The 71901-nt window shown below is 41.1% G+C and overlaps 1 protein-coding gene across 5 annotated transcripts; it reads left to right on the forward strand.

Annotated features, from left to right (window-relative positions):
• Window positions 1–29872: 29872 nt before the first annotated feature.
• On the forward strand, window positions 29873–59696 carry si:ch211-195m9.3 (galaxin). 5 transcript variants are annotated; one of them, XM_052152675.1, is made up of 13 exons: window positions 29888–29931; window positions 30029–30073; window positions 38386–38412; window positions 38676–38807; window positions 39610–39704; window positions 39866–40000; window positions 40321–40500; window positions 40815–40890; window positions 41386–41411; window positions 42252–42340; window positions 47732–47952; window positions 57414–57778; window positions 58522–59696. In XM_052152675.1, exons 5-13 carry the CDS (start codon window positions 39668–39670, stop codon window positions 58803–58805), a joined length of 1413 nt encoding a protein of 470 aa, XP_052008635.1. In that variant the 5' UTR covers window positions 29888–29931; window positions 30029–30073; window positions 38386–38412; window positions 38676–38807; window positions 39610–39667; the 3' UTR covers window positions 58806–59696. The 5 variants fall into 5 exon arrangements, with proteins under 5 accessions (XP_052008634.1, XP_052008635.1, XP_052008637.1 ...); XM_052152674.1 differs by lacking the exons at window positions 38386–38412; window positions 38676–38807 and adding an exon at window positions 32598–32625 and having other exon boundaries at window positions 29873–29931; XM_052152677.1 differs by lacking the exons at window positions 29888–29931; window positions 30029–30073; window positions 38386–38412; window positions 38676–38807 and adding an exon at window positions 32799–32962.
• Window positions 59697–71901: the final 12205 nt, after the last annotated feature.

Consider the following 71901-nt stretch of genomic DNA (forward strand, 5'->3'; position numbering starts at 1 on the left):
CATTTTTGATGCTTACTAAAAAGATTATCACAAAAAAGTAAATAATGTGAAAGTATTTTTCATTGTTATAGTTCATGTTAACTATAACAATGAAATATATATAATATATATAACTATAACAAGTTGTTTTAACTAAAGTTAATGCAGAGTTGGGGAGTAACAGAATACATATAACGGGATTACATATTTAAAATACAAAATATTATTAACTGTATTCCACTAGTTACAATTTAAATAGTTTTTAATCAGAAAACAGTTACACTCAAAAAGTGTATAGGTGAAAGTCGGAATTTATGAAGTTGGTCATCTGTTATCTTTGTTATCTAATATCCTGATTTTATCTGTGGTTTTTCCTTGTTTTTCTCTGTTTACTCTTGAATTGTGCAATAAACTGCATCTGGTTTCAACTTATTGTCTTGGCTTCATAATGTTATCTAGTTAGATAGATAAATAAGGTGACAAAGTAGGTAAATCCGAATGACAATATATTTAATTTGGGGAACATTCTAATATGATTGAATCATATTTTATTACTAAATATAAAGCCTAATATTTGTATATATCAACAGGGCTACCAACTACATTGATAAAAGTGCCATGAATTTGTTTAGGCTAATAAATTCATTAAAATTGGAGCTAAATAGAAAATAAAATTAGTGCTAAGAAACTTAACATTTGTGAAAGGCAATTGTTAAAGTTACAAATGTCACTTTATTGTGCTTCAGTTCTTGCACTTTCCCTTGGCACACCCAAAACTTTTCTGGCTTTCCAATTATCCAGATATTTCAGTTCAAGTTTTTATCAATAAATGTTCCTTATTCTCTGTGAAAAATTTCAGTTTTAGTTTAGTTACTATAGCAATGCGTTTTGGGAAATGTGCCATATAGATTAAGAAGGCTACTACTTTAGTGATATTAATGTTTAGTAGTGCCTCGGGAAACCCAGCCATGGACAAGTAAATTAAATGAGACAAAAAAGAAAAACTTCCAATTTAGGGACTGGTTCATTATTTAGGGTACTACTACATTATAATGCCTACCAACAATCAGTGCTTCATATATCTGAGTTATGTAAGAACCTTGGACAATGTATCTGCAATTTTTGTATAAACATTTTTAAAAGCCAATACATTCCACAAGTAAATGCATCCGCTCTACGCGGTACAGTGGGTCACACTGTGTTTGCAGTTTCGCCACACCTTTTGATAGAGATTTTGATAGTTGTTAGCTAAATAAAACATACTGTGGGTCTAAGAAGTAGGCCAAGTAATTTTGAGTGCAGATGTGAGGGACATCAATAGACTATTTCAAAACAGACAACTATATTTCTCTGGCACATTTTTCAGAACCCCTGTATACTCAAAAGAATGTTGGCATGAAGACCTCTCTATAGACAGGGCTTTGTGTCTGTAGACTCTTCCTTGATTAATACGGTTTGTGTCACAAGCATTCCTTAGTCCAGTTGTTTGATGAGAGAGATAATATTGTAACAGACCTCTGAATATAATTTTAAAACACTTCCCCCATGAACACTTCCCAGATGAACAAGACCCCAACATGGGTTCTGAATGATGTAGCATCTGGACCAATCAGACATTATTTAATGAATAAGCCAACAGATGTCTCAAGACTGTAGCAAGTAGAGGCCCACGCAGGCACCATTTATGTCTGATCCCCCACTCATCGTTATCAGCAAAGAATGCAGAAAACATGATTCACTCCTTTCCCCCATAGGAAATGGACACAAAGCCCAGAACAACAGACTTTTCTTCATTAAATTATAGACAAACTGTTCTATAAATTAACATGCATATCCCCATTACATTTTGTATGTGATCATTACTGTCTTGTATAGTGTCTTTTGAACTGTATACTGTAACTGTATGCATGCCTTATTACCGAACCACCAGATAATGTAGAATTATTGGTATGATGATTCCTATCAAATTAATCCTTGTGCGACACCCTGCACATTGGTGTGTACAGTGCATATGGAAAGTATGCACAGTGCTTCACTTTTTCCACATTTTGTTATGTTACAGCCTTATTTCAAAATTGATTAAATTCATTATTTTCCTTAAAATTCTTCAAATAATACCCCTTAATGACAGCGTGAAAGAGGTTTGTTTGAAATCTTTGCAAATTTATTAATAATAAAAAACAAAAAAATCACATGTACATAAGTATTCACAGCCTTTGCCATGACACTCAAAATTTAGCTCAGGTGCGTCCTATTTCCACTGATCATCCTTGAGATGTTTTTACAATTTGATTGGAGTCCACCTGTGGTAAATTCAGTTGATTGGACATGATTTGAAAAGGCACACACCTGTCTATATAAGGTCCCACAGTTAACAGTGCATGTCAGAGCACAAACCAAGCCATGAAGTCCAAGGAATTGTCTGTAGACCTCCAAGACAGGATTGTATCGAGGTACAGATCTGGGGAAAGGTACAGGAAAATGTCTGCAGCATTGAAGGTCCCAATGTGCACAGTGGCCTCCATCATCCTTAAATGGAAGAAGTTTGGAACCACAAGAACTCTTCCTATAACTGGCCGCCCAGCCAAAGAGAGCGATCAGGGGATAAGGGCCTTAGTCAGGGAGGTGACCAAGAACCTGATGGTCACTCTGACAGAGCTCCAGTGTTTCTCTGTGGAGAGAGGAGAACCTTCCAGAAGAACAACCATCTCTGCAGCACTCCACCAATCAGGCCTGTATGGTAAAGTGGCCAGACGGAAGCCACTACTCAGTAAAAGGCACATGACAGCCTGCCTGGTGTTTGCTAAAAGGCACCTGAAGGACTCTCAGACCATGAGAAACAAAATTCTCTGGTCTGATGAAACTTTGGCCTGAATGGGAAGCGTCATGTCTGGAGGAAACCAGGCACTGCTCATCACCTGGCCAATACCATCCCTACAGTGAAGCATGGTGGTGGCAGCGTAATGCTGTGGGGATGTTTTTCAGCGGCAGGAACTGGGAGACTAGTCAGGATCGAGGGAAAGATTAATACAGTAATGTACAGAGACATCCTTGATGAAAACCTGCACCACAGCACTCTGGACCTCAGACTGGGGTGAAGGTTCATCTTCCAACAGGACAAGGACACTAAGCACACAGACAAGATAACAAAGGAGTGGCTACGGGACAACTCTGTGAATGTACTTCAGTGGCCCATTCAGAGCCCAGACTTGAACCCGATTGAACATCTCTGGAGAGATCTGAAAATGGCTGTGCACCGATGCTCCCCATCCAACCTGATGGAGCTTGAGAGGTCCTGCAAAGAAGAATGGTCAAGTCAAGTCAAGTCAAGTGGTTTTTATTGTTGTTTCAACCATATACAGTTAGTACAGTACACAGCAAAACGAGACAACGTTCCTCCAGGACCATGGTGCTACATAAAAACAACAAAGGACCAACATAGGACCACATGAGACTACACAACGAAATAAAATACCTATATAAACTACCTATATATACCTATATAAAGTGCACGTGCAAACATGTGCAAAAAGTACAGGACAGTACAACAAATTACTGACAATGAACAGGACAATAGACAGTGCAGCGCCGACCAGTACTCAGTAGTGCAAAAAGATGACAGTTTCTAAAAATGTAAACATAACATACTATGAGATAATGTTCTATGCACATAGCAGTTATTGAGGTAGCAGACAGTTATAAAGTGACAGTTATTAAAGTGCAACTCAGGACACGTGTGTGTCAAACCAGTCTCTGAGTATTGAGAAGTCTGATGGCTTGGGGAAGAAGCTGTTACACAGTCTGGTCGTGAGGGCCCGAATGCTTCGGTATCTCTTGCCAGACGGGAGGAGGGTAAAGAGTTTGTGTGAGGGGTGTGTGGGGTCGTCCACAATGCTGGTTGCTTTATGGATACAGTGTTTTTTGAAAATGTCTTTGATGGAGGGAAGAGAGACCCCAATGATCTTCTCAGCTGTCCTCACTATCCTCTGCAGGGCTTTGCGGTCCGAAACGGTGCAAGTCCCAAACCAGGCAGAGTTGCAGCTGCTCAGGATGCTCTCAATAGTCCCTCTATAGAATGTAGTGAGGATGGGGGTTGGGAGATGTGCTTTCCTCAGCCTTCGAAGAAAGTAGAGACGCTGCTGGGCTTTCTTGGTGATAGAGCTGGTGTTGAGGGACCAGGTGAGGTTCTCCGCCAGGTGAACACCAAGAAATTTGGTGCTCTTGACGATCTCCACAGAGGAGCCGTCGATGTTCAGCTGGAGTGTGTTCACCTTGTGCTCTCCTAAAGTCAACAACCATCTCTTTTGTTTTGTCGACATTCAGGGACAGGTTGTTGGCTCTACACCAGTTCGTCAGCCGCTGCACCTCCTCTCTGTATGCTGACTCGTTGTTCTTGCTGATGAGACCCACCACGGTCGTGTCATCGGCGAACTTGATGATGTGATTCGAGCTGTGCATTGCTGCACAGTCGTGGAGTCAGCAGAGTGAACAGCAGTGGACTGAGCACACAGCCCTGGGGGCTCCAGTGCTCAGTGTGGTGGTGGTGGAGATGCTGTTCCCGATCCGGACTGACTGAGGTCTCCCAGTCAGGAAGTCCAGGATCCAGTTGCAGAGGGAGGTGTCCAGGCCCAGCAGGTTCAGCTTTCCAATCAGGTGCTGGGGAATGATTGTGTTGAATGCTGAGCTGAAATCTATGAACAGCATTCGAACGTATGAGTCCTTATTGTCTAGGTGGGTGAGGGCCAGATGGAGGGTTGTGGTGATGGCATCGTCCGCTGAACGGTTTGAACGATACGCAAACTGCAGTGGGTCTAGTGAGGGGGCAGCTGGGTCTTAATCTGCCTCATGACGAGCCTCTCGAAGCACTTCATGATGATGGGTGTAAGTGCGACGGGACGGTAGTCGCTGAGGCAGGACACTGAAGACTTCTTTGGCATGGGGATGATGGTGGTGGCCTTGAAGCACGTTGGAACAACGGCGCTGCTCAGAGAGATGTTGAAGATGTCGGTAAGAACATCTGCTAGCTGGTCTGCACATCCTCTGAGCACTCTGCCAGGAATGTTGTCTGGTCCAGCAGCCTTCCGTGGGTTGACTCTACGTAGAGTTTTCCTCACATCTGCCGTGGTAAGACAGAGCACCTGGTCGTTGGGAGGAGGGGTGGACTTCCTCGCCATCACGCCGTTCTGCACTTCAAACCGAGCGTAGAAGTCGTTCAGCGCATCTGGAAGGGAGGCATCTTTGTCACAGGCAACTGATGTTGTCCTGTAGTTGGTGATGGCCTGGATGCCCTGCCACATGCGCCGCGTGTCACCGCTGTCCTGGAAGTGACTGTGGATTCTCTGGGCGTGTGCGCGCTTTGCCTCTCTGATTGCCCGTGACAGTTTGGCCCTAGCTGTTCTTAGGGCTGCCTTATCGCCTGCTCTGAAGGCGGAGTCTCGGACCTCAGCAGCGTGTGCACCTCCGCAGTCATCCACGGCTTCTGGTTGGAGCGTGTGGTGATGGTCTTGGAGAAAGTGACATCATCAATGCACTTGCTGATGTAGCTGGTCACTGATGCTGTGTATTCCTCCAAGTTGGTAGAATCGCCATATGTTGCAGCCTCCCTGAACATGTGCCAGTCAGTACACTCAAAACAGTCCTGAAGAGCAGAGATGGCTCCTGCTGGCCAGGTTTTCACCTGCTTCTGAAGCGGTTTTGTGCGTCTGACGAGCGGTCTGTATGCTGGAATTAACATAACAGAGATGTGGTCTGAGTAGCCGAGGTGGGGGCGGGGCTCCGCCCGGCACGCGCCTGGGATGTTTGTGTAAACAAGATCAAGCGCGTTCGCCCCTCTCGTTGCAAAGTCCACATACTGATGGAATTTAGGGAGCACTGTCTTGAGATTTGCATGGTTGAAATCTCCGGCGACAATAAACAGTCCGTCGGGGTGAGCGTTCTGCAGTTCGCTCATAGCCCCATACAGTTCACAGAGCGCTTCCTTAGCGTTAGCGCTGGGGGAATGTAAACCCGGTTATGCAAACAGTGGTGAATTCCCGTGGTAGATAAAAAGGTCTGCATCTAACAGTCACAAGCTCCAACAGCGATGAACAGTAACTAGAGACTAGCATAGAGTTCTTGCACCATTCCGTGTTGATGTAAACACACAAGCCACCACCGCGAAGTCTTACTGCAGAGAGCTGTATTTCTGTCGGCACGAAACGAGGCGAGCCCGTCTAGCTGAATGGCGCATCCGAACTCTGTCGCTGAGCCACGCCTCCGTGAAAACAAAGACGCAGCAGTCTCTAAACTCACGCTGCGTAGCCTGCTGGAGTCGGATATAGTCCAGTTTATTGTCCAGGGAGCAAACATTTGAGAGCAGGATAGACGGGAGAGCCGGCCGGCTAGGGTTTGTTTTAGCCTAGCATGGACCCCCGCCCTCTTTCAGCGCTTCCGCTCGCACACCGCTTACGACGCCCTTCCCCGCCACCGGCATCAGGCGACGCCGAGGGCTGGAGGCCTGGTCTCCGCAGCAAGCCGAAGTACGCGTAGCGCCTCCTGCAGGTCATCATGCAGCTTGGTTTTTGCATGAGTCTTATATTTGAGTAGTGTCTGGCGATGGTAGACACGAACACTGGTTGCTCCGATGTCCATGTGTTGCAAAAGTCGGGCTTTTTTAACAAAAATAGCACCATTGTGGATCCGGAGTGGCCGCTGCGTGCTACCGCGCCGCCATCTTATGGGAGAAACTGTCCAAAAATAGGTGTGTCAAGCTTGTAGCATCATACTCAAAAAGACTTGAGGCTGTAATTGGTGCCAAAGGTGCTTCAACAAAGTATTGAGCAAAGGCTGTGAATACTTATGTACATGTGATTTTGTTCGTTTTTTATTTTTAATAAATTTGCAAAGATTTCAAACATACTTCTTTCACGTTGTCATGATGGGGTGTTGTTTGTAGAATTTTGAGGAAAATAATTCATTTAATCCATTTTGGTATAAGGCTGTAACATAACAAAATGTGGAAAAAGTGAAGCGCTGTGAATACTTTCCAGATGCACTGTATATAATCATGATAGCATGTATTGTATGCTTGCTATATTAATCAGAGAGCATAAAGGGGTATAAATTAAACTAACCCCAATCATGCAAATGAGTCAGCTTCAAAACAAAGGAACATTTACCACTTGGAAATTGCACCTTTCTTATTGGTCAAGCCAGACTCAAGAGGTGGGACCTCCATCAGAAGTTAAAAGACACGTCCCGTCTCTTAATCGCACTCTTGCTCTCTGCCTCTCTGTGCTACTCTCATCTGCTGTTCATGTTGGTCGGGGTCGCAGGCCGGCAGGCCTCAACACATCAAGCCATGAGTAACTACCTCGACCATAGAGTCAGTGAACACCACAGTTCATCATAATTTCTTCATTCAAAGCGGAAGAAATTGATTGCAACTTGAACACCATCAACTCAAGGACCCATCAAGATTACCTGTGACTGCATCCGGGCTCTCTCATCAGCCAAAGCAATTGCAAGTATCGTACCAGTAGCTAATGGAACATGTGTTTAGTATAAGAGATAAACCCCTTTGTAACAAAGGTGTGCTTTTAAATTAAGAATCTGATGGTCCTCTCAGATAGTCAAACGATTGTTTTCATAATTTCCTATTCCCTGTGTATGTTTTTGTTTAGATTAGATATGTGTATGTGTATGTATTTTAGTTAAATAAAGCTTTTGTGTACATTCTTGGGAGTTGATTCTGGTCTGCTTGCAAATCAACATCAATTTGACGATTTGATCTCAGCTCCATGCTAAGAAAGAGTTATTTTTGTGTGGCAATGAAAAATATCCTTTCTGAAAATTGATAGACGATCAATACTGAGTGTTCGCTGAATGAACAGATACATTTATTGTAATGTTAATTCAGCTACATCAAGTTAATTCTATTAACCGATCCAAATGTTCATAATTAATTATAATGAGTTATGATTCATTATTCATATTTCCCTTTTAAAGATATTTTGACTGTGGTATATTTTGATAAATAAACTCAAAAAGATTTTTTGACTTTAAAAATTTTGCTTCAAAGCTAAACCTAAATGTTTAATATTATTGTCAATAAGCCATGAGAATAATATTACTCCAATAAGAGTATTAATCACAATTCCCTACAGGAGAAATTGTGAGCTGATACAACGAGACATTGTATTACGATTTTAATGGTGGAGAATTTTATTCAGACAAATAATCTAGTTATTTGTCATTTATCTAATTTATAATGGTTGTCCAATGTGACTGATTCCATTATAAATGTCCTTACATAGTAATGTAGAATAAGGACAGTTTAATTTAATTCCTAGCTCACACGTACTGTTTCCCTCACAAATAATGGTAGGTACACAACACTTTAACCCATGCAGTGTACATTTATCATACATTTAGCTACATATATTGGTGTGCGAATTTGGGCACTTTAACTGATTACTGATTATTTGTTCATTGTGGCTCGCGCTGATGTTCATATGCATCGTTGAAACTGTTTTCATGAGTGTTGACCAAGATCCCAAATCACTGGTGTTGGTTGCTATGGCAACGACAGTTCACAGTAAGTCCTAAAGGTACTCTTCAAGGGCAACTAACCACACATGCACAACCTGCCGACGCCATATTGTCAACACAGTACAGCTAAGCTAATAGCATAGCACAGCACCGCACCGCTAACCTAACAAGTTAGCGAACTTTCATTGAAAACCCTAAATATGCTACAAGGGAGAGGATGACGGTGTCGATGCCGATGCCGTCTCGTAGGAACTGGTCGTTTTTTTCGACGGCGTCTGTGCTCTCTCCCAGCTGTGGCACCCAGAAATTAGGATACACTTTAGAAATTAGGACACACTTTAGAGCGACTGAAAACATCCCCACTTTTTGTGAACTATACGGCTAAGTCAATCACACATCGACTCCCTCCTATTTTCAAATCCACACTCTCTTTATATTCCTTTCGTCTCCCAAATCGGAAACAGATTAGTTTAATCAAGTTCCCGTCCAAGCAAGGGGAGGGGATTGGAGAAACGCTGCATTCAAAATTACCTGAGCTACCTTGAATTCACAAGTAAAAAAAAGTTTCCAAGGATGACAAGAAATCCCCCAATTTCATTACAGTATGTAGTTGCAAAAAAAGTTGAGCAGTGGTGGTTATTTATTCTGCTGCACGGCATTGAGGAACTGATGATGATGTGGGTTGACCAATCTGTGGAAAGGCCTGTGTAAAGCAGTCAATGGAAAGGGGGCGGCTTGACAATATAAATAATAGTTTTAATGATAAACTTAAAAAGACACAAACACACATGACGGACATGTCTGTAAACTATCTCTCTCTCCACACAATCCTCCGCAGTCGGCCTTTATCCCTCTCAGAGGCTTGATTAGCCTGATAAGGGACCGGGTGTGTATAATCACGACCCGGCCCGCCCTCCGCCCTGCCACAGCCTGTTCCCCTTCTGTCACTCACTCAATGTTGTGTCGATGAAGTGACACTGGGGTCTGTAAAAATACAGAATAAACAGCTAAAAATAGATAGATTTGCCCCTTGAAGGTCTCTGCGTTGTTCTGTCTTTTCTGAGCGCTGAAGTGAAGCAGTTATTGTTAATAATTTGTACTTTACAAATTTATTAATGTTATCTAACTCCAATTTGATATTAATCTGACTCCAATTTTAAATTGACCTCTAATTTATATTAAGGCTCTAATTACTTTCTGATCATTGTTTTATTTTAATCTCTTAAGTTATTGATTACTCTGAATCCTCTTCTATTCATTTACCTTTTGATCAGTGTCTAATGAGATTCAAACTGATAGACTATAAGTGGCTTCCTCTAACATTAAAGCTTCAGTTATGATACAAATGATTCTTAAAATGGTATTCTCCTGCTCGGTTACTCCAGATCGGTTTCTCCTATTTTAAAGATAGTTCTATTCTATTTTTCTAATGAAATTCAAACTGATAGACTATAAGTGGCTTCCTACAACATTAAAGCTTCAGTTATGATATAAATGATTCTTAAAACGGTATTCTCCTGCTCGGTTCCTCCAGAGCAGTTTCTCATATTTTAAAGACCCAGTATTGATATAAATGATTTTGGAGGAATACAGAATAAATAAAAAAGTAACAATTTATTTGACAGGTAGGATTTAAAACAAAAGTTGTAGAAACTAGTCTAAGAACATACCTAGCAGTTGAGAAAACTACTTGTGATGGCAAAGCATGGGAGATCTGAATGCAGATTCCTATTATTAAAGTTACACACATTGAGGTGTGGGATCATCTGACTACAGAGAACCCTGAGCTCTGGGCCAGCTTTCCTTAAATATCCAGACAATGTATCAAATGGTATTATCCTTTGAACAATGAGAATTTGGGGGTGAATGGGTTCTTGGCTTCCTGGGGTTTAACTTTCAATGAGGGGGATAAACCTCCAGAATTATACAGCATTTGGCAAAGAACTTGTCTCTTTGTTAAAGAGACCTTTTTACCAGTCACACTGAGACATATTAAATTATACCAAACATGCCTAGTTACATTATTTGTATATATCAGATATGATATTTTGTTACATACAGATGTTAGGTGATTTTGAGGTGATTCTGAGCTGAAGGGGAACAATGAGGTGTGAATTTGCAATCTTCGCTCAGTGGGTTGTGGCGCCTCAGGAAGAGATGCTAATTTTGAGAAAGTTCATATGTTGATTTTATCAAAGATCATACATTTGCTCTTTGCCTCCATGAGAATTTTTGTCCTTTGAATGCAAACACATTGGCACCCCGCCTTACAGTCCGCTTTTTGGCCAAGCAGGTAAATCATAATAGTTTCTGCATGGTCACTATTAGGCATTCACGGTGCCAAATCAATTTTGTCGCTTTATATGCATCTGCAGAACAACTAGTCTTACCCTGTACATGTAGCTTGGGTCCGGCAGGTGGATAATTGGGTTTGGGCTTGTCCCTGCCTGTGTCTGGTTGAGCTTAGCACATGAGTTTAGATCATCGTCTACATCAAGGCTTTTTTGGCTTGTTCAGTGGACATGTCATTCCATCATTGAGAAACCTCTGCTTCTGGTTGTAACCTTCCCTTTGATGATGATCTGACTATTGGAAGAACTCTCTGCCACCTCCAGTAGTGGTCTTCTGGGCCACCCTCAATTAGGTGAAGGAGTTCTCACTGGTAATGCATAAGCACCAGAACAGCATCTTAAATTACCATTTAAAGATGAAACTATGACTTTTTACTACCATTGTGATTTGTGGTAGTGGGATTTAGTTAATTAATTAAAGGAAAGATGGAACAGAGTTCAAGGCAATCAGAACATTTATCCCCAATATATATTATTAAAGTGGATATTTGGTCTGAATAAATTAAAGGAAACATTTCACAAAGTCAGTATAACTAGTATCTTCATCAGTGTAATGCTTCATTAAGCATATAGTTATAATAATAATTCTATGATTGAAGAATCACAGTTATTGACATATATAATACAGTGCTAATTCAAAATCATCCAGTGTTTGTGATTTGTTGGCTAAGTCACAATCGATGATACATGTCTATTTTCAAAATGTGTAGTGATCAATAGAAGTGTCTGCATTTCATATCATCCACTTCTTCTTAAATTGACATTGTTAATAGCAATGTGTTGAAAACCAGGCCAACAACAATCAATTGGTTAAATTTTATACAGGTGGAAATCAGGGGCGTTGTGTTCATTAGGGCGATATGGGCGACGCACTGCCAAACGGGAAAAGGAAGGATTTTTTTTCTAACCAATTCTGTCAGGACAACAGTCATTATCAGTGTTCTAATCTTGACGTCTGATCTGCCAATCAGGCTAAAGTCGTGCTTAAAATGGCCCTGCCCCTTTTGGGGCAATTTCAGTCAGGTTGAAAATCGCCCCAGAAGTCTCTCATAGACTCTCATGTAAAACCAATTTTTTTTCAAATATCAGAGCTTTCAATACAATCTCTATGGGTTCCAGGAGGGCTTGCACTTACGCGCTTTCGTCATACGTAAATTAACCATGAATGTAACTAAGAAAAGAGCGGGTAGCAGCGTCAATCAATTCACGTACTACTGTCAAGATGGCTAGCTTTCAGTGCAACTCGATTGTTTGCCTGAAAGGCATTCACTAAAGTACAGGGGTTTCAGTACAGCGACGCACAAGGGGCGTTGCCATGACATAAAACAAATTAGGTATATCGCTCGAAACCCCTGTAACCGAGGATCTTTAAGTATTCCATGAATTCAGATTGTTTACATTGATACTATTGGTACATTAATATTTACATATTTTAGCGTGTGATTTTGGATTAATCTACTTTGCCAAACTGACATATTAAATTTCAACATCAGTTTCTATTAGCGGCAAAAAAGGAAAATAATTCAACCGTTAGCGATGTGGGTTATCATCATCATTCACTTTTAGTGCGCATGATCGGTGACCTATGCAAATTTTGAATTAGGAGAACGCCTACACTACCACGTCACATTTTTACGCTGTACTGAAACCCCTGGAAATAAGTGACTGCCGTACTGAAACCCCTGGAAATAAGTGACTGCCTTCTTTGAAAGAAGTTCCTTTTGTCGGCGAACGAATCAAGATGAATTGTCAACGAAACAATTAGGACCTCCCAGATCAAATGTAATCATTCAACAGGTTTCTACTAAAGGGGGAAAGTCCTACACTCGAGGATTTTCCAAAAAATGGTACGAACGAAAAACCTGTTTAGCAGGCTGCGACGAAGCCAATGTAGTCTTCTGCTACCCCTGCCTACACTTTCAACCTGAAGGCGGCACGGCAGAGAGCACCGCTTTGACAGCGACAGGTGTAACAGACATGCACCATCTTTCAGAAAAGATAAAGAAACATGAGACCCACATTGATAGCTGTTTGAGATTGTCTGCTTTGGGGAGAGTGAACATTGCCACACCTTTCTACACAGACACTGCTGGTGCTTGTGCTGAGGTACATCGATAGCAACCATAAAGTGCAGGAGCACTTTTTTTAGTTTCTTCCCATCTCGGAATCAATCTCATTTGTGAGATTTAGGAGAGACTGAACGGTCTTTTTGTCGACAACGAGAAAGTTAAACTCATCGCGCAAGCTTACGATGGAGCCAGTGTGATGAGGGGAGAGAAGAGAAGGCTGGTGTGCAGCAAAATGTGCGTGAGCATTTTAAGAATGCCCATTATGTTTATTGCTATGCGCATCTGCTGAATTTGATCATGTAGTAAGCTACTTCTCTTATCAAAAAAGTTAATATTTTCTTTTCCGATCTGAGCGGGATTGCAACTTTTTTTTCCCGGTCACCCAAACGGGACTAGCATTCTTGACCAGACTGTTGCTCGAAGACTGCCCAGAACTTCATCCACACGGTGGAACTTCAACAGCAGAGTTGATAACACTGTCTACGAGAATCGAGACGACATCATACAATGTTTTGAAGCCATCAGGACGGCTTCATTGTGTTCATTTGATCAGCCCACCGTGAGAGAGGCATATGGCTACGTGAGGATGCTACATGATGAAGATTTCATTTTTTATTTCTTGTGGCTTTTTCACAAAAATCATGCCCCACGTCGATACTCTGTTCCAGAAGAAGGACATCGATGCTGTCTTCATCAAACCCTCGACAGCTTCACAAACAGTGTGCAGGCCATAAGGTAAGATTAAACAATATAATTTGCAGAGCTTTGTCATTTGAAAATGTATGCATGAAAGGAGACTGCATTTGTGTTTGAAATTACATTATTCTCATTATATATGGCCAGTGGTGTAATCTAGCTTACTTTATAAACTGTATACTGTGCTGAACATCCAGGCTAGGTGAGACTCAAAGGCTAACTTAAACACTAAAGACTTTATGCATCCCTGCCCATTTTAAATGGAACTGAAATCTTTGTACTATACGTGGATAAATTGCATATACATATGCATCATATAGACTACAGTACTGTACATAGCCTAACAAACACATTGGTCTGTTTGCCTTCAGGGACTCCTCTCAACAGCAGCTGCAAGTAGCAACAGGAGCCAAAAGACCCAGAACGGCTTTGAGAGTAGAGAAGGAGAGGCTGTCTGAAGAGGTCTGCAACACCATCCTGGATCACAAAAAAAGCAAGGTTCTTTTTCACTGTCCACCTTGTGAGTGCTACCTTACTGCAAGCAGATATGTTTGAAAGGTACTGCCATTCATTTCCTGATGAGGCCACTGTGAATGCATATACCATGCTGAACAAGGCAAAGCTCAAGACAGAACTCTCTCTGATCTATGAGAATCCTGAATTCAAGGGCTGCTGTGGTGCACTGGCACTGTACCAGGTTCTCATGAGCCACAACCTCCAGGAGACATTCTCTTAGACTGTGACTCTGTTGAACATCCTCATAACTACTCCCATGACAACAGGTGGTGTTTCTGACACGAGTTAAGACATTCCTGCAATATTCAATGGGCCAGGAACGTCTGAATGCACTGGCCATGCTCTCCATGGAGAGGGAACTAGTCCTCAACATGCCTGATTTCCTGATTAACACACACAAACCAAATCAGTTCAAAGTTGATGTTGTTTTAAATAGTTATTTTTCATTCTTTCAAAAAAAAAGTTTAAAAAACAAAATCTGTTCATGTTCATTTCATTCCAGAAAATGTAGTTCTAAAGATCCACTTCTCTCAACAATATGTCTACTTGTATTTTAAGCAGATATTTCATTTGTTTATGGAAATGCAGATTGTTTATACAGTGTTGAGGAATGTGAAAGAACACCCTTGATTATTTGTACTGTGATAACTTATTTTGCTTTTGTAAGCCAATACTATTGAGATCAGCCAATAAATGCTTCTGGTATTGACTTATATGCTGCCCCTCGTCTTTATGTTGTTGCTGGACATATCTTTTATAAAAATGTGTCCTGTTTAGCTATTTTACACCACACAACATTGGATTAATGTAAGTAATGAATAAGTGGAATAATTAATTGCGGAGCCATGTCATTTTTGCTTATGAAGGCTCCTTGATGCTAATTTCTTACATAGCTTTCCACCTGTAACTTATGTAGCTAGAGGGGAAATCGGTACCCATTGAATGGGTCACCTTAATCATTATCAGAAAAAGTGCCCCTCCTGACAATTTTTTCATTAGCCGCCACTGGTGGAAATGTTGAAATTTGGGTGGCAAGTTTGCTTGCAATTAGTAATTAAATCATTGATGACTGTAGCCATGCACATGTCCCATTTACATTACAGTATTTCAAATAATTTGTTGGGAAGTTGTAAATAGTGACTGTTTTATGGAAACAGTTTGTAATGTCCTATACGTGAGAGGCTATGTGTATGTGAGAGGCAGGCCAGATCTTCAGTGGATTAGTACTTTTGGAATCTAGGCCATTAATTTGTTCTGTGATATATAGTGATAAAATTTTGTGCTCTGTACCTCTAGGAGATGGGTGGAACCTGATCTAGAACAATTGGTGTTGTACATTTTTGGTTCCAGTGCTAAACCGAGAGGCCATATGGTTATTTTTGTTTGTGTAGTGCTGTGAGGTGTGAATGGCCCCTTTAGGTTGCTTTCGTACCCATCTCCAGCATGGCCAAATTGTGGTCCTGGCTTGAAGCGGGGGGATCAGAAACCTTTTGGCACCTGTCTTGCAACCTGAAATGTAAACAACCACAGAGAGAGAAAACAGTTAATGTTGAACCTTTAATTAATTTGCATTTAGACATGTGGTGTTATCTTTATTTTCCTCTGATGGTCAAAGCCAAACTGTTACAGACAGCTTTTAGTCTCATAATGCATGGTTTGTGCCATCAGGGGGAATAAGCATTTTGCTTTACAAAAACAATGTCTAATGCAAATTTAATTTCAGAGATCAAATTAGACTGAGCATCTTTGGTAAGATCTGAATTACTGATGATATTTTAGTGTCGTTTTGAAGTGTGTAGCACCTTAAGCTGTAGTTCATCTCTTTTGGTGATGTGTTTTCTGCTTAGCATTTTTTAAGGGTGCTTATTCACATGTTTGATCATCTATGATATATGATCTCTGTGGTCTGTCAGGGCTGTGAAATTTCTGCTTGATTTTTTGCATTTTACACACATTTTTCATTGTCTACATGGTAGAATGGTTCCCCTGATCAGATTTAATTTAAATTGGTGCTTCTCAATAAGAGGTGATTTGGTTCATTTTCATGTGCCACTGTCTTTACAACACTTAGGCACAGCAAAAAATGACTGTATACCCTCCCTCTTGGCACTGATAAGTGAAACAATGACTAGTATACATCTGTAATACCATGCACAACCTTTCCTTGACTGTGACCATGCTTGGCCATTATAATATAATGCATATTATAATGTGATTATAATACAGTTATATTATATTAAAAATAGTATAAATTAAAATAATTTATTACCAGCATCTGGATGTTTTCTGGAATTAGATATTGGTCATCTCGCTGCTGTTTTGAGAATACTTTGATTTGGCCCTGTATCAGATTTGTGTGCACAGCAAGTGGTCAGGCTGAAAGTCTTTGATGGACGTGTTGTTGTTCACACCAAATGTAACAAAAGACTGATTGCATTGTTTAAATTTAATTTCACAAATATTGTTATATGCCATACACCCTTGTTTTCCTACTCCTGTATGGAGAAGTAGTATCTGCTTTTCTGGAAGTCGGGCTTGATGGTGTTTGCACTCAAGTATATTATTCTGTGTGGTACATTATTTGTGTTAATGGATGTTTGATACTACACAGTAATTACATTTCAAAAGTAAAATAATTTTGGCTTCTTAATTCATTGTGTCACGAGTTTACACACACACACACACACACACACACACACACACACACACACACACACACACACACACACACACATACATACATATATATATATATATATATATATATATATATATTAGTACTAGTCAAAAGTTTGAAATTATGTTTCTGAAAGAAGTCTCTTCTGCTCACCAAGGCTGCATTTATTTGATAAAAAAATTCAGTAAAACAGTAATAGTGTGAAATATTATTCCAATGTAAAACAGTTGTTTTCTATCTGAATATATTGTAAACTGTAATTTATTCCTGTGATCAAAGCTGAATTTTCAGTCTTTATTGTCACACGATTCTTCAGAAATCATTATAATATGCTGCTCAAGAAAAATGTATTATCCATTAGTCCATCAGGCCAAGGTGCTAAGAGATCTGAACGAGGATAGTTCTGATCCCAATGTGCTGCAAGAACTGCGCTCAGTGACCGATCTCACCCTCCGAGCAACGAAGGTCACAGCACTGGCCATTGGGCAGGCAATGTCCACACTTGTTGTCCAGGAGCGCCACCTATGACTGAAACTGGCTGAGATGATGGAGGCAGACAAGACACACTTCCTTAATTCCCCCATCTCCCAGGCCGGCCTCTTCGGCAACACCGTTGAAGACACCTGGTGTTCGCCAAGGCTGTTCCCCTGCGGCAACGCAGCCGACTCCGCCCAAGCTCGATCCTACTACTCGCCTACTACGGCGTTGAGCCCCCCGCAGGAGAGCGACGCTCCCTGCTTCTCGGCCGGCCGCCAAGACCCCTAAAAGGGCTCCCAAGCATCCCTGAGATGGACCACCTGAGGAACGAGCTGACTGCAGGAACCGAGTCCCGAGGCATGCATGGTGCCGCGGCACACATCGCGTGGCTTTAACACTCGCAGCTTGCCGCATTTTCAGCCCTTGGACCGACCTTGCATTCTTGTGGGCAGGAGTCCCCATACAGCAACAGCGTCTCAGGTCGCTGCGCGCCACTCCCATTTCTGGCGACCTCAACGTCACATCAGATGCTTTGTCACAGCAGGTAATGCTCAGAGGAGAGTGGAGACTCCACCCTCAGGCGGTCCAGCTGATTTTGAGTTGATTCGGCAGGGCACTGGTAGACCTATTTGCCTCCCAATAATCCTCACACTGCCCACTCTGGTATGCCTTGAGCATCCCCACGGCACAGATGCACTGGCACACAGCTGGCCTCGAGGGCTGTGCAAATATGCATTCCCCCAGTGAGCCTACTTGCACAGTGTTCTGTGCAAGGTCAGGGAGGATGAGGAGCAGGTCACCCACGTGGCTCCATACTGGCCCACTCAGACCTGGTTCTCAGACCTCACACTCCTTGTGACAGCTCCTCCCTGGCGAGTTCCCCTGAGGAAGGACCTTCTTTCTCTTGGACGGGGCACACTCTGGCACCCACGCCCAGACTTCTGGAATATCCATGTCTGGCCCCGGAATGGGATGCGGCGGACCTAACTGGTCTACCGCCCGCTGTGGGTAACACGATCACTCAGGCCAGAGACCCTTCTACAAGGCAGCTCTACTCCCTGAAGTGGCGTATCTTTGCTAAGTGGTGTTCTTCCCGGAATGAAGACCCCCAGAGCTGTGCTGTCGGGTCAGTGCTTGCATTCCTGCAAGAGAAGTTGGATGGGCAGCTGTCCCCCTCCACTCTAAAGTCTACGTAGCTGCCATAGCAGCACACCACGACGTGGTTCAAGGTAAGTCCCTCAGTAAGCATGACGTTGATCATCAGGTTCCTGAGAGGTGCCAGGAGGCTGAACCCTCGTAGACCGCACCTCTTTCCCTCATGGGACCTCCCCGTGGTCCTCTCAGGCCTACAGAGAGCCCCCTTCGAGCCCCTCGAGTCAAGTTGGGTTGCGAATTGAGTTGAGTTAAAAGCAGTCTCTCTAAAAGACTTCCATCAAGAGGGTCGGGGACCTGCAAGCGTTGTCTGTCAGCGAAGAGTGCCTAGAGTTCGGCCCAGAAGACTCTCACGTGATCCTACAAGCGCTGCCCCAGAGGAGGCAGACCTAGCCTTATCATTGCTGTGTCCGGTGCTCTCTTTGCACCTCTATTTGGATCGCACGCAGAGCTTTAGACGCTCTGAGCAGCTCTTTGTCTGCTTTGGTGGAGAGCGGAAAGGGAACCCTGTCTCCAAACAGAGGCTTACCCTCTGGATCGTGGACGCCATAGTGTTGGCCTACCAGGTCCAGTCAGTGCCCACCCCCTTGTGGGTTCAAGCACACTCCACGTGGAGTATGGCATCCTCGTGGGCACTGGCCAACGGTACCTCTCTAGCTGACATACAAGTGCTGGTCATATAATTAGAATATCATAAAAAAGTTTATTTCAGTAATTCCATTCAAAAAGTGAAACTTGGATATTATAATCATTCATTACACACAGACTGATATATTTCAAATGTTTATTTCATTTAATTGTGATGATTAAAACTGACAACTAATGAAAATCCCAAATTCAGTATCTCCGAAAATTAGAATATTACTTAAGATTTTTAGAAATGTTGGCCAACTGAAAAATATGAACATGAAAAGTATGAGCATGTACAGCACTCAATACTTAGTTGGGGCTCCTTTTGCCTGAATTACTGCAGCAATGTGGCGTGGCATGAAGTCGATCAGTCTGTGGCACTTCTCGGGTGCTCTTCTGCATTGTTGGATCTGGCATATCGCATCTTCCTCTTCACAATACCCCATAGATTTTCTATAGGGTTAAGGTCAGGCGAGTTTGCTGGCCAATTAAGAACAGGGATACCATGGTCCTTAAACCAGGTACTGGTAGCTTTGGCACTGTGTGCAGGTGCCAAGTCCTGTTGGAAAATGAAATCTGCATCTCCATAAAGTTGGTCAGCAGCAGGAAGCATGAAGTGCTCTAAAACTTCCTGGTAGACGGCTGCGTTGAGCTTGGACCTCAGAAAACACAGTGGACCAACACCAGCAGATGACATGGCACCCCAAACCATCACTGACTGTGGAAACTTTACACTGGACTTCAAGCAATGTGGATTCTGTGCCTCTCCTCTCTTCCTCCAGACTCTGGGACCTTGATTTCCAAAAGAAATGCAAAATTTACTTTCAGCAGAGAACATAACTTTGGACAACTCAGCAGCAGTCCAGTCCTTTTTGTCTTTAGCCCAGGCGAGACGCTTCTGACGCTGTGGCTTGACACAAGGAACGCGACAGCTGAAACCCAAGTCTTGCATACTGTAACGGGATCAATGGAAAGGAGGAGGCGAGATCCGGCTTTTCAATATAAATAATAATTTAATGATAAACTTAAAAGAAGACACAAACACACACATGACGGACATGTCCGCTAATGATCTCTCTTTCCCGCACGGTCCCCTGCAGTCAGCCTTTAACCCTCACAGAGGCATAATTAGCCCAATACGGGATCGGGTGCGTAGGATCATGACCCGGCCCCTCCCTCCACCCTGCCACACATATGTTTGTGCGTGGTGGTTCTTGAAGCACTGACATTTTTGAATGGGTTTTGTTTCACAATCCTCTCCAGGGTGCAGTTATCCCTATTGCTTGTACACTTTTTTTTTACCACATATTTTCCTTCCCTTCACCTCTCTATTAATGTGCTTGGACACAGAGCTCTGTGAACAGCCAGCCTCTTTAGCAATGACCTTTTGTGTCTTGCCCTCCAGTCAGCAGTCTTCCCCATGATTGTGTAGCCTACAGAACTAGACTGAGAGGCCATTTAAAGGCCTTTGCAGGTGTTTTGAGTTAATTAGCTCATTAAAGTGTGGCACCAGGTGTCTTCAATATTGAACCTTTTCACAATATTCTAATTTTCTGAGATACTGATTTTGGGGTTTTTCATAAGTTGTCAGTTATAATAATCTGTGTGGAATGAATGTATATATTATCCAAGTTTCACTTTTTGAATGGAATTACTGAAATAAATAAACTTTTTGATGATATTCTAATTATATGACCAGCACCTGTACGTAGGGCAGCTGGCTGGGCAACACCCAATACCTTTGCGAGGTTTTACTATCTCCGGATTGAGCCAGTCTCATCTAGTGTTCTTTCAGGTGTGAGCAGGTAAGGAAGTTTCGTTACAAGGACAGCTGGTCGAGTGTACCGCTTATGCATAGCACCTTTCCCCTCCAAGAAGGTGAAGCCGCACGCTCTTCTCTCCCATGCATGTTCATGAATTCTGAACCTTGGATGTTCTTCCTCCTTTCCCTCTGACTCACGAACTCTACGGAGGAATTCGTGGTCAGACTCAGTACTTGTGCTTTGTACCAGGTTAAATGGTCCACAGGTTTTTGGTTTCCTTGTTAACCTCCTGTGATGCATCGTACCACCCTTCCTTGTGGTAGACCCGCGTCTCGCTTGGCAGAGCCCTCACTGCCCCTGTCACTGTGTTATAGAATCTCCCCACTACGAAGGGCAGGACTTACCACCGCGCCTCTCACATGTCCGGCCATTGGGCCCGTATGGTGTATTTGCCACTCTTTACCCTTCCCTCCTCTTCAGGGCAGGGTGTGGCCTCCACGGGGTCTTTCCCCCCTGAAAGAATAGGAATGTGTTTTATGAGCATTTTTTAGGCCCCAACTGAATCTATTTTTGTACGGAGAGAAATCCATATATTCCTGATAGAAAAGAAAACAGCTGCACAGTCCATAGAGTTAATTAGAGTTCACAGAGGCTTTATCGTCTGGACAGAGAATGAGGCATATCTGGGCATATAACTTCTAACTAAGTCTAAAACTACATTCATCACACTTAAACATTATTGTAGGCACAGAATTAACCATATCACAATCCTTTGTTGTTCTTTGGTCATAACACAATATCAAAGTAGGACCTGATAATTGTTACTAGGACCAAAACATTGAGGAAAGGGTAAGAGGGTTAAAAGGCTTATCATTTGAAATGACTGGGGTTGGGCTCAGAATGGTAGGTGTGGAATGTACCTGTACATGGTGTGTGCATTAATTGACGTGATGACCACTAAGGAGGATAACCAAATTGATAGGGTGTTCTTGGTAAGATGACGATCTGCTAATGTGACTAGGAAATATAGTGGTCAAGCCAGTCGGTTTGTGACTGATCTTCACTAATTTTGTCCCTTTAGCCTGAAGCTGCTGTTGAAGGGTGTCATCAATGTTGACGTTGTGACCTCTAAATGCGTCCATGATCTCAATATCTGTGTCGCTGTTGAGATGGAGGACAAAATCGTCAATGTGCACTGTGGCTCCTTGGGGAATCGTTAAGAGCACCATTTGGTTTGGTAGCCTTAGATTAGTGGCTGTATCATGGCGGTCGAATGACTTAAAGACACCGGTGGCTGATGTGTTAACGAGCCAGCGATTGCCTGCTCGCTCTACCCTTGTTTCTGTTCCTTCATCTTTGACAGAAATGCTTAGGTTAGGAATAAGGTAGAGCGAGGTGTCCTTATCATGGTAGGCGAGTGTTGGTCTGTGTTTTGAGGTGAATGTGTGTGTTACCACTCTGAAACCAACATTCAATACAGACTTTAGTCGGTTTATATTCTGCCTTTTTATGATGGTTAGATTGAGAATATATCCTATTTTGAGGTTCTGAGGATTTACATGGATTTGAATTGCACTGCCAAGACTATATAACAGATGTATCTGTGAAGGTTGCACAACGGAAGTAGTAGCAAATCTAAGGATTTGTTCGACAAGGTCTAGGGAGACCAGGTAAGCTGGAATCCTTCCACCACTCAGACAGTTGACTGACGAGCTAATTTCCCTGATGAAGTCCTGCATTAAATCTTTAACGATACGCACATAAGTTATGTCTTCTCTGACAACCTCTGGCCAAGTCCCTAAAGCGTGCAAAGTGTTATTGAAAAGTATAAAAAAAAAAAGACTATTGTACCCTAGATGGTTTTACACAGGCCCTGTAATTGTTCTTGGAGTCTTTGCTGGATTTCTGGATGATGGTGACTTGTCCACTTGTTTTCTGGACCAAGTGGTCTTGGTGTGTCAACCTGACGGTTCAGTAGGTCCTGACCAATTAACAGTGGTTCCGTATTAAAGGGACATAATTAAACAGGGTGTATGTGGCATGGCGGGGCCGGGTCCTGATCCTACACACCCGGTCCCGTATTAGGCTAATTAAGCCTCAGTGAGGGATAAAGGTCGACTGCAGAGGAACGTGCGGGAGAGAGAGATCGTTTACGGACATGTCCGTCATGTTTGTGTATATGTTGTCTTTTAAGTTTATCATTAAACCATTATTTATATTGTCAAGCCAGTTCTCGCCTTCTCCTTTCCATTAACCCCTTTACAGTGTACTAGCACCATCCCTTGAAAGTTAATGTCGATCCAGGCCCGTTTTGTGATAGACGACCTAATTTGAGTGTAGCTTGTACACCCCCTGGTTCTGTTGCCCACCCCACTGACGGGGTGATAGACGCCTCTGGGGTCCTGTCTTTGGATTCACCTGAACGCGAGGCATTTGGTAGCCTTCAAGCGCTAGGTCTGCATATTCTGAGGCTTGGATCCCCAGGACTCTGGCATCTTTTTCGTGCCCTCGGGCTGGGCGCACGCGTGTCTCCCATGCCAGTTGTGCGTAACTTCTCATTTCCTGCATGGTGGGGTTGCCCATTCTACAGTACATCGTGACGTCATATCACACACTCTCATGGAGGTTGTGAAGTAAAAGAGTCTTGAAAGCCTGTTCCTCCTTCAGACCTGTTGCGTTACATCCTTGAAAGTATGTGGTTCTCAGGCATCTGTAATACCCACGCGGAGGCTCGTGCCTCTTTTGTGTGATGGCGAAAGTGGCTATGGTAACGGAGGCTTCGTCAATATACAGCGAATGCTCTTCGCGTAGGGCTTTTCACTTAGCAGAGTAGCAGTCTCGGGTACCAGTTGGTAGCGTATGCATGAACACATGGACACTCCTTACCGGGGTCTTCCATATGAGCTTGAGTTTTTCACGTGACGAAGCATAAGGCAAGTCAATCAGACAGAGCTCAACTTCTCTGAGATAATCGTTGATGTTTGAATCTCGATTACTCAGGTCAAAGCGCTCTATGTCCCATGCGAGGGACTCGAGTTGTGACTTGATGTTGGTATGACTGCGGGTTGTCCGAGTCATCCGAAACACCATAGTCACTCAGATCACTATAGCGATGAGGATGACTTTCTCCCCTTCGTGGTGGGGAAGGAGTCCAGTTGACACGTGTGGGTGGATCCCAGGTACCACTAGAGGAAGCTCGGTACCTTTCTACGCATTGTGCTAAAGAGGGGGCCCTCTTCTATGTCAGATGGTGTGCTGTGCGTTACAGCTGCACTTACCTGATCTGACTCTGCTTTTAGCTGGGCAGCTTCAAGCTGCCTGTGTAGGGTTTCATTTTCCTCCTGCATCCAGGCATTCTCAGCTTGGGTGCACCTAACTACTTGGCGCAGTCTGAGATTTTCCCTCTGCACCGCTTGGTAGCTGTTCTGCAGCTGGACAAGCTGGGCCTGGTGCTCTGCGGTTTGCAGTTGGGTTCCGCGGTGATGGAGGAGGAACATTTGGCCCACGAGGACTGGGATTGTGTGCTTTGGCTTCCCGACCGGGTTGTTGACATAATCAACAAGTTCCTGCAATGCTTCATCACAACGACTAATATCATAGCCATTAAGGTTATCTCTCTCCTCTATGGAGTTTTGGACTCATAACTCAAATATTAAGTTCATTTAACTTATTTTTCTTAAAAATCCATAGACTTAAGATTTGAAGTGTTAATAACTCAAAATGCTGAGTACAGAATTGAGTCTACGGGGAATATTCACAATCCCTTGCTGCTTGAATTATGTTTCCTTGGTCAGAGAGAACAGATTGGGCAATTTAAATAATTGTTATTAAGAATTCATAGATATTTTAGCTCTTTTGTTGTTTGGTGTAATGTCACCATTAGGGTGATCTGTGTCTCTTTGATCTAGTTGGACCCTGGTTACACTATCTCAGTTCTCTTTGTGCATGTGCAGCTGAAGTGCATACATGCATTTCTTTAAAGAATTATTTAATAACTGACCTAGAATCAGTTATCATCTTTATTTGAGCTGTGCTGTTGTTTGATCTAAAATTGAGTCAATTCAATTAAAATGTACATCAGTAGAAACAACAATATTTAAATTCAAATCAGAGTTAAATCTACTTGCATGTAATTAACTCAATTTAGGCTACGTCTACATTAATCCGAATATATTTGAAAAAGCATTTTCTTTTCAAAACAATCTCCATCCACACTACCGTTTTCAAGCATTTTCCAAAAGTTGCTCGTCCACACTGAAACGTATGAAAATGCTTAAATATCCCCGTTGCATGTCGCCGGACACCAATTACGAGTAAACTTCCCTTCGCCTTTGAAGGAACGCAATGTGATGGTTGTACAACGTAACATTTATTTTTTTAACAATGCTATCAAAGTGAGTATCAAGTACAACAGCACCGCTATAACACGGGCCGCCATCTTGATTGTTTTGGTTGGATAGATACCATGACTGCGTCACATGACAACAAATTAGGGCTGGGATAAACTATTATTTTTAAACGATTAATCTAGCGATTATTTTTTCGATGCATCGATTAATCTAACGATTCATTTTTTTCCAGTCCGATTCGATTATCTCCCCATTAATTGACTATAATAGCAATTTATACATGTTGATTTACATATCTGAATGAAAAAAACATGAATTCCTTAACATTGCAATATATGTTTATTGCTCTTAAAAATTCCAAAATAAAAGACTATACAAGTGCAAAGTAATGCATTCTTAGTCAGAGGTAGCATTCAATAAAACCTTGAAGCCTTGAAAACACATAGGCCTAGCTTACTGAAAAAAAAGTGCATCTTGTAATTCTTCTTCAGATTAAAATAACAACAACTTGATAGATAGATAGATCCTTTATTGTCATTGTCACCAGTACAATGAAATTTAAAGTGCTCACCAGTCAGTACATCATTCATAAATTCATAAAATAAAAAATAAATAAAAATATTGTATATAAAAACTGCCCAAGTACATCCCTTACACGCTGACACTTTCCTTTCACCTTAAGAATACTGTGTGTGTGTTTGTGTGTGTGTGTGTGTGTGTGTGTGTGTGTGTGTGTGTTTGTGTCATTCAAGACAAAATACAATCATATATTGGAGTGGAGGAATGTGAGCATTTCAACATGCAGCTGCTCCCGGGTGGCGCCTCTTCAGGTGCTGGTGCATTGCCGTGGTGCTAGAATGGAAAGCCATCTCCATTTTGCAAAGACGACATATCACAGAATTTGTTCCTTTTAAATTAAAGAATTCCCACACTTTAGAGGAACGAGTGCGTGCCGCCTTGCACTTCTGGTAGTCTGAGGAGCCACTCGTGTTGCTTCTACTCTCCGGCGCCGCCATCTTTGTTTTGGGTCTGACGAATCGACACGCATATTTGTCCCAGCCCTACAACAAATACATCATAATTTTCAGATATATCTGTTTTCACAGTCCACACTACAATGCGAAAATGCCGTTTTCAAATGTATCCACTTTGGAGTGCGTTTTCAAAAGCTCAGTTTTTGCAGGGAAAAACTACATCTCAGTGCAGCCGGAAGACGCTTTTTCAAACGAAAACATATTAATATGGACAAGGCGTTAAATAGATAAGTTCACTCTATTTAAAAACCAAGTTAATTGAACTTAAATATTTAAGTTTTGGGAGACCCTATTACTCAATGGAAAGAGTTTACTCAATCAAATGAGTGCAGTGAACTTATTAGGTTTTTCAATGTAGAAAGCTACACATAATATATTTTCTTCCTCATTCTTTGAACAGAATCCACATAAAATCAGAAAAGGATTTCGTTGTGTACACTCTGTGGGGTTTTGAAGTTTGGAGCAGCAAAAATAGTTAACCTTCTGTAAATTGTCATGTGAACATTTAGCTTTATACTAAGCTAAAATGCTTTTTCTTGCCTTTACATGAATCTGTTACCAGATTCAATTATATTTTATAATGAATTCTATGCCAAAAATTCACATTGGAGCATTTTTTTCTCTCTAGTAAGAAAATCTTGACTTAATAAGAATTAAATACAAAAATCTGTAAAAACATAAAACAATTCTTAAAATAAGTTTAAATTTACTTGAGTAGCAAAACTGCATAAGATATTTAGGCTTTATTTCAGAGAATGTTTACAGGTGAAACTCGAAAAATTAGAATATCGTGCAAAAGTTCATTAATTTCAGTAATTCAACTTAAAAGGTGAAACTAATATATTATATAGACTCATTACAAGCAAAGTAAGATATTTCAAGCCTTTATTTGATATAATTTTGATGATTATGGCTTACAGCTTATGAAAACCCCAAATTCAGAATCTCAGAAAATTAGAATATTGTGAAAAGGTTCAGTATTGTAGGCTCAGAGTGTCACACTCTAATCAGCTAAACACCTGCAAAGGGTTCCTGAGCCTTTAAATGGTCTCTCAGTTTGGTTCAGTTGAATTCACAATCATGGGGAAGACTGCTGACCTGACAGTTGTGCAGAAAACCATCATTGACACCCTCCACAAGGAGGGAAAGCCTCAAAAGGTAATTGCAAAAGAAGTTGGATGTTCTCAAAGTGCTGTATCAAAGCACATTAATAGAAAGTTAAGTGGAAGGGAAAAGTGTGGAAGAAAAAGGTGCACAAGCAGCAGGGATGACCGTAGCCTGGAGAGGATTGTCAGGAAAAGGCCAGTCAAATGTGTGGGGGAGCTTCACAAGGAACGGACTGAGGCTGGAGTTACTGCATCAAGAGCCACCACACACAGACGGGTCCTGGACATGGGCTTCAAATGTCAAACGTCTTACCTGGGCTAAAGAAAAAAAGAACTGGTCTGTTGCTCAGTGGTCCAAAGTCCTCTTTTCTGATGAGAGCAAATTTTGCATCTCATTTGGAAACCAAGGTCCCAGAGTCTGAAGGAAGAATGGAGAGGCACACAATCCAAGATGCTTGAAGTCCAGTGTGAAGTTTCCACAGTCTGTGTTGGTTTGGGGAGCCATGTCATCGGCTGGTGTTGGTCCACTGTGCTTTATTAAGTCCAGAGTCAACGCAGCCGTCTACCGGGACATTTTAGAGCACTTCATGCTTCCTTCAGCAGACAAGCTTTATGGAGATGCTGACTTCATTTTCCAGCAGGACTGGGCACCTGCCCACACTGCCAAAAGTACCAAAACCTGGTTCAATGACCATGGTATTACTGTGCTTGATTGGCCAGCAAACTCGCCTGACCTGAACCCCATAGAGAATCTATGGGGCATTGCTAAGAGAAAGATGAGAGACATGAGACCAAACAATGCAGAAGAGCTGAAGGCCGCTATTGAAGCATCTTGGTCTTCCATAACACCTCAGCAGTGCCACAGGCTGATAGCATCCATGCCACGCCGCATTGAGGCAGTAATTAATGCAAAAGGGGCCCAAACCAAGTACTGAGTACATATGCATGATTATACTTTTCAGAGGGCCGACATTTCTGTATTTAAAATCCTTTTTTTATTGATTTCATGTAATATTCTAATTTTCTGAGATTCTGAATTTGGGGTTTTCATAAGCTGTAAGCCATAATCATCAAAATTATATCAAATAAAGGCTTGAAATATCTTACTTTGCTTGTAATGAGTCTATATAATATATTAGTTTCACCTTTTAAGTTGAATTACTGAAATTAATGAACTTTTGCACGATATTCTAATTTTTCGAGTTTCACCTGTATTTGAGCAATATCACACGAGCGAGAGTGCGATATGGCCATACATCAGCACTGCGGCTGATGTAGGGCCATATAGCTTGATTGCGAGTGTGATATTGCTTAATATACAACAGTTCAATGAACAAGTACATTTTAAAAAATTTGGAAAAACTGAGTACGGTCATGAAAACGTTTTTGTGCATGGAACTACTTTACTACGCGACTGATCAGAATCTGCCATTGCTGGTTCAGAACAAATTATGCGTCCAAACCTCCATTAGTAATTCAACATGTTCACTTCAGAAATAGTATCACTGCTTGTGCTGTTTCTAACAAGTCATTGGATAAACAAGGATAGACGGATGGATGTGAGAGAGAGAGAGAGAGAGAGAGCGAGATATATGGAGTGTGCAATCACCTGTTGCCACACCCAATCAGAGATGCTTACAGCTTTCTGAAGGTCAGTTTTCTCAGTGGAATATAGACATCCAAGCAGGTATTCCTCTCTATTTCGGGGTAGCCAGTGTGCAAATGTCATTCACTATAGAAACAGCGATGTCCTCCGCCACTTTAAACAGTATGTATCCAATGTGGAAACTCACAGAGCACTGTTCTATGTAAACAATGAATAACAGATTCACTTTACGTTATCAACTGGCTCATATTACACACAAAAATAATCTTTTGCCACCACCTGCTGGCTAACATATGTAATTTAAACTCCTAATACATAATGCACTACACTTACACTTTAGTTTAGAACAGCACAAACACAAGCGAAGTGATACACACAGTGAAGCCTCTGAGTGCTTATGCTGTCACACCATCAGTGCTCATGTAACGTCTCTCGCCCAATCAGATTTGAGGACCGGAACTAACTGTTTATATATATACTCCTAAATTGCAAATTAATCTCTTCTGTAATCAAAATACTTTTTGAATGCAACTGTATTATAATAACCAATGATTTAAATAGTAACTGTATTGGAATACAGTTACTTATATTTAGTATTTTAAATATTTAATCCTGTTTTATTCTATATTATCTTTTAGCAATATTTAGAGGAGCTACAGTAGCTAGTGCTTGCTGTCTAATCTGTCAATTCTAACTCAACAGTTTGCTGGCTTTCTGACACAGAAAGACATCTCAAAGAAATTTGCTGAATGTCTTATTGACATCTGAGACGTACTTATTGACATACAGGGCTGCACATGCAATCATGTGTTAATGCATAAAGTTAAATTGATACTGTATTGTCATGCCCTCAATTGTTATTCCCTTGTAGGTCCTTCCTTCAATGTAGGTGGAGTCTATTTTAGATAAATTCACATCCCTTTGGATGTCTGCTCCTTGCTTCACTGAATACTGATGCACTGTAGATGCACAATGGAGATCTACAAATCAGTTGCATGTATGGCAATGTTTTTTTTTTTTTTTTTTTTTAAGTTGGTTCTTTTGTTAATTTAGGTAATACTGTATCTGAATTCAATATTTTTTCTCTCACACAGTTTTAGTGGCATTGTGTTTCCTGTTGGCCACATTCTCTGCACAAGGTAAGCATGGAAATGTTTTTTTTAAATGGCTATATTTTAGATATGGTGGTGATATGTGATTTTACAGTTTTAATTGTGTCAGTCAATGCTGTAATTTGTAAGAATCGCCATTAAAATGGATAATTTTCTGAAACTAATAAGAGCACATTCTAAAAACAATTGATGTTCCTCATTCAGTTTAAGAGGGCATGCTTGTTTTGGGAGGACTGAAATGTGTATATTTATTTTTATTTATTCATTTGTTTATATAGATTTTCAGTGTTTTTGATGTACAATTATTATTGTTAACTTTTTTTATACTTACGTATTGTTAATAGTTTGTTAGGGGGTTTCTATTACAGCTGCTGAGAGAGTGAAAGTAAATTTCTCTCCCACTCACTCCCATTTATCGCTGTCTAAATTTACCCTGCAAAATCTTACTTCCGCGTAATGTCTATGGGTTTCGTTCATGGTTGAGGGCGGTGACGCTCTGACTGAACGCGCACGCGAGAGAGAGAGAGAGAGAGAGAGAGAGAGAGAGAGAGAGAGGTTATCATTATTATTTGTCTTGTCATTATCTGTTTTGTGTATTAATGCTTTGGCAATATTGTATGTAAACACAATCATGCCAATAAAGTACTTTTAAATTGAAATTGAATTGAGAGAGAGAGAGAGAGAGAGAGAGAGAGAGAGAACTTTCTCCTTCACTGTGAGAAATTTACAGAGGTGAGAGAGAAATACCTCCACAAACTCTCAAACCTCATGCCACAGTTGTCCAGTTTGGCAGAAACTGAACAGATCCAGGTGTTACTGGCAGGACCATCATGAATCAGTTGCAGCTAAATTCATTTTTGAGACGCACACCCTCAGTAACCAATCACTGCCTAATGTGCCTTGGGCACAGTATAATTACTAATGTTTATAAAGTCTAGTGCAGTGTCTGAAATCGCCCACTCGTTCACTCCTGTATAGTGAATGGCTGTGATAGCACTATATTTCAGCAGCGAGTGAACGAAATGAGTGAGCGATTTAAGACGCTGACTTAAATTCCATGCGTCAGAGAGCACTCGGGAGCTGTCGCAGACATGTTGTCATGAACGTTTCACCTGTGTGGCTTCATGAATTTTATAATCTCTGTAATCTTTATATAGTTTATATATATATATATATATATATATATATATATATATATATATATATATATATATATATATATATATATATATACTTTTATAATAGGCAATTAAATGTTTCACTGTGCATAAATAAAAAATGAATCATAATTAATTTATCACAATACAGTTAATCTCACAACTGTTCATTTGTTATGCGTATTACATCAATGATAGATAAAATACTTAAATTTGTCATGTTTATATTAAATTTGTCATAAAAACATAATAGAACGGTTTACTCTATATGTCATAAAAGATAAAAAGAATGAAAACGCTACTGTATGCTACTATAAAGTTTATTATTAAAACAAATTGTAGAAAAGTAAACTACCAACACAAATGAACCCAAGTGCACAAGCACACATTTTCGCTGGGTTCTTCTTCTTAGGCAAACTTGACGCAAAAATGCACCTTGTCTTGTTGGTTTTGGAAAGTTTTATTTTCTTGAGAAGGAAAAGGCGCATTACACAATCAACAACAGGAGCGCGTTGTTGTCTCGTCGACGCCACCCATCAGTAAGAAGTTATTAAGACAATATACATTTAGCTTTTACCTAAATAAATGAAGAATACATCCATTGAACTCCTGAAAAATTTCTCACAGGATATTTAAAAACTTAGACTTCAGTTTTTAGTTTACAGTTGAATGTTTTTGGTCTACATAAGATAAACTAATAAAATATAGTGTTCAAAGTTGACGTCAGTAGATAATTTCTGTATCTTATGTTTATATAAATAACTTTTTTTAATGCCCAGAAGAATGGTTTAGACATTTAACACATTTTACCATCACACATATACTATAGTATATATATATATATATATATATATATATATATATATATATATATATATATATATATATATATATATATATATATATATAAACTCAGCAAAAAAAGAAACGTCCCTTTTTCAGGACATTTTATTTTAAAGATAATTTAAAAAAAATACAAATATCTTTTCAGATCTTTATTGTAAACGATGTTGTCCATGCTTGTTCAATGAACCAGAAACAATTAATGAACATGCACCTGTAGAACGGCCGTTAAAACACTAACAGCTTATAGCCAGATGGTAGACAATTAAGGTCATATGTTAAGTTTGCTAAAAATTAAAGCAGCTGAAAGTGAGTGGACATTTCTTTTTTTGCTGAGTTTATGTCCTTAATCTCTAAATTATTTTTGCTAAAGCTTTTATTCCATGTCATCAAGCACCATTGAAGGTTGTCACAATTGTGAGGACCCTTGGAAGGCAGCCTTGTTTTGCAGCTTTCATTTGCCATATCTTGGAGGATGCATCAAGTGCATCCTTCATGGACTTCAGTCACCCACAATCCCATAACACTAATTGTCTCTCTGTCTTCCTCAGAAATTTGCCTTAATGACACATGGAGCCAGTGAGTGACTTTTTCCAGGGTTATATAGTTCACCCAAAAATGGAAATTCTCCCATCATTTATTCACCGTCATGACATCCAAGATGTTTTTGACTTTCTTCTGCTGATTTTTGAAACATTTCTCAGCTCTCTAGGTCCATATGTTACATCCAGCGATTGTCTGTGTTTCTGTATTTCTTCTGTTTCGTGTCTTGTTGTTATCCTAGGTTACTTCCTGTGCTTAATTGATGGGGATGCCGGCGCGCGAGGCGTGTCCCAGCTGATGGCATAAAGAGGGCTTGGGTGTGGCGAGAGGAAGTGGGAGAGACCGGCTTTGTTCGGTGTTTGAATTGTTGTTTGTATGCACGTGTAAACTTTTGGAGTTAATAAAGAAATCCTTAGACATTTGTTTGCCGAACTTTCTCCTGCCTTTCTTTGTTACTATCTGAGAGCCAGTAGTAACAAAGTGGGGGCTCGTCTAAACACAGTTTTGCCTATAATCTATTGTAATCGGAGGCTGATGGGACGCTCGCTCGCGTGTCTTCGTTATTAAGTCTGGCGTTGTTGTTTTTTTTTTTGGGCGATTGCAAGTCATGTAAACAGAGGAAAAAGCTGTGCGGTCGGACAGTGGCTAAACCTAAACATTATTGTGTCTTGTGCGTGTCTAGGACTACTATTAATGTTTGTTGTCTTGTTGGAGGTAATCAGAGGCTACACGGGAATGTTGGACGTGCGGGTAAGTTCAGCGATATGTATTTAATCAATTAGCCATGACCTTTCTTTTTGTGCTTACATTGTAGATTGCGTGTTTTTTGGGTCGTGTGGGTTTTTTTGTTTTTGAACGGGTCTGTGGCTAGAGCATTGGTCTCGGGGGCACTACCGAGGAATTGGGGAAATCGCCAGTTTACTGGTTGTTTAACCACTCCTGCGGGCTTGGTGTTTAATCCATCCCACCGCGGGCCTGTTTGAAGATCCGCGTCTAGTTAAATTGTGTGGGGTACTTTTTGTAAGCTTAAGAGAAATGGTTATATGGTTTTGAAAATATCGCTGGCCTACCCGGCTCATGTTTGTTTTATTTAGATCGTACAGGTGGTAATAAGAAAAGTTGGTTTGAGTTCTTAATAATAGTCTGCATTGTTTGAAGGATGGCGTCACTGGTAAAAACCTTTGTAGAGGAACCCTCGAAGGGTTTGTTAAATGCATTGACAAAAGAACAGTTAATAGAACTTGCTGATCATTATAACATAGAGCTTACAAGTAAGCGATATAAAAAAGAGATCAAAAAGATAGTGAATGAAGCCTTGTGCGCTAAAGGTTTATTGATAGCGTCTCCCGATGCATCTGAAGATGATGATGATGATATTGTTTCTCCGACTTCGGGTCCTGCTGAGAACTTAACCTTTGCTGAACAAAAAGAATTGTTGCTCTTACAATTAGAAAATCGTAAGTTAGAACATCGAATGCGTATGGACAGGTTGCGTCTAAACGAACAAAATGAATGTGCGAAACGAGCACTAGAGCAGCAAAAGCTTGAACTTGAAGCTGAACGTTTGGATCTAATAAAACAAGGGAGAATGTCTGGTTTAGGGGATTCGAAGTTCGATATCTCCACTAGTTTACGGCTTCTTCCCTCGTTTAATGAGAATGATGTGGACACTTTTTTTCTATTGTTTGAAAGGGTGGCAGACGCACAGGGTTGGTCTGATGTACATCGCGCTCTTATGCTGCAGTGCACTCTTACGGGGAGAGCACAGAGAGCGTTTTCCGCTCTCAGTGTGGATGATGCGAAAGACTACGAAATCATAAAGACGTCAGTTTTAAAATCATTTGAGTTAATTCCAGAAGCTTATCGGCAGCATTTCAGAGGTATGCGAAGACGTTTCGATCAAACTAATGTGGAGTTTGCGAGAGACTTGCGGTTACAATACCAACGCTGGTGCGTCGCCTCTAATGTTCAAACAGTTGTTAACATGACAGACTTAATAGTCTTAGAACAATTTAAGAACACATTGCCGGAACGAGTTGCGATATATATTGCTGAAAAACAGGCAACAAATGAGGCAGATGCTGCTGTATTGGTGGATGAGTACGAACTAACGCATAAAGCTCATTCTGGTGAACGAGGGCGTTCAGTAAGTGGACAAAGAGACGCGTTTTTTTTTCGTAATAATACTCCAAACGTCAGTCCTCTACCGGTAAATCAGGATCGCTCAAGTGTAACGTTTGATGCAGAGCAAACTTGCCGTTATTGCCAAGGGAAAGGTCATTGGAAAAGAAGTTGTCCAGTGCTGAAATCAAAAGCTAAGGCTCGTTTTTCGTTTGTGAAACCTGCTGCTTTGGCGGTGTCGCCTAGTAATTCAGATGTTGTGTTAGGTAAACTGAAGCCTAATTATCTTCCGTTTATTTCAGATGGCTTTGTTTCACTACTTGGCAACGAGGAGAAGTTTCCTGTAAAAATCTTGCGTGATACAGGAGCATCAGAGTCCTTTATTTTGGAGTCTGTCTTGCCGTTTTCTTCTTCCTCAAGGTCCGGGAGGTCACTTTTGGTGAGAGGTATTGATCTTAGTACTTTAGAAGTCCCTTTACATAAGGTTGTGCTCTACTCTGAGTTGGTAGAGGGGGAAGTCGAGTTGGGAGTACGCCCGGCCCTCCCTGTTGATGGGGTGTCTGTTATATTAGGGAATAATCTGGCTGGGGGCCGTGTTTGGCAGACTAGTCCTATTCCTGTGGTGACTGATTCTCCTCAGCTAGGGAATGAATCTGATGAGGGTTTTAGAGAATTTCCTCAGGTGGTTGCTGCTTGTGCAGTGACTCGTGCTGCTAGTCGTGCTGATGTGGAGGACCTGGAGGTTAAGGCTGCTGCAGGAAAGGTTAGCTTTGCTTTAACAGATTTTCCCTTGACTCTTTCTCAAGAAGAGCTAGTCAAGGAACAGCATACAGATCAATCTCTGTCTTCGTTGTTTGAGCGAGCTGTTCCTGCTGACTGTTTTGAGAGTGTGGATCATGGTTATGGTGTTGTTGATGGCCTGCTAATGAGGAAATGGACACCCGCAACGAACATTTCACTGGGGGAACCATGGGTTCAGGTTGTTGTGCCTGTCACCATTCGACAGCTGGTGTTAAAGACTGCTCATGACATGTTGGGGCATTTAGGGGTGAGAAAGACATATGATCGTATTATGCGTCATTTCTATTGGCCAAAATTAAAGAAAGAAGTTGCGGCCTACATTAAAACCTGCCACATTTGTCAGATGACTGGAAAGCCCAATCAGGTTATAAAGCCTGCACCTCTGCATCCAATACCTGTTGTAGCTGGTCCTTTTGAACATTTGCAGTTGGACTGTGTAGGGCCATTAGTTGGTGCTAAATCTGGCTCTAGGTATTTGCTGACCGTAATGTGTCAGGTAACCCGTTATCCTGCTGCCTACCCATTACGCTCTATTACTACCAGGGCCATTGTAAGAGCTCTTACGCAGTTTTTTTCTATATTTGGTATACCAAAAGTTGTCCAGACTGACCAAGGCTCAAATTTTACGTCTCGTGTTTTTGCTCAGGTCTTACGCCAGCTTCATATTAAACACAACAAAGCCTCGGCGTACCATCCTCAGAGTCAAGGTGTTCTTGAACGTTTCCACCAGACACTGAAGTCGCTTCTCCGTGCATATTGCATGGAGTTGGGACGTGACTGGGAGGAAGGTTTGCCATGGCTGTTGCTTGCCTCTAGAGAAGTCATTCAAGAGAGTACAGGATTCAGTCCTAATGATTTGGTGTTTGGCCATTCTGTACGTGGACCTTTGGCTGTCCTAAAAGATGGATTGGACCTAAAAGAACCTACAAAAGCCTTGTGTGATTATGTCAATGGTTTTAGGAGACGTCTTTATGAGGCGGGGAGGTTGGCTCGTGAGAAGTTAACAAATACTCAGTCTAAAATGAAGGAGCAGTATGATAAGCGAACGGAGCGTCGTGTTTTGGTAGTCGGTGATAAAGTATTGGCTCTTTTGCCGGTTGTGTCATCTCCTTTTCAGGCAAAATTTTCTGGACCGTATACGGTTGTCAAGAAGGTTTCAGATGTTAATTATGTAATTGCCACTCCGGACAGAAGGAAAAGTACTCAGTTGTGTCACCTTAACTTGCTTAAGCCATATCACGAACGTTCAGATTCATTTAAGAGTAAAACTGTTGCACAGCCTGTAGCTCTAAGTGATGCCAGTTTGTCTCCTGGTTTTTCTCTTGTTCCTTCGGTGGCAGCGCAGGAGCAAGAGGAGATCAGAACTCCTGATGATGGGGTTTTGCGTGCGCGGTTGCACAATTCTGAGACATTGATGCAACTTCCACAATTGCTGCAGCATTTGTCTGGGGACAAAAGTGCTGAGATAATTAATTTAATTAATGACTTTCCAATTCTCTTCTCAGATACTCCGACTCAGACGCATCTCTTGGAACATGATATAGATGTTGGTGAGGCTTCTCCAATTAGGCAGCGTTTTTATCGTGCTTCTCAAGAAAAGCGGAAGTACATCGACACAGAGGTAGAGTATCTTCTCGATACTGGGCTGGCTGAACCTTCGGCATCGGCCTGGGCATCACCATGCCTTCTGGTTAACAAGCCAGATGGTACCTTTAGGTTTTGCACCGATTATCGGAAACTTAATGCGGTCACAAAGCCAGATAGTTTTCCTTTACCTCGTATAGAGGATTGTGTAGACCAGGTTGGTGCCGCGACATTTGTTAGTAAATTTGACCTCCTTAAGGGCTACTGGCAGGTGCCCTTGACTAACCGTGCAAAAGAGGTGTCCAGCTTTATCACTTCGCAAGGGTTGTTCTCGTATAAGGTAATGAGTTTTGGGTTGCGAAATGCTCCTGCCACCTTCCAGCGACTGATGAACACCGTGGTCACTGGTCTAGAGGGTTGTGCAGTGTACTTAGACGATGTGGTGGTCTTTAGTAACAGTTGGGGTGAACACTTGGACTCTATTAGAGCTTTGTTCCAACGCCTTGCCCAGGCTCACTTAACTATCAATCTCGCAAAGTGTGAGTTTGCGCGGGCGACGGTAACTTACCTGGGAAAGGTGGTAGGCCAAGGACAAGTGTGTCCCATTCGTGCTAAGATTTTGGCCATAGATCAGTATCCGTCACCTACAAATAAAAAGGAGTTGATGAGGTTCTTAGGTATGGCGGGGTTTTATCGTTGTTTCTGCCCAAATTTCTCTTCGGTTGTTGCTCCGCTAACTGATCTACTTAAGTCCGGTGTTAAGTATACCTGGACACCTGTTTGCCAGTCTTCCTTTGAATCCGTTAAAGCTCTCTTAACCTCCTCTCCTGTCCTTGCAGCACCGCAGTTGAACCGGGCGTTCAAGCTGCAAGTTGACGCTAGTCAGGTAGGAGTTGGAGCTGTTTTGCTCCAGGAAGATGAATATGGTGTTGATCGTCCGGTTTCTTTTTTTTCTCGAAAGTTTCTTTCTTATCAGGCACATTATGCTGTCATTGAAAAAGAGGCTTTGGCGTTAATCTGGGCGCTTCAACATTTTGATGTATATGTAGCTGGTGCTTTTTCTTTGGTGGTCTTTTGTGACCATAATCCGTTAACGTTTTTGCACTCACTTCAGAATCCAAATCAGCGCCTAATGAGATGGGCTCTTTTTCTGCAACCATACCATTTGGATATTCGTCACATTAAAGGCACAGATAATGTGATTGCAGATGCCTTATCTCGTGCCCCCGCTTCTTAATGTTTTGCTGTTGTTACCCTATGTCTTCTTTCCTGTCTCTTCTGTCATTCCAGGGCCCGGATTACAGAAGTTGGACAGTTGTAAGTTGTGTTTGAATAAGGGGGTTACAAATTTGTATAGAGAATAGTGTGTTTTTGTATATATCTTTTGGATGTTTGCAAATTTTTCTGCACTAAATTTTCACTCTTAACATCAGGGTACTAAGTTTCCTGTAGTGTTATTCACATTATGGGGGTGGTGTAGCGACGCCTCCAAGACCCGTTTTTTATGGGGGGGGGTGTTACATCCAGCGATTGTCTGTGTTTCTGTATTTCTTCTGTTTCGTGTCTTGTTGTTATCCTAGGTTACTTCCTGTGCTTAATTGATGGGGATGCCGGCGCGCGAGGCGTGTCCCAGCTGATGGCATAAAGAGGGCTTGGGTGTGGCGAGAGGAAGTGGGAGAGACCGGCTTTGTTCGGTGTTTGAATTGTTGTTTGTATGCACGTGTAAACTTTTGGAGTTAATAAAGAAATCCTTAGACATTTGTTTGCCGAACTTTCTCCTGCCTTTCTTTGTTACTATCTGAGAGCCAGTAGTAACACCATACAAGTGAATACAGTGTAGGTCCATACAAAAGTGATGCCAGAAATTTAAAGGTCCAAAAAGTGTATAAAGGCAGCATTAAAGTAATCTATTAGAATCCAGTGGTTAAATCCATATCTTTTTATGACAGGTGTGGGTGAGAAACAGATTCATATTTAAGTCCTTTTTTGCTATACATTTTCTTCCCTGCCTAGTAGGTGCCGATATGCACGAAGAATGTGAATCACCAAAACAAAAGAAGAAGAAAGTGAAAGGAAAAGTGAAGATTTATAGTAAAAAAAAAGGACTTTGATATTGAACTGATTCTCACCCACACCTATCATATAGCTTAGAAGATATGGATTTAACCACTGTCTTGTGGATTACTTTTATGCTGCCTTTATGTTCTGGTCATTATTTACTTGCACTGTATGGACCTACAGAGCTGAAAAAAAAAATCTTTGTGTTCAGCAGAAGAAACAATGTCATACACATCTGCAGTGGCATGAGGGTGAGTAAATGATGAGAGAATGTTCATTTTTGGGCAAAATAATCATTTAAAGCTCTGAGCCTCTGCAGTTGGATCTTACAGTTTGAAAACAGACATTTGTTTTGATTTACACATATGTTTTATCATAGATTGCTTAAACATAACTCAATGAAATGTCTCAGTAAGGGTAAAACAAAAATTATTAGCCTTTTTATTATGCCACCAGCATCACAGGTGACGAAGGAAAAATACAAGAAGGCCACCAACTGCACTGTTGTGGAAATATGACTTACAAAATCTCAAGTAGTTCTTGCTGTAAAGGTAAGAGAGAACTGTTGTGCCCTCAATTTGTGGTTGCTGAGTCAGTAAGAGAAGTAATTCACAACATGCGATTCTGAAGATACAAGTCATACGTTTCTCAGAAACTGCACAGATTAAACACAATTTTTTTTTTACATTTTGTCTCTTTGTGTGTTTTCCAGGTAAGATAACACCAGGATTAAGCCAGTTGGTGGCTGACTGCTGTGAATCTGTAGCCTACAATCCTCTTAATAAGATTTGCTGTAATGGCCGCATTCAGACTCGAAACAGTGCTCAGGCAATGTGCTGTGGCACAGGTAGATGATCCACTTTAAGTAACTTGAAATAAAAAACGCAACCGGTAGCACCACATTATTTATACATTCTTCTGAGTGCAGATGAGTTTTCTTGTCATGTTGCCTATTAAGTTTGTGGTGTTTGTTTTCTAATAGTACAGATTATTAAAATAGATGTTGCATAACAATAATTAACATTGATTACTACTTTTTTCACTGATTTAACTTTTTTCATTACTTAATTTTTGTGTACACATTTTGAAATGATTAAAAGATTTTGGTATGACCTTTAGATCTAGGAAGTCCTATTATGACCAGAATTTTTCTCTGCTCATTTACAGAAGTGTATCTAAAGGAGACTGATTTGTGTTGTGTTGACACTATATACAAACTGGAGCAAAATCTTTTCTGTTGTGGCAACAAATCATATAGCAATGAATCCCACTGCTGCTGTACTTCACTTTGTAGCGATCCAAATGTGAAGCCCAAGTCTGAGCCTTGCTGTTCAAAACTTCAGACAGGTTTGTGTTTAAAGCTCTTACAGTGATTATCAGATGATGGAGCAACAAACTTCAAGTGGCTAAACATTGGACAACAAAGTAATCTCTTTCACAGTTGTAGGGGATCATTACACTAGCTGTAAATCTGTAGAAAATGTATTATTGATACACTGTGCAAACAAGTGATTTGTGTAAAGTTCACACTTTACACAAGTTCCCTTCAGTTCACACTTAACTAATTTAATCGTAAGATATGTAGTAGGCAAATAATAGTAAAGCAAAGTTGTTTTAGTGTCTCTTTAGTGTATCTTTTTATTTTTCCTCTTTGTGATCAGATGGCCAGTCCACTGTGAACAGCTGCACAGAGAAAGAAACAGCAAGAAGGTCCCCTCCACAACTCCCCTCCAACTTGTGAGTCATTCTGCTGTTTGAATCAAACATTCTTGTTCTTTCCTCCAAGTACTAATACTGTAACAACTACGTGCAGTCTCTAACAAAATTAGTTCTTAAAACTGTAATTGAATGAATAAAGCAATTATTACATTATAAAAATATTGTTTGTATATCCTAATTTCCATGACTGAAGTCATGTAAGTCAAGTAAAAAGTAATGTCTAGTGATGCACAGCTCTAAAATAGTTAAATTGGCTTGAATCATGTGTGACTGGAAAAGTCATAAAAATTCATTTTTCAAAAAGTATTGGAAAGCTTTATAGCAAATGTTTCCTTTTCTTAGACAATGTATCAAAGAGTGCTCTGAGTTCAGTACAACTCATCCCTCAGTTTGTAAAAGAACAAAAACTATTTACAGAAATGTTCTTACAATAGAAGTCTATTCATTTTTGCATTTCAATAATTTTGTGTGTCTGTTTGTTTTAATGTGTGATATGAAATCTCTGCGGTCAAGTACAAGCCCATACAACAAAGTCTCAGGTAAAGCATTTCATTGTCCTTAAGTGTTTTTATGAATCTCTCACAATGAAAGGGCATCTGTTCAGTGTCAGCAACCATTGAGTTCAGACTTGCCCATACTGACGACTTAGGGCTCTGCAATGTATTGCATTTTTTTCAACTTGTATTTCTTCTATGCCTGTGAATGAAGATAAAGATCTTAAGACATATTTAGATTTATAACATTCTCAATGTCCTGCGTAATCTTTATCACAATGTTTGCTATTGTTGCCATACACTGTAAATTGTGATGTGCTATTTGCTTAAAACTGTGTAGTTTATTTCGTTTAATTTTCATGATTAGTTCTCACTACTTAATGTACACAAGTAGTGTATTCTCTATGTTTGGAAAATCAAATGTACCAAATTTTGCAGGTCGAACAAACTAAAGACAATTTAATTCTGATTCCTTTGCATCGTATTGGTTAATAGGCCAAACTTGACTTAAATGAGAACTCAGTCCTGCTCACTGGACAGTATATAATATGTGGAGACTTATGGGGACACATAATTATTTGCAATTTTTAGAGGTACTGCATTATTTAGAGTTGTTAATATTGTTTTATTCTTAATAGATGTTTCGTTTGAACTCACAATTATGGTGATTTATGTTCTCATTGGTGAATCTGGTGCACCCTGCTCATTTCAAATGAATTTTCATTCTTTTTTTTTTGGATGCAACTTCTATGAATAAGAACAGATTTTGTTTTTATATTATGTTTAGCGCATATAATATAATTTGTCATCACTTTACAATGAGGTTGTATTTGTTAACATCTTGTTCCATCTAATCTCACACTCTAACTTATTGCCTCTGTCTAGAACTGATGTGTGGATCAAAAGCCTACAATCCCCAAAAGAAAGTTTGTTGCTCAGGGAATCTGTTTAAGAAGTCATCAGTAATTACTAAGGTAAGTAGTGTTGTTGATTCTTACTTCTGATAAACATTTTGTCCACCTGTGTATTGATTGGATACACTGTGAATAAAAACTAAATAAAATAACGGTAAATTGTTTAATATAAAATGTTATCTAGTGCGTGAATATTTTCGAATCCCATCATTGGTGCTTCAACTGTCTGCGGATAGGACGTGGCAGCAGTTTGGAGTGGAAAATTGTAATCTGCAAAATGTGGAGGAGAACATGAATAAGATAAATGTCCAGAAACAAATGTTCGAAAATTTTGTAATTGTGGAGGTCCTCATAGAGCAGCATATGGAGGGTGGGTGGTGCAGGTAAAAGCAAGAGAGGTCCAGAGATATAAATGTGAACATAATGTTACTTGTGCGGAAGACTGTGGAAGTACAGTAGGGTGGTCAGGTTGAAAGAGATGGTGGTTAAGAACAAACAACAATGAACAATGAACATGAAGACAGAAAATACAGTGGAGACATGGTGCAACTATTGATAGTTCTTAAAAAAAAATCCTTAATAATGACGAAATAATTTTTTTTGGCATTCGTTGTCAATGTTATTATTGTCAATGCTATGTTGTTGAGGAAATCATTTAAGATCAAAACAGTCTTAAAAGCTGCATCAGAGTTTTGGGGGATTTCTGGAATCTCAGCCCAGTGTGATTAATTATATACTCAATGAACAACACAGCATTTTTCAATTTTTTTTCTTAGCCTGAGGGTAATAAATGTACTGCAATGGAATGCAAGAAGCCTTTTAGCAAATATTAAAGAGTTTAAATATTTTGTATTAGAATTAGAACACAAGCCAAGTATATTGTGTGTTCAAGAATCATGGCTTAAACCAAATTCACACCTTACCAGGATATAACTCTGTTCGGAAGGAGCACAGGGTGGAACAGTGGTGACATTTGGATGAGAAGGAATAGCATATAGGTCAAATACAGATGTTAAAAAAAGTTGTTCAAGGTCGTACTAGATTCTGTTGCACCTACTGTGTTCTCTATTATTAACGGCTCCTTACAGTATTGTTCCACCCTGCTTTAAACATGCTATGGGCCTTTACTCAAAAAACCTAATCTTGATCCTTCTGACCCCAACAACTATAGACCCATCTCAAAATTGCCATTTTTGTCTAACGTATTGGAGAGGGTTGTTTTAAACCATCTATCTCCATATTTACTTTCAAATGATATTCTGGATCCTTTTCATTCAGTCTTCAGAGCTAAACACAGTACTGAGTCTGCTCTTCAAAAGGCAGTAAATTAGCTTTTACTATCTGTAGACTCTGGTAACTGTGCCATCCTGGTATTGCTGGATTTAAGTGCAGCCTTTGATACTGTGGATCATCGTATCCTTCTAAATAGCTTAAACCTCGAGGTCGGTATCCATAATGCTGCATTAGAGATGTTTCTGTCTTATTGCACTAATAGGAGTTTTTCGGTGGAAATCATTGACTTTTTATCAAGTACAGCTCCCATTACCCATGGGGTGCCTCAGCGCTCTATTATTAACATTATTTTCTTTATACATTCTCCCTCTCCGTTATATATTTGAGTATCATAATGTCTCCTATCATATCTATACTGACGATACCCAGCTTTATTTTCCTCTAAAATCGGGTTCGGATTCAGTCTCCTCCTTGTTAGCATGTTTAAAGGACATTAAAGGCTGGATGGATGATAATTTCCTCTAGTTGAACCGCAAAAAGACTTAAGTCATTTAGTTTCGCCCCCCACAGCATTTAGAAAAATGTAGCCTTTCCCTGGGTCCCTTTCAAGAAAATACTCGTGACCATGTTAGAAACCTGGGGGTTATTTTTGATCCTGAATTAAAATTTGATAAACAAATAAATTCTGTAGTCAGAGCCAGTTTTTTTCAGCTTAAGGGGCTTCAAAAGCTTAAAGCTTTACTTACTTCTAATGATTTGGAGACCATCATTCACTCATTTATCTCAACCAGGCTGGACTACTGTAATGCTCTGTATGCCGGAATAAACCAGTCCTCACTCTCGCATCTACAGCTGGTACAGAATTCCGCAGCCCGTTCTTTGACTGGGACAAAAAAGAGGGAGCATATTACGCCTGTGTTAGCATCATGTCATTGGTAACCTGTTCAATTCAGAGTTGATTTTAAGATTTTAGTATTTGCATTTAAAGCACTGCATGGACTTGCTCCTGCTTATATTTTGGATCTTCTTCATCCCTACTCTTCTCAGAAAATGCTAAGATTTCCCTCTCACTACTGACTGTTCCAAAGTCACGCATAAAAACCAAATGTGATAGGGCCTTTTCAGTTCATGCTCCAAAGCTTTGGAACACCCTACCTCTTTTTATTAGACCATCCCCTACTCTATCTACATTTAAATAATCTCTTAAAACATACTTTCCCCTTCTGTCACTCATTCGACATTGTGTCGATTGTAGTGACACAAGGGGCTTCTTTCTGGAGCCTCGGATACCTCTGAATATGAAAAAGGCCAATGCCAAATTGGCGAACAGAATTTGCATGTCCCGCCCCCGGACATACGGGTATAAAAGGCGGGGATCGTGCATCTATTCAGTCAGATTCTTTCTTCGGAGCAGAGCCGTTGTGTGATCAGCGAGCTGAGACACTCACTACTATTCCACTCACCTCTAAGAGCATTGCTGTTAGATCTTAAGGCGCATTTCCAGTGGCTTTTTCCTCTGTATGCTAGTGCAGTCCAAGCCCCTGGGTGCTTCGACAGCTTTTCCTAAAAGAGTATATTTCCTCTAAAAGAGTTTACACATTGGCTCATTGCCATTTGGAAAGAGGTAAACACCATAGTCAAGTAAGCCTTTCAATCCAAAATACAGTACTTACATACCATGACTTGTGTCCGAAATGAGAGTATGTCTTATCTGTGTTTTTTCTTGGCTACAACTCCCACAGTTATATTGAAAAATTCTGTTACAGTTTACTGTTATGTGTTAGAAAGGGTGTTGATGTAAAGATGTGGAAAGTATTGTAATTGATGTTGGTGCAGAGCAGGTGTTTTCTCTTTCCCCCGTCAGTTCTGTTCAGAATGCGGGGCTGTCTTGCTGTTTGACATGGTTGAATTGCTCCATAGTGCTTTAAAATAGAAAATTCTCATGTTGAATTCAAATCGTCGCTATCCTGTCACTGGAGCTTGCATTTCGAGGGAAGAGATGAGTATCATAAGATTGCTGCATCACCTTACGGAAATGTGGACGTGGCTGAGTCTCAAAATAAAGGTGCATCTTAAAATATATATACACACAGTTGCATGGCATCAGTAACTCATACATTTTGTGTGAATAAGTGTTTTTAAGGGGAACTTATTGAAAAATGCAGTGTTATCTCTATAAGTTGTTTTTTCAGCAGCGGTGCTGTTATGCGCACGTCCACAAGCCCGCCTCTGGCCTGGGCCACATCAGGGTTTATTTGTGCTCTCAAGGGGCTGGTTGAAAATGTGGTACCAGCATCTGCTTTGATAGCACTAATGCAGTTACCAATAATATTACATTTTTGGTGCATTGAGGTGCACATTAGACAGTATAGCATTGATTTTGTAGTTGGGAAACAGATGTTAAAGGTCGACCTATATATCGGTTTTGCTGATTAATTGGCACCGATAACAGATTTCTGTAACAATCTGTTGTCGGCAAAAATCCACACCATGCTGGAGTGGCTGGAATGGGTCGGTGCTTCAGTCGGTGGTTTGTTTTGACACATGGGACTACACACTGCCTGAAGCGGAACACTTCAGATATGGATTTAAGCATCAACAACGAAAAGGTATGTATACGGTACATATTGTCATATCTTTATAAATTATAAATTAAGTTGTTGACAAGATGCTGCTTTAGTAGAGAACAACAGTATGTTTGCCAACAAGGCTGAGAGAAAATTAAAGCTAACCTCAAGCGGTTAGAACATGTGACAAAAATACACACAAGTCAAATACGATTTTTTAGACTGACTGTTCAAACTGATGGTTATATCTAGACAGATTCGATTTTTTTTCTGTTCTGACTTCAGTCACTTTTGCTAGCAGGTTAAGCATCAAAACACACTGAACTATCCAGAGACAGACACACTGAGGGGTATAAATAAGGAGAGTGAATTGATGAATGAGGAACAGATATGAACAAGTGCGAATCAGCTGATGGGACAGGGTGAGCAGCGTTCCCATAGTTACCGTGCTCATGCTCAATTTGCTGCACCTGTGACACATGAGTGAGGGAGACACACATACAGGACAAACAGACAGAGCAGAAGGGACTTTCCTGTGTGTTACCGCACATTAACGCATATCTTTGGGTGATGCGACACATTTTTTAAAGGGGATAGCTCACCCAATTAGTTGCAGCAGAATTGGACAGAGACTCACAATGTGGATGGCATTCCACAGGTGGCTTTTTTTGCAGATCACCATCAGTTTCACATGAAACTATAGTTGGCAAACACTCCACTGTCAACAGCGTTACTTTACATAATAACTCAAAAAGAACAGAAATGTGAGAATCTCCTGTGTCCCGCAGACATGTGGTGTGCACATCTTGTGTTCACTAGTAGACTGAAAGCTTAACGGTGCACAAAACAGTAAAGAGTGTGGACAGGTGAATATCTAAGCTCTTCAAAATTACTTTGTAACCCTTTCCAGATTTATGCAATGCTACTATCTGTTTTTTTGGTGAGGAATGGTCCACGTCTGCAGATGCTTCTTGTGAATAGCAAGCTCAAAATGTTGAGTTCTTTTTACAAGTCAAAGTAGCTTTAACCCACACCTCTAATCTAGTTTTATTAATTGGATGCCAGGTTCGCCATCTCCTGACACCAATTAGATTGTGTTAATGTCATTAGCCTAGGGGTTCACATACTTTTCCGACCTACACTGTGAATGTTTGTATGATGTATTCAATATGTACAAGACAATTCAATAATTTGTGTTATTAGTTAAAAAAGATTGTATTTGTTTTTCACTGTATATACAAGATCCTACGGTATTCATGGCATGGCAAAACAATGTTCAAGAAATTATCTCTATAGAGTTCTGTATAAGGGTTACAGCAATGCAAAGCATCTTGAAAGGAGTAATACAAATTAGTTGTATTGAATGTTTTCATAGCCAGACATTTGACTATTGGTATAAAGCCCTCTCCAATTCGCAGCTTTTAAGTGGTTATTTGAGTTAACAGTAATTCATCAAATGAAGAACAAAGAATAAAATAATGGCAGGAAGGGTTTTTTCTTATCATGTCATTATTCTTTTTGATGTATAACATTATTTGATACTCCTTTACTAGTATCGACTTGGTACCAAAATACTGGTACTTTTGACACCCCTAATATTATTCAAAAGTTCTGAATACATTTACTTATCATGTATGTCTGTGTTCTCCAGTGTTGTGGTGAACATGTCTACAGTGTATCAGAAAAAAATGTGATGTGCTGCAATGGAAATCTTCATCGCGATTTGCCTGAACAGTCGGAATGTGTCGGAGGTGTTGTATATACTCCAGGAAGGACAGTCTGCAAACTGTTTGTCCGCCCTCGTCTTGGTGAACACTGTTGTGGAGAGAAAACCTTTAATCTTAATGAGCATATTTGCTGTAATGGACACAGGTAGGCCCACACAACACTAAAGTTTGATTTTTATTTAAAGGTGTCCCAAGTCCTTTTTTGCTCACATTTCACTGGCAGACCAATGATGGTCTTGGGCTTTCTACTGGCACACATTCTCGTGGAGGCAGCATCTTGCAAAGCCCTCCTTTACAGATGTTACCTTAAAAAAAACATTAACAGCAATATTTTGTAAACCATAATTAATATATGCTCTTCCAAAAGTGTTGGATAATAAGGAAGTCACAGCACGTTGAGCAGAGGAATGTGTATGTTACTTCCAGTATTGTCATGACCAGGGGTGTAAAGTAACGAATTACAAATACTCACGTTACTGTAATTTAGTAGTTTTTCCAAGGAATTGTACTTTTTTTAAATTTGATACTTTTACCTTTACTTGAGTACATTTTAAGTGCTGTACCTTTACTTTTACTGCACTATTTTCACACCATCTGTGTTCGCTACATCTACTTTTATCCATCAACATGATTGGCTAGGGAGAGTCTCGTGACTCCCGTCAAATCAAATCACACACTTGAACAGCAGCTGCAGATTTGGCGCCATCTGTACAAGCACAGTTCACCTGAACATCACAGCAGCACTTAAAAGGGCTTTTCGCAGTGAAAAAGGCCAATTGCTTGATCGTGTCATGTGAGTTTAATTTGCTCAAGCCATATATCATTAATCCTGCCTTGAAGAAACATATCTAGGTAAATTTAATTGTTCTTCTTTCTAGATTCTGTGTGTCTGTAATGTAGCCTGTAAATGATCTATCTATCACTGAGATTATTGGGTTGATGTGAGAGATTAATGCAGTGTTATCAATAGGACTGGGTGATAAAAACAATCTTGATGTTTATCTGAAAAAAAAAAGTGATGTCCACGATATGGATGATAAACTTCTGATTAATTTTCTATACTTAGCCTATGTTCAACATCTATAACAGGGGTGTTCATTACATCGATCGCGATAGCAAGACAACAACTGGTTGGTTAATCTAGATAAAGAAATAAAAGAATGTCTTTTTATTTCCAGATGTCTGTAGCTGCGTGTTGTTTGATTGACAGGCGGCAGCCGGCTAATGTTTGAGCGCTAATGCTAATCTAAACTGTCAAATACACTTTATAATTACGCAAATGCCCTTCTTGATGAGACATTAATGTAAACGCAGTCGGTTTGGTCTGATAAATATCATATTTGCATTATAATGTTGGCCTTGAAGTGTACATATAACCAAATTGAGCACTGTCTAGTAGGCTATAAAGGCTATTAATCAAACAACAATAACATGAAAATGAAAAAACTCACTACTTTTGGCTGAATAACTTGAGTAGCTTTGAAATTATTAATGTAATAGAATATAACAGTGATATTGTTTATTAATATTGTTCGTTTTTTAATAATACAGACCTTTGATGTAGTGACTGTTAATTTGTATAATAAATTACTAGAAAAGTAGAGATAAAATAATATATAATTATGCTTAGCCTTTATCATGTTTTTTCTAATGCCTGACAGAAAAGTATCAAACTTTGTCAAGTCAGATGGTTCAAGTCAAGTGTTTTTTATTGTCGTTCAACCATATACAGTTAGTACAGTACACAGCGAAACAAGACAACGTTCCTCCAGGACCATTGTCATGTTCACTGTTGTTTTGTGCTTTTATGTTGAAGTTTAGTTTAGTTCCTGTTTCCTGTTTTGGTTTTTGTAGTCCTTTGTAGTTTCTTTTATTCTCTCATGTTCACTGTTGTCTTTTGTTTTTGTGCTGTTGTTTTGAAGTTTATTTTAGTTCCTGTTTTCTGTTTGGTTTTTGTAGTCCTCTGTAGTTTCTTTGTATCATTGGTCTTTCCCTGATTGTTTCCTCCAGGTGTCCCTCATTCCCTTGTTTGTTCCCTCCTGTATTTAAACCTGGTTCTTTGTTCAGTCTTTGTCGATCGTTGTTGAATGTTGACATTTCATGCATGTCCTTCATATTCTCTGTCTTCGTTCGAGGTTTCCCTGACTTTTATGGATGTTTCCCCAACCTGTTTAGCCCCTTTATGTTTTCCTCATTTAGTTTATTTTTCCCATCGTGGACTTTTAATTTGTTCCTGAGTTTGTTTTTGTTTATGCTTGTCAATAAAAGCCGCGTGTGGATCCGAACCTCCCTTCTCCTGATTTCCCAGATCATTACAACCATGGTGCTACATAAAACAACATAGGACAAACACAGAACCACATGAGACTACACAGACTAAATCATATTTCTACATAATATTCCTACATAAAGTGCACGTGCAAACGTGTGCAAAAAAGTACAGGACAGTACAATAAATTACTAAAAGGAACAGGACAATAGGCACAGTGAGAGACAGTGCAGCACCGACCAGTACACATTTGTAATGAATAGTGCAAAAATATGACACTTTCTAAAAATGCCAAATGTAAACATAACATACTATGAAATAGTGTTCTATGGACATATTGATGTAGCAGCCAGGTATAAAGTGACAATAAATTAAAGTGCAACTCTGTACATGTGCAAAAGTTGGATGGTGTACACCTGTGTGTGTTTCTGTCTAGTCTCTGAGTATTGAGGAGTCTGATGGCTTGGGGGAAGAAGCTGATACACAGTCTGGCCGTGAAGGCCTGAATGCTTCGGTACCTCTTGCCAGGTGGCAGGAGGGAGAAGAGTTTGTGTGAGGGGTATGTGGGGTCATCCACAATGCTGGTTGCTTTGCGGATGCAGTGTTTTGTGTAAATGTCTTTGATGGAGGGAAGAGAGACCCCGATGAGCTTCTCCGCTGTCCTCACTATCCTCTGCATGGCTTTGCGGTCCAATACGGTGTAAGTCCCAAACCAGGCAGTGATGCAGCTGCTCAGGATGCTCTCAATAGTCCCTCTATATCATTTAGTGATGATTGTGAGTGGGAGATGTGCTTTTCTCAGCCTTCGAAGAAAGTAGAGATGCTGCTGGGCTTTAGGGACTGGTGTTGAGGGACCTGGTGAGGTTCTCTGCCAGGTGAACACCATGGAATTTGGTGCTCTTGACGATCTCCACAGAGGAGCCGTTGATGTTCAGCGGAGAGTGGTCACTCTGTGCTCTCCTAGTCAACAACCATCTCTTTTGTTTTGTCGACATTCAGAGACAGGTTGTTGGCTCTACACCAGTCCGTTAGCCACTGCACCTCCTCTCTGTATGCTGACTCTTCGTTCTTGCTGATGAGACCCACCACGGTGTGAGTGCGACGGGACGGTAGTTGTTGAGGCAGGACACTGAAGAATTCTTTGGCATGAGGACGATGGTGGTGGCCTTGAAGCACATTGGAACGACGGCGCTGCTCAGAGAAATGTTGAAGATGTCGGTAAGAACATCTGCCAGCTGGTCTGCACATCCTCTAAGCACTCTGCCTGGTCCAGCAGCATTCCGTGGGTTGACTCTACGTAGAGTTCTCACATCAGCCGTGGTAAGACAGAGCACCTGGTCGTTGGGAGGAGGGGTGGTCTTCCTAGCTGCCACGTCATTCTGCACCTCAAACTGAGCGTAGAAGTCGTTCAGCGCATCTGGAAGGGAGGCATCTTTGTCAAAGGCAACTGATGTTGTCCTGTAGTTGGTGATGGCCTAGATGCCCTGCCACATGCGCCGTGTGTCGCCGCTGTCCTGGAAGTGACTGTGGATTCTCTGGGCGTGTGCACGATTTGCCTCTCTGATGGCCTGTGACAGTTTGGCCCTCGCTGTTCTTAGGGCCGCCTTGTCGCCTGCTCTGAAGGAGGAGTCTCGGGTCCTCAGCAGTGCACTCACCTTCGCAGTCATCCACGGCTTCTGGTTGGGGTGTGTGGTGATGTCTTGGAGAAAGTGACATCATCAATGCACTTGCTGATGTTGCAGATCACTGATGCTGTGTATTCCTCCAAAGTTGGTAGAGTCGCCATATGTTGCAGAGCTTTGTAAAGCAATACTTCAGGCAGAACATTCCACCAGTCACAAACTTCAGAAAATTGTGCATCATGCATTAGAATGAGAACACAACTATTGCTGGGCTTTAAATATACAAGAACTAAATCAATGTTGAACATTGTATCTAAAAAGGAGGACAGTGTGGACCAACGTGTGCTATTTAAAGAAATAGTTCACTCAAAAATGAAAATTCTGTTATTTACTCACCCTCATGCCATCTGTCTATAACTTTCTTTCTTCAGAACACAAATTAAGTATTTCAGCTCGATAGGCCCATACAATACAAGTGAATGCCAACATTTTGACGCTCCACAAAGCACATAAATGAAGCATAAAAGTAATCCATATGACTCCAGTGATTAAATCCATGTCTTCAGAAGTGATATGATAGGTGTGTGTGAGAAAAAGTTCAATATTTAAGTCCATTTTTGCTAGAAATTCTTCTAGATAGCGATATGCATGATGAATGTGAATCACCAAAAACAAAAGAAGAATGTGAAAGTTAATGTGGAGATTGGCTGAGCAGGGAGGAGAATTCATTGTAAAAAATGTACTTAAATATTGGTCTGTTTCTCACCCAACCTATCATATCTCTTCTGAAGACATGGATTTAACCACTGGAGAATGAATTAGGCTACTTTTATGCTGACCTATGTGATTGTTGGAGCTTCAAAAATTTGGCACCCATTCACTTTCATTGTATGGACCAAAAGAGCTGATACATTCTTTAAAAAATTGTAATTTGTGTTCTGTTGAAGAAAAAGTCATATACATCTGAGATGGCAGGAGGGTGAGTAAATGATAAGAGAATTTTCATTTTTATGTGAATTATTCCTTTAAAGCCTGATGTGGCCCCTGTACCAAACAACTGCTCTACCCCCTCTATTGTGCGTGACATAACGCACCAAGTGGCCCAGCATTTTTAGTGGGTTTTCATAAAAAACAATTATTTGTCATCCGGAGATTCTCCTCATTCATCATCGATTGGTGGGTAGGAGAGGCTGTCTATGGAATGAGCTAGTGTGAGGTGGCGGAAAAACGGCAGAGTGGCCTTGAGGAATGATAAGCATGGCAAAATTGAGGTGGCCTGATAGGGCTGGAGATTGCGTTAGGAGACCCATACTGACCTGGGAACGACGTGAAAATAGACCTGATCCTGTCATGTTTCTTTAGGAGGGGAAGCTTGCATGGTTAGAGAATGTGTGTGATGTCTAGAATTCTAGAGACGTGGCTCGTTGTGTTTTTTTATTTATTTATTTCTCTCTCTCGCTCTCTCTCCTCCCTCTTATTCCTCGAGCTGTAGCAAATACGGTGAGAAGAATAATGTCTCTGAGAGTTTAGTTTTTGGCTGTAAAAGGAACATAAGAGTCTTCATGTACTCTCGGCATAGAGCCCTGAAGATGCAGTGGACAGTTTAGTTTTTTGAAGGAGGTGTGCCCCAATACATACAAAAATGTGTGCATGTTTGTGCAAATCATCTTGCACAAGACTGCTTTGTGAATGTGTGTTGATATGAATCAGGATCTTCAAGAATGTGATTCTCGAGCATGGATCAGTTCCGGCTGTTCATGTCCCACCTTCACGACCTGAAGATGCAGTATCGCACTTTATATTTTGTGAATATTTGCAAATCTCCTTCCGAATGTGCTTGATAGCTGATTCGACGGTTGATGTGACAAATTGTCTCTAACATGTTCCGGAGACCAGATACACGCACGCCTAAACATGTATGGCTGAATTCCGGCATTTACGCTGTCGATCATATTGGTTCTGATTAGTTGTTGCTGTAGTGGTCTGACCACGATGAGTGAATGATTTGTGAAGACATGCCAACAAATTTCTGCTGTTTGATGAGGCCTGAATGATAATAAAATGGAAGTATGCCATGAGATGGGAATTACTCGCTGAATGACCTGATCATAGCGAAATGCCTTACGCTGGTGGTAGATAATCTGATGAATAGGGGAAGCGGTGCGGAGCCTACCGCTAGGTGTCAGAGGCGTGCCGCAACAGTGGTGCTAGCGATGAGAACATGGATGTACGTCTGGAGTAAGAAAATGCTGCGTTTTATGGATCGCGTAAGTGCGCCCTTGGAGGCGCTCTGGGAACCTCATCGAATGTTGTACCGAACGAAGTAAACTGTGAAGGTGAAACTGTGATGTCATGCTCCCTCGGAATGCTCACATTGTGGGCTCGGTCTTCCTAGTAACTAGGGATGATGAATTGGATTGGAATGCACCCGTTACGTGATTTGGGCGAAGGCGGCCACAAAATGGGGGAATCTTACTGAATGAAATAATGAGAGCCCGTATGATAAGCGTTGACTGTACATGATGATATGCCTGAATAATTATCTTAATTCCCCGATGGGGAACACTCGGGCATGCAGACTGTGAATGACAAGTGAATGAACCTTGACCGAGTTGCCCTCATGAGATTACGCGATTGCCTGCCATACTATGGAGTGAATGCGCTGTTGACATGAAATGCTGGCTTTTGATATTGATGTGAATGCGTTATGATGAACAGGCAGCGTTGCAACTTTGTGATGAACAGGTAGCATGGCAACAGACGGTCTAGACCCATGACTAGATCTGAATGCATTTGATGTATATGAAAATTACTTAACTTATTTCTGATGGAAGCCGGCTGCTGCCTGAGCCGATGATTTTGCAGGATTCGCGGGGCGCGCTCCTTCCGCGCCGGGTCGTGCAATGCGATTGAGAGATATCTCCTGAGTGAATGAGATATGGGTGAATATCCGGGTTTGCTGGTTGTTTACTCCCCATGGGTTTGATGTTGGCAGAAGTTGAGATGAAGTGACGACGTCGTTGGAAAGGGAAGGAGGGCTTCCAGAGATGGAGTGGTTGAAACGCGTCTAGTTGCAGTGTTAGCGCACCGAAACAGCAATGTGATAGATTGTGAGCAGACTTATAAAGCATTGGCTTACGTGCGATTGGCTAGGAGTTACCCAGCTAATGATGTGATGATATACACCTGCTGGTCTTCCCGCTAGAACTACGCTTCACTTCCATTTCCTGAAAACAGTTGTGTTTTTATATAGATTTTTTATATTTGGTACTTGGCTCCCATCCGCTAAATGCAGCGGTCAAATATCCCCACCAACTTTTTGAGCCACACTCCACATAATGTTATTATATTTCACCTTAATTTGTTTCTCCTTTGCCAGTCCCTTTACATACCTTTTGTCTTTCCCATGCATGTGTAAGCGTGGGCAGACAAGAGAGATTTATGGAGGATGGGGTTTTAAAAAGAGGGGTGGTTGTGTCTAATTCAACGAGGAAATCACTTACAGCACCTTTAATGAAACTAAGCAATTCTCATTTTCCGTAAATAAGAAGCAACCATGAAAAAAATGGGTCACTTTATTTCATTGTTGGCAACACTGATTTCACTGAGTAGCTAGAAAAATTATGTGAGCCATTTGAAATTAGTAGGTTTTCTGCATAAATTTGTCATAAAATGTTTCATCTTCATCAAAGTCACAAGTATAGACAAACACAATGTGCTTAATCTAACAACACACAAACTATTATAATCTTTCATGTCTTTATTGAACACATCACATTAAAGATTAACAGTCCTGTGGAAAAAGTAAGTAAACCTTTGGATTTAATAATTGGTAGATCGTCCTTTGGCACAACTCATCTCAACCAAATGTTTACAGAACTGCGTCAGCTAAGCCATATTCTAAGGTTGTCTGGTGTGAATGGCTCTCTTGAGGTCATTCCACAGCATCTTTATTGGGTTAAGGTCTGTGCTCTGACTGGGCCACTCCAAAAGAAGATTTTATTTTTTAGAAGCCAGTCTGTAAAGGATTTACTTCGATGTTTAGGGTCATTGTCCTGCTGCATCACTCAACTTGTACTCAGCTTCAGCTGGTGCACAGCCACCCTGACATTATCCTGTAGGATATCTTGATAAACTTGGGAATGAATTATTCTCTCGATGATGGCAAGTGGTCCAGGCCCCAAAGCAGCAAAGTGCCCCAAATCCTCATGCTCCCTACCATACAGTACTTCACCGTTGGGATGATGTTTTCATGGTGATATGCAGTGCCCTTATGCCATATATAGTGCTGTGTGTTCTTCCCAAACAATTCAACCTTTGTTATTTTAGTCCAAATTTTTTCCCCAAAGGGTTGTGGATTGTCAAGGTGGTCTTTGGCAAACTTCAGGCACACAGCAATGTTTTTGTTAGAAAGCAGCAGCTTCCTTCATGGTGTCCTGCCATTAACACCATGCCTGTTTAATGTTTTCCAAATAATAGACTGAATAACAGAGATTTATGCGTCACTCTAGGGTTCTTTTTTACCTCATTGAGCATTCTGTGGTGTGTCCTATTCAATATGTAAAAGAACAATACATTAATTTGTTAGTGTGTTAGTTAATATAGATTGTATTTGTTCATTATTATAACTTAGATGAAGATAAAACCAGAGTTTAAGACAGATTTATACATTAATGCAGATCATTCCAAAGGGTTCACATACTTTTCTTGCCACTGTAACTCTGATTAGGAATCAGAGAGCAGTGCCAGTGTGAATCTGCGAAAAATGTAGTAACTTTAGGCATTAAAGACAAGCAGTGCTTAGGCTGATATGATAATGATAGAATCTTTTTCAATGGTTTTAACACAAAAATCAAAAAAATGATTAGTCAAGATTATCATCAAATAAAAAATTTAAATAAGCAATAAAATGTGAACAATGTTATCATAATATGTGCTTCTTTTTCTCAAATTACAAGTTACGTTTTTTTCTGGCTGGTCCAGAAAATAAACATGAGCGTTCTCAAATAAACTAACATTTCTAGAGCTGGCACAATCAGTATTACGATTTATCCCATTTATAAGTATACCAGTGACCCGTATCATCCTATAATGTCCCTGATAATTAGGCTGGTTTCTGGTTCATAGGAGCCATTAACAGCTACACTCAAGTGTCTATAGTTCTTAGTGTATTGTTTTACTAAAATTAGTTGGTAGTGTCCAGGGCTGGACTGGTAATCTGGCATACTGGGCATTTTCCCGGTTGGCTAATGCACTTTGGGGCCGATCAGGGGCGGTCTGGCCATCGGGAGAACAGAGTGGGTCAATGGGTCGGGTGCAAAACGGGCCAAATAGGCTGCAATAAGCTAAAATGAGCCAACGCGATATGCAGAAAAGGACAGCGAACAACACCCCCCAAACCCCCACCCCTACCAACTTTTGGCTCACCCCCCCATGGCCAGTTGCCATGTAAAATCCCAGGCCGATTTATCTTCCCAGTCCAGCCCTGGTAGTTTCAGGTTGAACTGAAAATATTTGTATTCATCTTTGCTTTAATGATTTTCATTCTCTTGATTTGTGTATTCTTGTGTACATATTTGTCTGTGCTGCCTGTTTAAGTGCTTTTCTTATCCACTGGCCCAATTTCAAAATGGTAATTATGACTGTTGTTAAAAATGTATGTGTGATAAAGAAACTAAACACAGCTGTCACCAAATAAGTATTTTTTCTACTCAGGCACTCCAGGTTAAATGGTAACTTCTGCTGTGGCTCAGAAGCCTATGACCCCTATAACCAATTCCAAATGAGGTGTTGCTCAGGTCACCTCTACAACATCACACATTTGGGTGGGAAAGCAGAGTGTTGTGGAACCCTCTTGCTGGAAGATAATACAAATCAAACTTGCTGTTCTTCCACAAGCCATGACATGATTTATGAAATCCAACCAAAGCACTTGTGTTGTGGTCACGATTACTACAACACATCCCTGTGGAGTTGCTGCGCAGGACATCTCAAACCAACACCAAAGACCAATATATCTCTTACAGAGCACAGACTAAAGCCACTAATGGAGCTGATCCCTGACATATGCAATAAATCAGGTGATGTTCTTTAAGGTGTATTGCAATAATTAGTATATAATATGGTATATAGCATATAGCATATACAGTATTGTGCAAAAGTCTTAGCACAAAAGATGTTTCACCAAAACATTTGTCTTAAGAGGGTTAATAATATCTGCAGCTTTAGTGTGTCAATAGGAAATATAAAATTTAGACTCCCAAATATTCCTTTTGCAAATAGAATAGAAGAACAGAACATATTGTCTGTTTGGGAACTGTGGTGAATTCTTCAAAAGCTTGGAACATCCTATCTGCTAACAACCAAGAAAAGCAGTGTCCTAGTTACACATTGAGTGGTCACTCCAAATATTGGTTATTGTGTACTGTGTGTGTCTGTGTGCATGTGTGTGTGTGTGTGTTTGTACAATACTGTGCAAAAGTTCTAGGCAGTTGTGAAAATGTTGTAGTGAGGATGTTTTCAAAAATAATCTTAAAAATAAATCAATTTATCTATAAATTAACCAGCTAAAGTGTGGTCTGCCATCTGTTGCAGGGCTCCCTGTTCTTTTATTCTATTTGTAAAAGGAATGTTTGGGAGTCTAAATTGTATATTTACTATTGACACACTAAAGCTGAAAATATAAATATCCATAATAACCTGAAGAATTTTTGGACATTGAAAATGTATATTTCTTATTGACACACTAAAGCAGAAGATGTCATATATTTATCCAAATGGGAATAAATATTTGTTTTGCTTGCATATTTGTGTTTGATTCTAGTGCTATTTGGAAAGGTGGAGAGTGTTGCACTTGACAATTATCGAAATATCGTATTAAGAGTTATTGCAAGGATGCATGTGAAGTCGGCTGGAGACATTAAAAACCCTTTGGTAAATGTGACATTGGATCACTGCAACTCTCCGGCCCTGGAGCTTGGCATGACCTACCTATGGGAGATGAACAGCAGTGTGTACAAGCCTCTTTCTCACCCTATTGACCAACCTTCTGACATTCACATGCTCTTTATTATGTTACAGTTATATGAGGGTTGCAAACAAAAATAGCAATAAGTATTAAGGTCTATTTCCAGTCATTTCAAAACAAATTCATGTTTGTTTTCATCATATTGGATTTCTGTCCTGACAAGAGCTTTAATCTGCCATTAATGGTAATTGTAATCACTAATGGTAAATTGAAATATATATATAAATGTTCTGCTGTGTTAATTCCTTTATTTTGCAAGATGCACTGCATGGCCTAATATATGTTTTTATCTAGTACTGTATTTTAATAATTCATCAGTCTCAGGTGTGTTACATGTTTTGACAATTTGAAGGGTTTTATAGTCCCTTTATAAGATACAGGTGCTTTAAAGGTGTTTTTGAAATTGCTTGTATTTTAATAATGTTTGCCATTTAAAGGAATTGTTCTTAAAAGATTTATCATAGTTCTGGATTTAAATGAAAGGAGGTGTTTCCTAAAGTTTTGTGTATTTTTATAGTTCCACCATAAGCTTGTTGCAGTTATGCATCTTTTTTTACTAGTATTCCATTGATTGATTAATTTATAGGTTTGTTACTATTTGCCAAACATTATATTCTGTAGTAGTATCTTATGCACTAACTTGGAAATTTTGTTTTAAGCTTCTCTTATCTGTTATGTACTGTTCCATTTTCATTTCTTAAATGCAACTGAAACCAATCACACAACATTCATATTTATTGTTGTGTTATGTGAAGCATGGTGTATTATAGAATTGCAGATGTGAAATAACTGAATACAAAAGTTACTTAATACTGTATATTGACATTTGTGAATATGAAATCTATCATTTCTAAATAAGATGTTTTTGAGAGACAATAAAGCATTTGAGTGTTATAAAAATATTATTGACAGGTCAAGAAAATGAGTCAAGTTGTTGCATAAAGACTGTCTTTCAATATATCTTCAGAATAAAGCAAATTACTAATTACTGCTATCTGCATTCCTTTGATTAGAGACCATGCAAGCTGAGAACCCCATCTCAAGTCAAGTCAAGTGGTTTTTATTGTCGTTTCAACCATATACAGTTAGTACAGTACACATCGAAACGAGACAACATTCCTCCAGGGCCATGGTGCTACATAAATACAACATAGGACAAACACATAACCACATGAGACTACACAACTAAATAAAACACCTATATAAAATACCTATATAAAGTGCACGTGCAAAAAGTACGGGACAGTACAAGAAATTTCTAACAATCAACAGGACAATAGGCACAGTGAGAGACAGTGCAGCGCCGACCAGTACACAGTAGTGCAAAAAGATGCTCATTTAACCCTTTAAGCTCCTGTATCAATGGCATGCCATAAATTATAGGCTTATCTCAACAAAACAAAAAACAAGGAGGGTCAAGTTTTTGGTATCATTGTAAAGAAAACGTTTCATGGTTGTTTAATGATAGATTAAGATACACTGCCTTGCCAAAAAAAGTTGTGTACTCTAATATTTCATTGACCGCCTTTAGCTTTGATTACGGTGCACATTCGTTGTGGCATTGTTTCGATAACCGTATTCAACTTCACAACATTTATTTCCATCCAGATTTGCATTCATTTTTGGCCAAGATCTTGTATTGATGATGGGAGAGTCGAACCACTCCATAAAGTCCTCTCCAGCACATCTGAAGGACTTTCAACTGGGTTAAGGTCAGGACTTTGTGGTGGTCAATTCATGTGTAAAAATTATTCCCTGAACCACTCTTTCACAATTTGAGCCCGATGAATTTTGGCATTGTCATTCTGGAATATGCCAGTGCCGTCAGGGAACAAAAAATCCATTGATGGGATATCCTGGTCATTCAGTTAGTCAGCTGACTTCATTTTATTGCTGCATAACATTGCTGAGCCAAGACCTGACCAAGTGAAACAACCCCAGATCATAACATTGCCTCCAGAGGCTTGAACAGTGGGCACTATGCATGATGGGTATATCACTTCATGAACTTCATTTGGCAACTGCCCATTATTTTGGAATAGGGTAAATCTGGACTTTTCAGGCCATATGACCGTTTCCATTGCTCCAAAGTCCAATCTTTATGCTCCCTAACAAATTGAATTAGTTTTTTCCAATTAGCCACACTAACAACTATCCTTCCAGGTTTTAATAATGCACTGGACAGTGCTTAACCCAATTCCAGTGATTTTAGCAATCTCCTTTGTTGTTTTCTTTTCTGATGCAGGCCAATAATTTGCCCTTTCTGAAACACAGTAATATATTTTCCATGACCATGGGATACGTCTTCTGACATGTATGTTTAAGAAATAAGAAGCTACACACTGAATCAGTTAGGGTTCAAATAATTGTTGCCAACTGAAACATACAGTATTAATCACTGCAATAATGATCGAATCATAGGCTCTTAAGTATTGCTGTTTGGATTTACATTTTTTTATAATTTTTTTATTTTTGGCTAGGTAGTGTACATTCTGAGACTCTCAGCCTTCTGAAACTGCTGAAAAATAAATTACTTTATAGCAGACCCCACCCGAATAATGGTGAAGACTTGACTGATGATATAAAGAGGATTTATTTGAGTTTACAGCATACTTGAAAACTACTTTTACTTTTGTGAAATCACCTTAAACTAGAGCTAAATAACATAGAAAAAACACAAAAATTGACATATTAAAATTAATGTTCTATCAAATAGTAAGGGTGAATCGTTACTTTGCTATTAACATACACCATACATTTTACTTTACCCAAAAAATTACATTTTTATGTTTGATACATGAAACAATACAAATATGATCCATTTTAAAGCAATTATGAATCATCTCTCCGTTTTATAATCTTAACCTTGTATACCACATGACATTATTGCAAAAAGTGCAACAACGTTTCACAAAGATGCTCATTTTAATTCAGTTGTTTTAAATGGGGGGTGCTTCTAAAACTGTTAAACCTTGAAATCTTTCAAGGAATCTAACAATCAACCTGGTGTTGCATTCTTCTTCTTCTTGCTGTTTTATAGCGGTGTGCAAAGCCATTGATGCATTACCACAAGCTATCTCCCTTTGGACAATCTACACTAACTACCTACACCACCCTACCTACCTTTCCTAACATCGCTCTGCGTGTTCAGCTCCTCCAGCTTCCACATGCATCCCCTAAAAAAACAAATACAAAAACTTTCACCTTATATTCGATTAACTAGCCCAGAACTTTCCAGATATTTCATCACTATAGATATTTTATTTCTTCCTATTTGTGGATTTAACAAATTCTTTAATGTAAGCTGTGCTCCCTTTCTGCTTAACACTTCTATTAAATTCTTTCTTTCCACTCTATATTTCCTACACTGAACAATTACATGCTCCATCGACTCACTGACTCCACACACTTCAAAAATCCTGTTGAATGTTTGCCTGTTAAGTATAATGTACTGTTCAGCCATGTATGATCCATCCTTAGTCTTGTTATTATCTTCTCTTCTCTCCGTCTCCCTCCTGATAACTTACCCTTTCCTACTGCTGGTTAAATTGCATACAAATGTCTGCCTTTTATTTCATTATCCCTTTGCTGTTGCCATCTGTTATTAATTTTCTTTTTGATTATTGATTTTACCTCTGATCTACTAAAAGACACTTGGATATCTCTAATATCCCTCTCTAATGCCTTCTTAGCCAATGTATCTGCCTCTTCATTTCCTTTCAACCACACATGCGCTGGAACCCACAAAAACTGTATATTATTCTGCAGTAATGAATATAATTCTTGAAGAACCTCTACTACCAAATCCTGTCTTGTATCTGATTGCTGAACATACAGATTATGAGTGCTGAGCTACAGTCTGAGCATATGTTTACACGTTGAGCTCTAACTTCACTTACCCACTTTACTGCCATCATTATAGCATCATATATAATTTCTCCATTAAATACAGAAAATTATCTGGTATCCTACTTACCCTAGACACCTTCAACTTTGTAATTGTGCATGCAACCCCTACGTAACCATTTTTTGGATCTTTTGAAGCATCTGTGAAAATGTGTGTTAAATCCCCATATCTCAAGCCCACATCCCTAACCTTATACACTTCTGATTCACTATGTCCTGCATTTTGTCTTATTTCTAAAAAAGTTATATCAACAGTAGGCTGTGGCATGACGCATAACAGCACTGACTGCAAAGTTAATATTGATGCATATCTATACTCCTCTAATCAAATCTCCAACAACCCAACCAAATCTGGTGCATTTACTTTTCCCATTTTCCCAACTAGGACCCACTATCTTTTTTGTAGGGTGACTTTCACTCTGGCCTCCTAAGATTGCCAATACAACCCTATTAACTGCTGTCTTCTTAATTGTAGAGGCATTTCACCCATTTCAACTTGAGGAGTTGAAACTAGAGATGTTAAATATACTCCACAGCAGATTCTTAAAGCTTGAGAATGAATTCTGTCCATTTTAATTAATTGAGTTTTACTTGCTAATCTATATACAACACAACCACAATCCAGTACAGACTGTATCTTTGATGTATATATAGTCTTTAATGCATTCTACCTAATCCCCATACTTGACCTGACACACATCTCATTACATTCAATATTCTCTTGCATATCCCAACCATTTTATCTACTGTATATGCTCCACATTAATCTGATATCAAACCATAAACCCAAAAAACGTACTATGGATACACGTTCTAATTATTTTTTTATATCATTTAAATTTTACTTCCATACACTTTGTCTTATTAGTAGAAATTATAATCTGTGTCTTTTCTGCTGAAAACTTGAAACCCTCCTTTATCGACCATTCCTCTGCTTTATCTATTGCAGACTGCATCTTCTTCACATTAGGCTATATATTTCTTCCTTTATACCAAATAGCCCCACCATCAGCAAACAATGACTTACCAATCGTTATATCAACCTTTGAAAAAACATAATTTATCATAAAGATAAACAACAGAGGACTTATTACACTACCTTGAGGTGTTCCAACATCCCACTAGAGGATATGGCTACTCCAGCCTTCACCCTAATTTTTCTTCCAATTAAAAACTTTTTATCAAGTTGTACATCCTTCCTCCTATAACCATCCTCACAAATTGTATTAATAATCCCTCTTTCCATAACATATCATATGCCTTTTCTATATATAAAAAAAATACAGCAATTACATACACATTCTTTATTAATAAATGCCTTTCTTATATATGCCTCTAACGATATCATCGGTTACAATGTACCTTGCCCACCCCTAAACCCACTCTGATATGGAGAGATGTAATTTATTTTTCTAAATAATACGTCAGACTATCACTTACCATTCTTTCCATTATTTTACACAGTTGGTGAGTTAAAGCTACCGGGGGATAGTTTGTAAGGATACTTGGATCTTTGCTTGGCTTCACTATAGGTATAATAAATGCCTCCTTCCAGCTCTTTGGCAATAAACCTTTTGTCCATATTATATTATAGAATGCTAACAACACTCCCATTGAAACATCAATAAAATGCTTCACCATACAGTAACTAATCCCATCCTGCCCCGGGGTAGTTTGTTTAATTCTTCTCACTGCTCGTTTTAATTCTGTCAAAGAGAATGGAACATCCAACAAATTATCCATTGCCTCTGTTTTCCTCATTAAATCTGGACATTCTTTCATTATATCTTTTCTTTATTTCTTACTCTGGTCTGTTAAATTATCGGAAATGGAAGTGCAGCGTAGTTCTAGTGGGAAGACTAGCAGCCGTACTTCATCACTTCATTAGCGGGGTAATTCCTACCCAATCGCATGTAAGCCATTGCTTTATAAGTCTGCTCACAATCTATCACATTGCTGTTTCAGTGTGCTAAAACACAGGCAACTAGACGCGTTTCAACCTCCAGGCCATATGATAACCAGTGCACAGCACAGCTCTGGAAGCCCGCCTTCCCTTTCCAACGACGTCGTCACTTCATCTCAACTTCTGCTAACATCAAACCCATGGGGCGTAAACAATCAGCAAACCCGGATCTTCACCCATATCTCATTCACTCAGGAGATCTCTCTCAATCGCATTGCACGACCCGGTGCGGAAGGAGAGCGCACCCTGCAAATCCTGCAAAATCATTGGCTCAGGCAGCAGCCGGCTTCCATCAGAAATAAGTTAAGTCATTTTCATATCCATCAAATGCATTCAGATCTAGTCATGGGTCTAGACCTTCTGTTGCCATGCTACCTGTTCATCACAAAGTTGCAACGCTGCCTGTTCATCATAACGCATTCGCATCAATATCAAAAGCCAGTATTTCACGTCAACAGCGCATTCACTCTCAGAGTATGGCAGGCAATCGTGTAATCTCATGAGGGCAACTCGATCAAGGTTCATTCACTTGTCATTCACAGTCTGCATACCCGAGCCCATGATGTGAGCATTCCGAGGGAGCATGACATCACAGTTTCACCTGTTGATGTGCGCCCCCCCCTTCTTGAGCACAAACCTTGCAAATTACATACCCAACTTAAATGGCTGTATCTACTGGCCCCCTTGGAGTATGGACACAGTTGTAGTATCTTTTGAAAGAATACATTTTGGGCTTCATTTCCCAAGTTTCAGAATTGATATATGTTGTTATTTTACAGAAAAAAAAAAAGAAAGTTTTGGACTTTGAGATGGTCTCATTCTCTTTAGAAGACTTCATATATAAAATAATATACAGTTTTACAATAGGAATGCTGCTCAGATTGCATAGTCTGTCGAAGAACGACGATGAAGTGTAATTCTTCCAGGCGAGATCTCATGTAAACAATGGAGAACATATCAAGATTTATAATTACGTACAAAAGTGCTATTGGACATTATAGAATGAACTCTGTCATGGACAATTGACCCAAGCAGGCTGAACTGGATTCATCTGGCGATCGCGATTTCATAATAAGGTACGTTTTTGATATTACATGTTGTCATCCGCACTTCCGGCACAAATAAACAAATTGCTGTTTCTGGAGGACTGCTATCATGCAACAGAGATCAGATATCAACGTCGAACACCTTCGAAAAGACATATAATCTGTTAACATTAATCGCATATCCATGCATGTATATATCAGAATGCAAATATATTAAACGTAAGCAGAGTGACGTCACTCCCGAGTGCAAACAAATACATATCAACGGGTTAATATAGCCTTCACCAAGCCTTGTGAAAGAATTTACTTCTTTCAGTACAACATTCGATGAGGTTCCCAGAGCGCCTCCAAGGGCGCATTCATGCGATCAATAAAACGCAGCATTTTATTACTCCAGACGTACTTCCATGTTCTCATCGCTAGCACAACTGTTGCGGCGCGACTCTCACAACTAGCGATAGGCTCCGCACCGCTTCCCCTATTCATCAGATTATCTATCACCAGCGTAAGGTTTTCGCTATGATCAGGTCATACAGCGAGTAATTCCCATCTCATGACATACTTGCATCTTATTATCATTCAGGCATCATAAAAGAGCAGAAATTCGTTGGCACGTCTTCACAAATCATTCACTCATTGTGATCAGACCACTACAGCAACAACTAATCAGAACCAATATGATCGACAGCGTAAATGCCGGAATTCAGCCACACATGGTTAGGCGTGCGTGTATCTGGTCTCCGGAAAATGTAAGAGACAATGGTAACTTGGCACATCAGCCGTCGAATCAGCTATCAAGCACATTCGGAAGGAGATTTGCAAATATTCACAAAATATAAAGTGCGATACTGCATCTTCAGGTTGTAAAGGTGGGACATGAACAGCCGGAACTGATCCATGCTTGAGAATCATGGCCACCCTCGCCAGAAACCTCGCACCATAACGAGATATCTTTCAACAAGGTATGGCACGACAACATCACCATTATCGTATGGCGTTATGTATGCTGTTCATTCTGGCAAAGATAACCATCAAACAACTTTCCCTCGTCGGAGGGTTTTCATATCAATGTTGTTTTCTTTCAACGAAGGGACCGCACGCAACGTTGTCATTATCGTATGGCTCTACACACGTTGTCCCCTTCGGCAAAGATACCTCAAACAACTTTCCCTCGCCAGAGGGTTTTCATATCAAATGTCTTTCAACTAAGGGAAATCACACTCGAGGACAAAGAGGAAATGCACAGGGACGAAATCAAACTCTAGGAGAAAAAAGGAGAAAAACTGCTTTCCCACTGCAAAGGCTTCACACAACCATGCCAGAGGTATTGCAAATTTCATGTCAAATTCTGACGCTCGCATCTCTTATTTTTCTCCTCCAGAATGAAAGCCTAACACAAGACCTGGTTCGTACCAAACTGGATCACCTCTTTTGGGGGTAGTATACTACTTTTCTCTCCGGCAGGACATGACGGTTCCGGGCACAACTCCCTCGGACCGCCGGACGGGGCCTACGCCAAAGAGAGAGACATTACTTTCTGTTTTACCAAATAAATGGCATCTTAAACTTCACTCAAGCCTGCGTGTCTCCCTGATAGAACTATTTACCCTGACGAACACCTTCAGAAACATTTCCACTTTATCTTCATCCTTCAATGCTATATTTCCATCCATATTTAAAACTGGGTACCCTTACTCCTTTTGAATTCCACTAATTGTTTTTCATCATATTCCATACTTCTTCCACTGGTATATTTTTCACTATTTTACTACAAAGTGATCTCCAATATATCCTCTTAGCCTCTCTTACTGTTCTTCTAACATCTGCTTGAGCCTGTATATACTCTGTTTATACATCAAATGCTGAAAATTATGTTTCCCCTTCTGTCACTCACTCGATGTTGTGTGGAATGAAGTGACACAAGGGGTCTTCCTTGGGAGCCTTGTGTACCTCTGAACTTGCGAAAATTTCAATGTGAAATTGGCAGACAGAATATGCATGTCCCACCCCCGGACATACGGGTATAAAGGGAAGTGGGCGTGCGTCTGCCAGTCAGATTTTTTCTCTCGGAGCCGAGCGATTGTGCAACAGCAAGCTGAGTTCACCACTGTTCCACTCACCTCTTCTGGCAAGAAGCACTGCTGTTGGATCTTATGGCGCATTTCCAGCTGGCGTTCTCTCTCTCTGCATGCTGTGCAGTCCACGCCCCTGGGGCGCTTCGACAGCACTTTCACTGCCTAAAAGAGTGTTTTCCCCTCCTGAGTTTGTTTCTTTAAAAGAGTTTGAGTTTTCACTCATAATAGAGCAATACACAGCAGGCCTTGAACTTCCTTTTCAGGACGCGTATTTTTAAAGATGTCTTTCCGAGAACATAGCCAGGGCAACGTTGCGGTCTCGGCTTTCTTTCGTCACGAGAGAAAGCCACTTCAGCTGGCCCGTGTCGTTCCTTCTTCCCATGGGATTGAGGACGGCCCGGCTGGGGAAGAAGGCGATTTGGGGATGACGACGGGCTCGGTTTCACCAAGTAAATCCCCAGGAACCACCCGTCCGAAATGTTAATATGAGTGGATTATCTCTCTCCACGTGGAATGTGAATAGGTTGGGGCACCCCATAAAAAGAAGGAAGGTTATTTATTTTCTTAAACGTATAATTATAATTTTTTTTTTCAAGAAACGCATCTTTCCCCGCAGGAAGCTGAAAAATGCTGACATTAAAATTCAAGTTGGGGACCTGTTGGGTCTGTGTGTTTGAGACATGCAGACAGGCTGTTTCCAAGGGTCCCTGTGTGAGGGGGAAGAGAAGATGGGCTTCCGCCTCCCATCCAACGCCTGCCCCGGTCTGCGAGCCAGAGCCCACGCCTGCCCCGGCCTGCGAGCCAGAGCCCACGCCTGCCCCGGTCAGAGAGCCTGAGCCCTCGTCAGCCACGGTCAACGAGCCTGAGCCCACGTCAGCCACGGTCAGCGAGCCTGAAGCCACGCCAACGACGCACAGCGTTCCAGCGTCGCCAGTCTCATCCCCCCGGAGGAAGAGGAGAAGGGGAAAGTCCTCTGCCCTCCAGCCTCCACTGCTCCGTCCCCAGAACCCCCTGTGGCTCTGCCCTCAGTGTCCAGTGGACCCAAGCTCACGCATACCACGGTTAACCAGCCAGCGCCTGTAGCCTCGACCGTCCCTGAGCCAGCGCCTGTAGCCTCGACCGTCCTTGAGCCAGCACCTGTAGCCTCGACCGTCCCTGAGCCAGCGCCTGTTGCCTCGACCGTCCCTGAGCCAGTGCCTGTAGCCTCGACCGTCCCTGAGCCAGCACCTGTAGCCTCGACCGTCCCTGAGCCAGCGCCTGTAGCCTCGACCGTCCCTGAGCCAGCGCCTGTAGCCTCAACCGTCCAAGAGCCATCGCCAGTGGCCATGATCATCCAAGAGCCAGCGCCAGTAGCCATGACCGTCCAAGAGCCAGCGCCCCCCGAGTCTTCCAGTGCTCCTCCTCCTGAGCCTTCCAGGGCTCCGCCTCTCAAGTCTCTCGAGCCTCTCAGGGCTCCTCCTCTCGAGCCTCCCAGGGCTCCGCCTCTCAAGTCTCTCGAGTCTTCCAGGGGTCCTCCTCCCGAGCCTCCCAGGGCTCCGCCTCTCAAGTCTCTCGAGCCTCCCAGGGCTCCTCTCAAGCCTCCCGAGCCTTCCAGGGCTCCGCCTCTCAAGTCTCTCGAGCCTCCCAGGGCTCCTCCACTCGAGCCTCCCGAGCCTTCTAGGGCTCCGCCTCCCAAGCCTTCCAGGGCTCCGCCACTCGAGCCTCCCAAGCCTTCCAGGGCCCCGCCTCCCGAGCCTCCCAGGACTCCGCCTCTCAAGTCTCTCGAGCCTTCCAGGGCTCCGCCTCTGCAGGGCTCCGCCTCTCGAGCCTCCCAGGGCTCCGCCTCTCGAGCCACCCAGGGCTCCGCCTCTCAAGTCTCTCAAGCCACCCAAGGCTCCGCCTCTCGAGCCTTCCAGGGCTCCACCTCTCGAGCCTCTCGAGCCACTTACGGCTCTGCCCCCTGAGCCTCCTACGGCTCCACCTCCCGAGTCTCCTAGGGCTCCGCCTCTCGAGCCTCTCGAGCCACTTACGGCTCCGCCCCCCGAGCCTCCTACGGCTCCGCCTCCCGAGTCTCCTAGGGCTCCGCCTCCCGAGCATCCTGAGCCTCCCGAGCCTATACGGCTCTGCCTCCCGAGCCTCCCTCTGCTGTGCCTCCCGAGCCTCCCTCTGCTGTGCCTCCCGAGCCTCCCTCTGCTCTGCCTCCTGAGCCTCCCATGGCTCCACCCCCTGAGCCTCCAGAGCTTTCCATGGTTCCACCTCCCTCGGCTCCTCCTCCTGAGTCTCCCTTGGCTCAGCCTCCTGAGCCTCCCGAGCCTTCCTCGGCTCCGCCTCCTGAGCCTCCGAGCCTCCCTCAGCTCCGCCCCCTGAGCCTCCCACGGCTCCGTCAACCACGGCTCCGCCCCCGGAGCCTCCCTCGGCCCTGCCTACAGAGCCTTCTATGGTTCCGCCAACCACGGCTCCGCCTCTGGAGTCTCCCGAGCCTCTCCCGGCTCCGCCTCCGAAGCCTCCCTCGGCTCCGCCTTCAGAGCCTTCTTCGCCCTCGCCTCCTTCGGCTCCACCTCCTGAACCTCCCTTGGCTCCGCGTCCAGAGCCTCCTTCGGCTCCACCTCCTGAGCCTCCCTCGGCTCCGCCTACAGTGGCTCCCTCAGCTCCGCCTTCTGAGCCTTCTATGCCATCGTAGATGTAGAGGTTATCTTATCGTACATGTTTGGTATCATTCAAGAAGTCTGGTAAAAATGGCCTCATTCCCTTTCAGCAAAGTCAAATCACAAGTGAGATTTAAGAACTTAGTAAAATACTGCATTCTAGCAGAGGCATAAACTTCCCAGGTTTCTCACAGAGAATCTTTGTAAACATCAAAAGACCTACTCAATCACAAGTTTCAAAGGTCCACCTTCAAACCCCTAAATTATAAACCAAATCCTGGATAACAGCAAACATACACATCTGAAATAACAATAGAATCGCTTGGTATTTATGGAGAGATGACAAAGGAATCGGGGAAGTCTGTAGCCAGATCTTCCATGCTTTGTAGTTTTTCCATTGTCAGGTATGTTTTTTTTACTTATCTTTTATTTTTGGAATGTTTTATTTATTCTGATCATGTGCGAAATTGGCTTTGATTGATTTTGTAACTTACCTTTTAAATCCTACCTGGCAAATAAATTGTTACTTTTTGATTTATTCTGTATTCCTCCAAAATCATTTATCACTGGTAGATTCGAGGGAAGCATTTTGTTACTGCAAACTTATGTCCAGGATAATGATATTACTGGAGCTTATGAATAGCAGAAAACCACGTAAGACTACCAGTCACTGCTTATCACCGTCTTAGAAAGTTGTATGAAACGTGACAAAATAAAACTATCATCTGGTGATGAGCAAGCAGTAGGCGGCCAAACCAGATGATATTAGTAGACCCTACAACTGCTGACTATGAATGGAACTGGCGATTTTGTTTCCGTGAGCCTATGTAATAATAAGCAGCTCATTCATCTCGAAGCATCGTCTGCTACCACTTTAAGTGCTACTTTTACTCTGCCTTTCCTCCTAATCTCTATTCTTCTGAGCAGATCATTGTGTGAAGCTGCTTCCACAACTGGCTGCTTCGGCTCTGTATACATGTCAAAAAGCTCTCTATGACTGCTCTTATGTTCTCCTAACAAATTTTTCACCCGGAGTGGTTCATCGCGTACGCCTGTGTCCGTAAATGGGTGCTGCTCAGGCTCATGCCTCTCAAGTTCTGTTTCATTTGAATGCTAGGAAAACAAAAGATTAACTATTTAATTAAATCATCATTCCAACGCTCCCCAGCATTTCAATCTGGTTCTCCCGCACAGGTGATTCCTGTCAGCCTCATTACTTGCTCAGTTCGTTCTCAGCTCGTTCAGTGCGTGATCCATTCAGCGATTCTGTTTGTCAACCTCTAACATGAATATCACGATTGTTCTCCCTTCAAAGTGCCCTTCGGAGCCCAATTTATTCCATGCGGAACACAGTGGCAATCATGCAACAGCAAACTCCTTCCAATCGACCAATACTCTAATTCTTTCTTTTCAAACCACGCAGAAATTTTAACGTGAGCTCGCTGCCGCGCAGCTCACTAAGACCATACCACAGCACACTGCCATTATACAGAGCCTCTGCCCGAACAGACACAAGCTGAATTCGACTCTGCAAGAGGCTACGCGCCACGTCCTAACTCATT

Source organism: Xyrauchen texanus, chromosome 21, assembly GCF_025860055.1.
Source record: "Xyrauchen texanus isolate HMW12.3.18 chromosome 21, RBS_HiC_50CHRs, whole genome shotgun sequence".
Lineage (NCBI taxonomy): Eukaryota > Metazoa > Chordata > Actinopteri > Cypriniformes > Catostomidae > Xyrauchen > Xyrauchen texanus.

Coding starts and splice junctions, on each gene's coding strand:
- si:ch211-195m9.3 (XM_052152674.1), top strand. CDS start 29,889: ATGCACTGTAGATGCACAATGGAGATCTACAAATCAGTTGCAT. Junction 30,074..32,597: donor GGCCACATTCTCTGCACAAG/GTAAGCATGGAA, acceptor TGTCTTCCTCAG/AAATTTGCCTTAATGACACA. Junction 40,001..40,320: donor GGCAATGTGCTGTGGCACAG/GTAGATGATCCA, acceptor GCTCATTTACAG/AAGTGTATCTAAAGGAGACT.